A 72,089-nucleotide genomic window follows, 5' to 3' on the forward strand; every position below is an offset into this window, starting at 1 on the left:
ACAGACTTGTGTACTCTGATCCAATTTAACCCTCTAATACAAGAAGTCCCAGACTTTCTGCTACCAGAAGCTTGTAGAGTCTTTCGGATTCATGAGTTTTACTTGGCCTACTTGGCACATGCAAACGAATCCTGTGTAAACCCATCACCTTCCAAAAGGAATACAAATTTCTGTCCCAATGTTCAGCCATTACTTCAACAAATGTGAGATGGCTGCTTAAGATTTGGGGGAAAGTTTGTGGCATAGGACTTCGTTTCCCATCATCATCACCTGCTCGTTTGCCAAGAACAAAGCAAGTATAGTGGGTTAAAGAGTGAGGAAGTCTGCCTGGGTTCAAGTCCTGGACTCTACCTCTCACGAGCTAGATGAACATTTTCAGTTTCCTTAACCTCTCTGTGCCTCAATATCCTACTTTCTATAGATTGTGAGGGTTTCCCTGGTGAGTCACACAGTAAAGTATCTGCCTGCAATGCAGGAGACCCAGGTTCAATCCCTGGGTCGGAGAAGGGAATGGCAATCCACTCCAGTATTCTTGCCTGGAGAATTCCATGCATAGAGGAGCCTGATGGGCTGCAGTCAATGGGGTCGCAGAGTAGGGCACAACTGAGCAACTGACACACATAGAGGATTGTGGATCTAAATTAGTATTTATAAAAAACATGAAATAGTACCTGGTGCACAATAACCATAACAGAAGTATTTCTCACAATAATGAATAAATAGCACACAAGTACTACAAATATTTGAGATATCTGCAGAAGATTTGGCAAATAATACATGGTCCCAAACCAAAACGATACACGATGGAAAAACAACACAGATATCTCTGGATGAGAAAGGATCTTTAAAACTGACACATAGGATAGGTTACTCTGTCCTATTCCACTCACAATACCATACTGTGAATTCTTTTTCTTAACCCATTGGGATAATTTCGGATGTAGTCTTGGTTCAAAGCTATATATGGATAGAAGCCAATAGTGAACTCAATATATAGTTTTACCCTTTCCCAACTAGGGATGCATTTATGCGTCTTTCCCTTTACATAATCCCCAAAATGACACAAGACAATTTCAGAGCTGTGTTTTAGTGTCATTTTAGTAACCTAGGAAACAGTAGGTTCAAGATTCTCAAATCTCTTCTGCTATCTCCCACATTCCCTAAACCCCTTCTGGGTGCTCAGTCATGTCCGACTGTTTGCAACCCTATAGACTGTAGCCAGCCAGGCTCCTCTATCCATGGCATTCTCCAGGCAAGAACAGGCAAGAACACTAGAGTGGGGTTGCCACGTCTTCATCCAGGAGATCTTCCATACCCAGGAGTCAAGCCCAGCTCTCCTGTGTCTCTTGCACTGGAGAAGAATTTTGAACCACTGAGCAACTGGGAAGCCCCTGGGTAGTCTGAAGAGACTGTATTGAGGAGGCTGAACTTAAGGTGAACATGGGAAGATTCTTAGAAGGCTTTTCGGTGAGGGGAGAGAGATTAAAAGCAGGAGTGGGCATGACTACATGCTCTTAAGTGGAGGTAAGGGCTTGGTTTCCTTATATACAGAATGCAAATAATCATACCTACTTTGTAAGACCACTGTAAGGATTATAAGGTCTAGGAGAGAGGTAACAAATACATGTTCAGCATGGTGCCATTATGCCTCCAGAGCCCATGGCAGACATTGACAGTCCTTTACAACATTCTACCAGTGAGGCCAGTCACAGGCCCAGAATTCTCTTACATACAGCTCCAGGCAGCCAGTACAACAAGAATATGCAGTCGGCATAAATTAGGCACTCAAGAAGTCATAAGTGTTATTACCCCCGGGACCCACAAAATGTTGTGTACGACTGAAGGAACACGGAAATTGTCCTTCCTATTCTTGCCAAATACGAGTGAAAATCTCCATAGTTACAGTGTGTCAGAGGCCTGCCATGTCTTAAGCACTTGAAGGTCTGCCATGAGACTGAGACCCAATCCTGCTACAAAGGTTATCTGCCATATGTTGTAACATCTCTTATGAGCTATAAGTAGCAGCACACTTGATCTTTAGGTTGAGAAACCTCGAGAACATGGCTACTTTCCCTAATGTTTTTATTTACCACACATAGAAATGTTGGTATCCCTCAGGGCCTGAATCACATTGGCAAGTACAACCAAGAAGCAATAGAGTCTGTCTTTGGGGTTTCCTCTTGATTCCATGTAATGCTCTATGTTCAACCCTAGTGATATGATGTCTGCCTAATCTGCTTTTAGGCAGATCCTATCTGGATCTAGTTAGACATCCAGATCCTTGTCTACCTAGAAAAACTGTCCCATTGCTTCTAGGCCTGCTCTGTTGGACAGAGAGAAAAGAACAGTGCGAGTGGGTCATGTATTGAAAGGACCATGTTACTGGACATGTATTCCAGGGACAATCTTATCATGGCTGGTGACTGAGCAGAATCATTCAGACATGTGATGCGGCTGCTAGCAGAGAACAGTCAAAGAAGAGAAGCTAGGTGATGGAGGAGACTGGGAAACATGATCTTAAGAAGAATGGTAATAGGCCCATTGAGCAGGAAGGCTGCTGAGGCTCCTTAATAGTGCTGTGCACATTAAGAAGGAAGTCTGGGGAACTGAAAGGGAATATTGGAGTGAGTGTTCATGATGTGTTGAACTCCATAAGCAGCTAGCTGTGGGTGCAACTGACCAGAGGAAAGTTGAATCTTAAGGAAGCTATGAGATCTGATCTGAGTCATAGCAATGGGAAAATAGATCCCAGCTGGACTGTTCCGTGTCTGATATGGGAATATAAGGACCATTTTTCTACCTTACTCACTGACAGAGCAGAGGAACTTTGTGCATAACTCCCAGCAAGAACTACAGAGCCCTGAGAGAAGCATCAGTTAAATTACTATCCTCTCTCTTGCCTCAAAGCCATTACAGGTTCCATGCCTGAGTGAGTGCTGTTCTAGCCCACTGTTTAGAGGTGATTATGCTGCTCCATGCAGCGTCTAGAAATAAGCAATCCACATCTTATACACTTCAGGGGGCACTTGTGGAGTCAAATATTTTCTAAGGTCAAAAACGTAGACAGTGCCGAAGCCAAAAGGACCTTTTCAGACTACTACTCAGCCTAGAGGTTTTTGGAAAGTGTTGAAGGGGCTTCCCAGGTGGCACTAGCAGTAAAGAGCCTGCCTGCTATAACCAGAGATTAAGAGACACAGGTTCGACCCATGGGTTGAGAAGATCCCCTGGAGAAGGTAATGGCAACCTACTCCAGTATTCTGGCCTGGGAAATCCCATGGACAGAAGAGCCTGGTGGGCTATAGTCCATAGGGTCACAAAGAGTGGGACACAAATGAAGTGACTTGTTATGAATGCACAATGATGGGGAAACTTCCACATCAACATTATCCATGGAGCTTAATTGGAATGAAAATTATCTGGTCTCATCCCAGACCCATGTAATCACACTGTCTAAGGGTTAGGCCCCAAAATCGGTATGTTAAAATTCCAGGGGATTCTGATGTATCCTGAAATTTGAAAAACTCTAATAAGTATAGGAGTTTTGTGTAGACAGTCACCCAATATTCCCAAAATAAAATCTAAAGACATCATAACGCAGAATAATTTGGGGTACCCACACGTAAATATTCAGATTCCTATGTCTCCTGCGAACCCTTCTGAATCATGATTTCTTATCTTGCTGAACACTGAGAAACCCAATCCTTTCATTGTACAGATTCAGAAACTGACCGAGAGAGAGGAAGTGACTTGTCCACGGTTGTTAGTGTAGATGGTGGCAGAGCTGCAGTCACAGCGAAGTCTTCAGATAAGACCAAATAGTATGTCCTCTAGGCATATTATGAGGGTTATTTGTGTATCAGTTTAGATCCTATGGGCTTCCCTGCTATCCCAGACTTTAAAGAATCTGCCTGCAAATCAGGAAACCCAAGTTTGACCCCTGGGTCAGGAAGATCTCTAGAGAAAGGACTGGTTACACAATCCCGTATTCTTGCCTGGAGAATTCCATGGACAGAAGAGCCTGGCAGACTAGAGTCCACGCAATACAAAGGGTCAGACATGACAGTGTGACTAACACACATACATTTATCTTGTATTGTAGCATCCCTCATAAGATCTGAGATCAAGAGTAAGAATGCAACTACTCTGGATAGTTGCATAACCCTCGTTCAAAGTGTCTCTTCCAATGGGTTATGTAGAACAGCTTGAAAATAAAGCAGGGTAAGGTCTCAAAGCACTCTGATAAGCAGCAGGGTTTGGCAGGCACTTCTCCAAATGGAGTCTCAGGGAACCCCAGAGTGGAGTAATTTTATATCTGGGGAAACACTGGAACTGTGGCTTTGAGTTGAACTGAACACATATATCAAAGTGACCTGCAATAGTTTACTAAGCCTATTTTTGTGCTGTTGTTTTGGTAGTTGAAATTCATACTGATTAAGGGAAAGTTTAAGCATATGCAGTTTTCTATCAGACCTGATCCAGGCTCACAAGTTAGTTCCATCAAGCCTGTGCATTTGAGTCATGAGCTCGGTTTCTACTTCATCTCCAAGAGATTGTAGTCTGGAACTCCTCCAGACTGTCAGCTCGGCCACAGGGTCTGCAGGGACAGTCCAGTAGAAAGCCATTGACTTCTAAATTTCCAAAATAATATGTCGAGGTAGATTTTCTTTGAGGGATTAAGCAATGCCATTGAACAGTTCCATTGAACGATTTCCCTTGGGGCTGAGGCTTGTAATTTTAGATTGCTGGGAGAAATATCAAACCTCAGAAATGCAGATGACACCACAGTTATAGCAGAAAGAGAAGAGGAACTAAATAGCGTCTTGATGAAAGTGATAGCTGAGAATGAAAAAGTTGGCTTAAAACTCAGGATTCAAAAAACTAATATCATGACATCCAGTCCCATCACTTCATGGCAAATAGATGGGGAAACGATGAACTGGACAAATGTTAGAACTGACCATGGAACAACAGACTGGTTCCAGATCGGGAAAGGAGTTCAAGGCTATATATTGTCTCCCTGCTTATTTAACTTATAAGCAGAATACATCATGAGAAATGCTGCACTGGATGATGCACAAGCTGGAATCAAGACTGCTGGGAGAAATGATAACCTGATATGTAGAGGACACCACCCTTATGGCAGAAAGAGAAGAAGAACTAAAGAACCTCTTGATGAAAGTGAAAGATGAGAGTGAAAAAGTTGACCTAAAACTCAACATTCAGGAAATGAAGATCATGCCATCTGGTCCCATCAATTCATGGCAAATAGATGGGGAAAGAGTGGAAACAGTGACAGACTTTACTTTTCTGGGCTCCAAACTCACTGCAGATGGTGATTGAAGCCATGAAAATAAAAGATGCTTGTTACTTGGAAGAAAGGTTATGACCAACTTAGACAGCACATTAAAAAGGAGAAACATTACTCTGCCAACAATGGTCCATCTAGTCAAAGCTTTGGTTTTTCCAGGAGTCATGTGTGGATATGAGAGTTGGACTATAAAGAAAGCTGAGCACCGAAGAACTGATGCTTTCAAACTGTGTTGTTGGAGGAGATTCTTGAGAGTCCCTTCGACTGCAAAGAGATACACCAGTCCATCCTAAAGAAAATCAGTCTTGAATATTCATTGGAAGGACTGATGCTGAAACTCCAATACTTTGGCTACTTGATGCGAAGAACTGACTCATTGGAAAAAACCCTGATGCTGGGAAAGATTGAAGGCGGGAGGAGAAGGGGACAACAGAGGATGACATGGTTGGATGGCATCACCAGCTCGATGGATATGAGTTTGAGCAAGCTCCAGGAGTTGGTGATGCACAGGGAAGCCTGGCGTGCTGAAGTCCATGGAGTGGCAAACAGTCAGACATGACGAAGCGACTGAACTGATCTGAACTTGTAATTTTAGCCAGTGTTTCACCAGTGCTGCATTAGTTAGAAAAAATTAAGTGATCTGCCACTTTGAAGACATAACTCTGTAAAGAAACAGCAGACCTAAACAGATGTTCTGGAACTTCTGAGAGTGGATAGAAAAGGCAGAAGAAAGGGACAGAAAAGCAAAAGTGAACGCAGAGTTCCGAAGAATAGCAAGGAGAGATAATGAAACTTTCCTAGGTGAAAAATGGAAAGAAATAGAGAGAAACAATAGAATGGGAAAAACTAGAGAAGTGTTGTAGAAAATTAGAGATACCAAGATAACATTTCATGTGAAGATGGGCGCAGTGAAGGACAGAAACAGATGGACCTAACAGAGGGCAGACGAGATTAAGAAGAGGTGGCAACAATACACCGAAGATAACCATGATGGCATGATCACTCACCTAGAGCCGGATATCTTGGACTGTCAAGAGAAGTGGGCCTTAGGAAGTATCATGATGAACAAAGACAAAGTTAGTGGAAATGATGGACTTCCAGCTGAGCTATTTCAAATCCTATACAATGATGCTGTTAGAGTGCTGCACTCAATACGTCAGCAAATTTGGGAAATTCTGCAGTGGCCACAGGACTGGGAAAGGTCAGTTTTCATTCTAATACCAAGAAAGGGCAATGAATGCCAAAGAAAGTTCAAACTACCACACAATTGCATTCATTTCACATGCTACCAAGGTCATCCTCAAAACCCTCCAAGGTAGGCTTCAACAGAATGTGAACCGAGAACTTGCATATGAAACAGCTGGATTTAGAAAAGGCGGCAAAACCAGAGATCAAATTACTAATCATTGTTGGATCACAGAAAGAGCAAGAGAGTTCCAGAAAAAAATGTCTGCTTGTGCTTCATTGACTATGCTAAAGCCTTTGACTATGTGGATCATAACAAAAGTGGAAAATTCTTACAGAGATGGGAATATAAGACCGCCTTACTTGCCTCCTGAGAAACCTGTATGCAGGTCAAGAAGCAACAGTTAGAACCGAACATGGAACAACAGACTGGTTCCAAATTGGGAAAGGAGTATGTCAGGGCTGTATATTATCACCCTGCTTACTTAACTTATATGCAGTGTACATCATGTGAAATGCTGGGCTAGATGAAGCACAAGCTAGAATCAAGATTGGTGGGAGAACTATCAACAACCGCAGATATGCAGGTGACACCACCCTTATGGCAGAAAGCAAAGAGGAACTAAAGAGCCACGTGATGAAGGTGGAACAGGAAAGCAAAAAAGCTGGCCATTTGAAAGTGATTTACACATTCAAAACACTAAGATCATGGCATTTGGTCCCATCACTTCACAGCAAACGGATGGGTATACAATGAAAACTGTGAGAGACTTTATTTTCTCGGGCTCCAAATCACTGTGGATGGTGACTGCAGTCATGAAATTAAAAGACACTTGCTCCTTGGAAGAAAGGCTATGACAAACATAGACAGCATATTTAAAAGTAGAGACTTTACCTGTCAACAAATGTCCATATAGTCAAAGCTATGGTTATTCCATTAGTCAAGTATGGGTGTGAGAGCTGGACCATAAAGAAGGCTGAGTGCGAAAAAAACTGATGCTTTCGCACTGTGGTTTTGCAGAAGCCTCTTGAGAGTCCCTTGTACAGCAAGGAGATCAAACCAATCAATCCTAAAGGAAATCATTCCTGAATATTTATTAGAACAACTGATGCTAAAGCTGAAACTCCAATAATTTGGCCACCTGATGCAAAGGGCTGAATCATTGGAAAAGACCTTCATGCTGGGAAATATTGAAGGCAGGAGGAGAAGGAGGTGAAAAAAAGGATGACATGGTTGGATGGCATCACCAACTCAAAGGACATGAGTTTGAGCAAGCTCCAGGAGATGGTGAAGGACAGAGAAGCCTGGCGTGTTGCAGTTCCTGGGGTCACAGATTCAGACGCGACTGAGTGACTGAACAACCCCCAGAAGAGTTTGGAAGAGGTTCACAAACCCTGATCTTCAATTCTGAAATAAAAAAAAGCTCTGCACAATGTAATACTTTTTGTTGTTGTTGTTAATTTGGTGCCAAAACTCATTTTTCAGAAAAACCTGACCCAAACTGCCATAAACCTAGTCTCTGAATATTCAGACACTTCCTTCCTGCAGAAACCTGACATTCCATGTTCCTATGCAATATTGCTCTCTACAGCATCGGACTTTGCTTCTATCACCAGTCGCATCCACAGCTGGGTATTGTTTTTGCTTTGGCTCAATCCCTTCATTCTTTCCGGAGTTATTTCTCTACTGATCTCCAGTAGCATATTGGGCACCTACTGACCTGGGGAGTTCCTCTTTCAGTATCCTATCAGTTTGCCTTTTCATACTGTTCATGGGGTTCTCAAGGCAAGAATACTGAAGTGGTTTGCCATTCCCTTCTCCGGTGGACCACATTCTGTCAGACCTCTGCACCATGACTTGCCCGTCTTGGGTTACCCCACGGGCATGACTTAGTTTAATGAGTTAGACAAGGCTGTGGTCCTAGTGTGATTAGATTGACTAGTTTTCTGTGAGTATGGTTTCAATGTGTCTGCCCTCTGCCCTCTTGTAACACCTACCATCTTACTTGGGATTCTCTTACCTTGGGCATGGCATATCTCTTCATGGCTCCTCCAGCAACACACAGCCACTACTCCTTACCTTGGATGAGAGGTGTCTCCTCACTGCCGCCCTTCCTGACTTGCAACGTTGGATGGCACCTCTAGGCCCTCCTGCGCCCAGGCAGCCACTGCTCCTTGGACGTGGGGTTGGTCCTCCAAGCGCTGCCGCCCCTGGCATTGGGCGAAGCGTGGCTCCTCTTGATCGCCGCCCCTGACCCCGGACGTGGGGTAGTTCCTCTCGGCCGTTCCTGCACCGTCACAGCCTGGCACTCTCGGCTTCTGCCCCTGACCTCGAAAGTGGGGTAGCTCCTCTCGGCCCCGCTTAGTGCGCTGGCCGGTTGTGCAAAGAGGATAGGTAAAATCAATCAATCAATCAATCAATAAACAAACAAATAGAAAGCAGAGACATTACTTTGAGAACAAAGTTCAGTCTAGTAAAGGCTATGGCTTTTCCAGTAGTCATGTATGGATGTGAGAGTTGGACTATAAAGAAAGCTGAGCACCGAAGATTTGATCCTTTTGGTCTGTGGTGTTGGAGAAGACTCTTGAGAGTCTCCTGGACTGCAAGGAGATCCAACCAGTTCATCCTAAAGGAAATTAGTCCGGACTGTACATTGGAAGGACTGATGCTGAAGCTGAAACTCCAATACTTTGGCCACCTGATGCGAAGAACTGAATCATTTGAAAAGACCCTGATGCTCGGAATGATTGAAGGTAGGAGGAGAAGGGGACAACATGTTGGGAGCCGCATTAGGCATTACTGACAAAATGGAGGCACGGCCCCAACCCCCTCTCCTCATCTCGCAGGCATAGTCCCAGGATGAAGGAGTTAGGCCTTGTGATTCTGACTTGTTCTTTCCTTTCTTTGGTTGAGTTGGCTGGAAAGAATGTTAAGGTGCTTGAGAGAAGCATGAGAAAGCACAAAGCCTTCTCCAGTTGTGCCAGAAAATAATCTATAAAATAATCATTGACATTTTTCAAGGATCTTCCGAAAGAATGTCCCAGGATGAGCACGTAGGCTGCAGCTTGAGGCCATGGGAAGGATTATTATCTGAGACCTGTTTGTGAGGGGAATGTTTATGGCAAAAGAAGTTTGCTGAGTTTGAGGTTTAGGATTAATTAAGAATAGCTAGAAGCCTTTTTAGGAGATAATGATCTTAAGATGCTAGGGGCAAACAGGATGTAGAAAGATAAGAAATAAACTGAGGAATGTAGCATGCTGCTGCTGCTAAGTCACTTCAGTCGTGTCCAACTCTGTGCAACCCTAGAGACGGCAGCCCACCAGGTTCCCCTTCCCTGGGATTCTCCAGGCAAGAACACTGGAGTGGGTTGCCATTTCCTTCTCCAATGCATGAAAGTGAAAAGGGAAAGTGAAGTCGCACAGTCGTGTCCGACTCTTCGCACCCCATGGACTGAAGCCTACCAGGCTCTTCCGTCCATGGGATCTTCCAGGTAAGAGTACTGGAGTGGGGTGCCATTGTCTTCTCCGGAGGAATGTAGCATGAGTCAGAATGTAATCACAACTTAAGTAAAGTAAATCTGGGTGGGGGAAACTAAAAACATCAAACCTCTGATCTAATGCTTTTTTCAAACTAAAGAAGAGAACCTGAAGCTTGAAATAAACATGTAGTCCCACACTTTGAGTCAGAGGCTACATCATCATCGCCGACACCATTCATCTCTTCAGATTGAATCCCTGGCTGTGGTTGGATGGCATCACTGACACAATGGACATGAGTTTGCATAAACTCCATGAGTTGTTGATGGACAGGGAGGCCTGGCATGATGCAGTCCATGGGGTCTCAAAGAATCGGACACAACTGAGCAACTGAACTCAACTGCAACATAAAAATACAGATTCCTAGGCCTCCTGATAACCCTTGTGAATCATGATATCTTATCTTGATAAACATTGAGAAACCTCTCCTTTCATTATGCGGATTCAGAAACTGACCCAGAGAGACGAAGTAACTTGCCCAAGTTTGTCAGTACAGATGGTGGTAGAGCTGGGGTCACAGCCAAGTCTTCAGATAAGTCCAAACAGTATGCCCCTGTGGTTACCTTATGACGGTTATTTGTGTACCAGTTTAGCTCCTTTGGGCTTCCCTGGTAGCTCAGATGGTAAAGCATCTGCCTAGAAGGCAGGAAGCCAGGTTTGATCCTGGGTCAGGAAGATCTCCTATAGAAGGGAATGGTAACCCACTCTAGTATTCTTGCCTAGAGAATTCCACGAACAGAGGAGTCTGGCAGACTATAGCCCATGGGGTCGCAAAAAGTTGGACACAACTGAACGAATAATATGCTGACATTTAGCTTCTATAAGTGCAGGCAGCGGCTGCGGGCCAGCGCACTAAGCGCAGCTGAAAGCTACCCCACGTCTGAAGTCAGGGACACCGGCGCAGAGTGCCAGGCTGTGACGGCGCAGGAACGGCCAGGAGGAGTGACCCCGTGTCCGAGGTCAGTGGCGGCCAGGAGGAGACACCCAGCATCCGAGGTCAGGGGCAGCCGGGAGAAGCCACTTCGTGCCCAAGGCCAGGGGCGGTGACCCTGAGGAGCCACCCCGAGCCCGATGCCAGGGCTGGCGGCCGGGAGGAGCAACCCGAGGAGCAGTGGCTGAGCAGGCACAGGAGGGCCTAAAGCAGCTATCCCATGTTGAAGGTCAGGAACGGCGGCGATAAGGAGATACCCCTCGTCCAAGGTAAGGAGCAGAGGCTGTGCTTTGCTGGAGCAGCCATAAAGAGATACCCCAGGCCCAAAGTAAGAGAAACCCAAGCAAGGTGGTAGGTGCTGCAAGAGGGCATCAGAGGGCAGACACACTGAAACCATACTCACAGAAAACTAGTCAATCTAATCACACTAGGACCACAGCCTTGTCTAACTCAAAGAAACCAAGCCATGCCTACGGGGCAACCGAAGACGGACGGGTCATGGTGGAGAGGTCTGACAGAATGTGGTCCACTGGAGAAGGGAATGGCAAGCCACTTCAGTATTCTTGCCTTGAGGACACCATGAACAGTATGAAATGGCAAAATGATAGGGTACCAAAAGAGGAACTCCCCAGGTCATTACATGCGCAGTATGCTACTGGAGATCAGTGCAGAAATAACTCCAGAAAGAATGAAGGGATGGATCCAAAGCAAAAACAATACCCAGCTGTGGATGTGACTGGTGATAGGAGCAAGGTCCGATGCTGTAAAGAGCAATATTGCATAAGAACCTGGAATGTCAGGTCCATGAACCAAGGCAAATTGGAAGTAGTCAAACAGGAGATGGCAAGGGTGAACGTTGACATTCTAGGAATCAGCGAACTAAAAGGGACTGGAATGGGTGAATTTAACTCAGATGACCATTATATCTACTACTGTGGGCAGGAATCCCTCAGAAGACATGGAGTAGCCATCATGGTCAACAAAAGAGTCCGAAATGCAGTATTTGGATCCAATCTCAAAATCGAAAGAATGACCTCTGTTCATTTCCAAGGCAAACCATTCAATATCACAGTTATCCAAGTCTATGCCCCAACAAGTAACGCTAAAGAAACTGAAGTTGAACGGCTTTATGAAGACCTACAAGACCTTTCAGAACTAACACCCAAAAAAGATGTCCTTTTCATTATAGCGGACTGGAATGCAAAAGTAGGAAATCAACAAACACCGGGAGTAACAGGCAAATGTGGCCTTGGAATGCGGAATGAAGCAGGGCAAAGACTAATAGCGTTTTGCCAAGAAAATGCACTGGTCATAGCAAACACCCTCTTCCAACAACACAAGACAAGACTCTACACATGGACATCACCAAATGGTCAACACCGAAATCAGATTGATTATATTCTTTGCAGCCAAAGATGGAGAAGCTCTATAGAGACAACAAAAATGAGACCAGGAACTGACTGTGGCTCAGATCATGAACGCCTTATTACCAGATTCAGGAGATATTACCAGATCACGAACTCCTTATTACCAGATTCAGGAGATATTACCAGATTCAGGATTCAGACTGAAATTGAAGAAAATAGGGAAAACCGGTAGACCATTCAGATATGACCTCAATCAAATCCCTTATGATTATACATTCGAAGTGAGAAATAGATTTAAGGGACTAGATCTGATAGATAGAGTGCCTGATGAACAATGGAATGAGGTTTGTGACATTGTACAGGAGACAGGGATCAAGATCATCCCCATGGAAAAGAAATGCAAAAAAGCAAAATGGCTGTCTGGGGAGGCCTTACAAATAGCTGTGAAAAGAAGAGAGGTGAAAAGCAAAGGAGAAAAGGAAAGATATAAGCATCTGAATGCAGAGTTCCAAAGAATAGCAAGAAGAGATAAGAAAGCCTTCATCAGCGATCAATGCAAAGAAATAGAGGAAAAGAAGAGAATGGGAAAGACTAGAGATCTCTTTAAGATAATTAGAGATACCAAGGGAACATTTCATGCAAAGATGGGCTCAATAAACGACAGAAATGGTAAGGACCTAACAGAAGCAAAAGATATTAAGAAGAGGTGGCAAGAATACACAGAAGAACTGTACAAAAAAGATCTTCACGACTGAGATAATCATGATGATGTGATCACTAATCTAGAGCCAGACACCTTGGAATGTGAACTCAAGTGGGCCTTACAAAGCAACACTACAAACAAAGCTAGTGGAGGTGATGGAATTCCAGTTGAGCTGTTTCAAATCCTGAAAGATAACGCTGTGAAAGTGTTGCACTCAATATGCCAACAAATTTGGAAAACTCAGCAGTGGCCACAGGACTGGAAAATGTCAGTTTTCATTCCAATCCCAAAGAAAGGCAATGCCAAAGAATGCTCAAACTACCGCACAATTGCCCTCATCTCACATGCTAGTAAAGTAATACTCACCATTCTCCGAGCCAGGCTTCAGCAATACGTGAACCATGAACTCCCTGCTGTTCAAGCTGGTTTTAGAAAAGGCAGAGGAACCAGAGATCTAATTGCCAACATCCACTGGATCATGGAAAAAGCAAGAGAGTTCCAGAAAAAACATCTCTTTCTGCTTTATTGACTATGCCAAAGCCTTTGACTGTGTGGATCACAAGAAACTGTGGAAAATTCTGAAAGAGATGGGAATATCAGACACCTGACTTGCCTCTTGAGAAATCTGTATGCAGGTCAGGAAACAACAGTGAGAACTGGACATGGAACAACAGGCTGGTTCCAAATAGGAAAAGGAGTACGTCAAGGCTGTATATTGTCACCCTGCTTACTTAACTTCTATGCAGAGTACATCATGAGAAATGCTGGACTGGAAGAAGCACAAGCTGGAATCAAGATTGCCAGGAGAAAAATCAAGAACCTCAGATATGCAGATGAAACCACCTCATGGCAGAAAGTGAAGAGGAGCTAAAAAGCCTCTTGATGAAAGTGAAAGAGGAGAGTGAAAAAGTTGGCTTAAAGCTCAACATTCAGAAAACGAAGATCATGGCATCCGGTCCCATCACTTCATGGGAAATAGATGGGGAAACAGTGGAAACAGTGTCAGACTTTATTTTTTTGGGCTCCAAAATCACTGCAGATGGTGACTGCAGCCATGAAATTAAAAGTCGCTTACTCCTTGGAAGAAAAGTTCTGACCAACCTAGATAGTATATTCAAAAGCAGAGACATTACTTTGCCGGCTAAGGTCCGTCTAGTCAAGGCTATGGTTTTTCCTGTGGTCATGTATGGATGTGAGAGGTGGACTGTGAAGAAGGCTGAGCGCCGAAGAATTGATGCTTTTGAACTGTGCTGTTGGAGAAGACTCTTGAGAGTCCCTTGGACTGCAAGGATGCCCAACCAGTCCATTCTGAAGGAGATCAACCCTGGGATTTCTTTGGAAGGAATGATGCTAAAGCTGAAGCTCCAGTACTTTGGCCACCTCATGCGAAGAGTTGACTCATTAGAAAAGGCTCTGATGCTGGTTGAGATTGGGGGCAACAGGAGAAGGGGACGACCGAGGATGAGATGGCTGGATGGCATTACGGACTCGATGGACTTGAGTCTGGGTGAACTCCGGGAGATGGTGATGGACAGGGAGGCCTGGCATGCTGCGATTCATGGGGTCACAAAGAGTCAACACGACTGAGCGACTGAACTGACTGAAAGGCACCCCTTAGAATATCTGGAGACCAAGAGTAAGAATGCAACTACTCTGCTGGCAGTAGATGCATAACCCTAGTTCAAAGTGTCTCCTCCAATTGGTTATGCAGAACAGCTTGAAAATATAACAGGGTGAGGTCTCAAAGGTCTCTTAAATACAGCAGGTTACAGCAGGTCCTTCTCCAAAAGGAGTCTTAGCAAACCGCAGAGTGGTGCAATTTTTCATCTGGGGACTCTCTTAACTATGGCTTAGAGTCAAACTGAAGACAAATATCCAAGCGACCTTCAATAGTTCAATAAGCCTACTTTCATGCTGTTGTTTTCGTAGTTGATACTCATACTGATTAAGGAAAAGTTTAAGCATGTGTAGTTCTCTATCAGACCTGATCCAGGCTCAGAAGTTGGATCCCTCAAGCCTGTTCATTTGAGTAATGAGCTCTGTTTCCACTTCATCTCCAAAAGGCTGTGGTCTGGAACTCTGCCAGACTGTCAGCCGACTCCTGAGGATCTGTTGGGACAATTCAATAGGAGGCCACTGACTTCTGAAAGGAGAGCAATTTCCGAAATGATATGGCAAGGTAGGTTTTTTGGAGAGTTTAGGCAATTGCCATTAACAACAGTGCTGTTGTAAGATTTGCATTTGGGTTAATGCTTACAGTTTTAGCAAGTGTTTCACCAGTGCCACATTAATTAGGAAAACATTAAATGATTTGTCATTTTGAATACATAATTCTGTAAAGAAACTGGAGACCTTAACAGATATTCTAGAATTTCTGAGGGTAGAAAGGGCAGAAAGCAATGACAGAGAAGGAAAAGTAATAATTGCACATCTCCCCCAAAAGAGTGTGGTAGAGGTGCACAAACACTTATCTTCCATTCGGAGATGAATGCTGTATACAACAGAAGCTACTTTTTATTATTATTATTATGAATTTGGTGCCAAAACTCATTTGGCACAGAAACCTGACCTGCAGTCACATGAACTTAGTCTTGGAATATTTAGACATTTTTCTTGCAGAAACGTTAAAAGATAAATTATGAGATGTTTTCCCAGACACTATTGGGAGTGTTATATAATAAACAGTACATACTCTGTGTCACCTTCTAAAATCTGAAAATAATTTAAATTCTAAAACACAGACTATGGACCTAGAATAATGATAGCTAACATTTATGGAGCATTGCCATCTGCATGGAGCTTTGCTAATCTCTTTTCATCTCATTTAATCCTCATGACACCATGAGGCAGGCATTAAAATCATCTCCATTTTAAATTTTTGCAACCAATTATCAGAGAGGTTAAATAACTTGTCCAGAGTTACTCAGGTTTTGGAAAGCCAGGGTTTGCACCCAGGTCTGTAAAACTCGAGAACCTCCGTGCTGAACTCTTGCTCTCTACTATCGGGGAGAGATGAACAGTTGTTAAGGACAGTGAGGGCTCTTTGTGAGCTCTATATGGAGGTAGAATAGGCTACCACCTATTTCATGTCATTTGAGGGTCAACCTCCTACCTACAAATGTCATCCCCCCATCCCTACTTCTTTAATATGTGATCTCCCTATCCCTACTTCTCTGAGATGCACTAATATGGCTTTATTCCATGATGTCTGTGTGTATGGCTTTTAGAGCTTCCCTGGTAGCTCAGACGGTAAAGCATCTGCCTGCAATGCAGGAGACCCGGGATCGATTCCTGGGTCGGGAAGATCCCCTGGAGAAGGAAATGGCAATCCACTCCAGCACTCTTGCCTGGAAAATCCCGTGGATGGAGCAGCCTGATAGGCTACAGTCCATGGGGTCACAAAGAGTCGGACACGACTGAGCGACTTCACTTTCACATTCACCAGCTAAAGAAGTCTGCTACCCAACTGGTACAGGTTCCACGTATCCACTCCAGGCTCACTGAATCAAAATTGCTAGAGACTGGGACCAAGAAGATTCTTATACACATTAAAGTTGAGGGGAAAAACGGAAGGCCTTGATAAAGGTCAATCATTAAGCTTCAATAATTAATTAACATCTTTTATTAGTTGACACCTACTGGGTAGGCAGTAAGAAACTCACGGATGGTTCTGGAAAGTGGAAGATCTCTGAAAGGTAAATAGGAAAATAGGTAGGTGAGATATGTTAAAGAGGAAAGGATGTATGACAGTTTCTTCCTACTTCAGTACTGTGCAATGAGGGAAGAGTCTCACCACTGGCATTGTAGACGTACATTGGAACAAACTTGGAAGCAAATCACTCATTTTTTTGTTGCTACTCAGAGCACCTACCTATTGTTTCATTAACAACACCCTTGTTGTTTCATTAACAACAACATTCACGGTTTCATCACAACACCCCTTTTAGGTAGACAAAATAGTCATTCCTCATACATAAAAGAGAAAACTGAGTAGCAAACAAGTCTTCAGTCAAATCATCCAACTGATGATTTGGGCAAGTTTCCAGCCCAAGTTTCTGCCAGCAATGTTTAATTAATTAATTCTTCCAGTAATACCTTCTATAGGTCTAGAGAGGAGGTGCCATCAAATGAAACTTAGGGAATCAAATCTTGCATTCAGTGATACACACTTTTTGCCCACAAAGGGACAATTTAAATGCTACATAGCACAAGGAAAGGACAATAAGGGGAATTAAATATGTATCAGAAAAGTTCAACCAATATACAAATGATTAGGGTGTGTTTTTAAGCATCTCCTGGTTTCTTAACTCTTGTTATCAATGCAGGGAAAACTGACCATTTTGAACTTTATGCTTTAAGGATATTTTGTTCTTGTTGCCTAGGTTCTCAATCTCACCTCTTCATCTTGCCTGTGATGTCTTAATCATCTCCATGGCAACGGTTGTGACCTCAGAGACAGGCTAGAAAGCCAGGAAAAAATACATTAACAACCAGCGCAGTGATCAGATCCCCACAGCACTGCAGACTATGGTTGGAGCACTGAGGATCAAGTTAAACGAGTAAGTATTCCACTTCTGACTGAGCGTTCTCTAGAGCAGCACTTCTCAAACTTCAGTGAACACTCAAATCACCTAGAGAATCTTGTTAAAATGGAATACTCATCCAGTAGGTCTGGGACGGGGTCTTAGGGTCTATATTTCCGACAACCTCCCTAGAGATGCCAAAGCTACTGGTTCCCTGAGTTTTTGGCGTAGCCAGGGCCAAGAACTGTCATTATGCCAAAGTAATGTAAGCACATTTGGAGTCCCAGAGGAAGTGCTGTTTTGGACAGCAGTCCTGATGAACACGACACCTCTGATATCAACTGGTTGTGTGTTCTTGGGTAAATATTTTTACCTCTCTGAGCCTGTTTTTCTTCTCTGTGAAATTATGAATGTGGTCTGGATGATGTCTAAGATCAGTTTGGATTGTAAACTTGTTTGAGTCTCTTATAAAGAAGAAAAATGTAGAACCGTAGGCGTAGTCTGAGGGCAGAATGCCCCTATATTATCAAAGGAAGGATGAAAGTAACCTACTATAACTCTTTCCTTTATCTTCTTAATTCCAAATCTTCTGTGTGTCTTCAGGTAATCAATTTCTTCTAAATGGGGATAATACTGGCATTTTCCTAAAGAAGAGGCAACATTGAATGGTGGATAAGAGTTTTGAGCATTTCTGAGCTCTCAGCATACACTTGTGACCTAATAGCTAACAGCTTTGGCTACTCACTCATGACGCTGTCCCTCTGATCACAGAGCAAAACCACTGTCTGCCCACTGGTATCCAGTTCTGGTACTCAATTCTGCCTAGCCCCACTTCATTCCAGAAGATACAAGAGAGAGTTACTCAGAATCACCTCCTTCCCTATCGCTCTGTTGAAGCAGTACGAGAAATTTCTTCTTGAGTTCCGCAGTCATTTGGTGAGCCCACAAAAGAGAAAATGAACCCCCTGGTGAATACTAAGGTTGACAAAGAGGACAACGTCTCTCAGCAGGATGACACGACTTTTCAGCTCCTCCCTGAGTATCTAAGATATGATGAATCCAGTCAGAGTGATCATTTCCAAGAAGACCTAGCTGACTCCATTCAGGATGAAGTTAGTGGCCCAGATCGGAAGGACAATATCCCAGACCTTGTCTTGACTCAGTGTATTCAGTTCGGCAAGAAACGTAGTGACCAGCCAGAGCTTCTACCAAGCTTCTCCAACCGCACGCAGCCAGCACCCATGGAAGACCCTATACAGCTGCAAGGAAGCGAGACACCTTTCACTCCAATCAGAAGAGCCCACCAGCGAAAAATTCAGGCATGCCTCTACTGCAGCCACGCAGGTCAGTTCCCAATAGATTGCCTGGACAAAAGCTCTCAAGCCCCAGCAAACATGAATAACCCAACTGATCAGTAAGAGGAACCCAGGCAAGTCACATGGTTAACATACTCCCTCACCTCCAGCCTTACTGATTTATATCCTGCATTAACGTTTAAAATACAGGTGGGGAACTGGGATACCACCTTACAGACAGTCATAAACTCATGCTTCTGAGAATTTCAACAACCAGATCTTGTTCATTTGCTGACCCATCACCAAACCTGATCCAACAACGATGAACTTCCATGCACTTTCTGCACCTGGGACTAACTTTCCAAGAGTACTGAAAGCCTGAAGGAAAAACTCTGCTCATTCGGACCCAGTGGAAACCAGCCTGGCAATGCATTGGGAACCTTCATCCTCACCAATGGGTAATAGACACCAGGGTTGAGCCTTGTGGCCCTAGTCTTTGTGCCTACACTTGGCTCCAAGCCTCTCACCCTCACTCTCATGGGTCTGTATGCTAGTTCCTTGTTTTTTAAGACTCTTGGCTGAAGTCCCAGTTGCATTTCACATCCTACCAACATTTCTACCAGAAGCTGAAACCTGATCCACCTGTTGACTAGTACTACCTTAAAATAAACCAACTTTCATGGAAACACAGTTCTGCCACCGTTTCATACGATACTTTATTTTATTACTATTTAAATGCTTCTGCTTGCCCAACCACCCGAAACTTTTGCTACTGACAAACTAGATGGTATCGACCTCCCAGTTATCTGCTTGGACATTTGGGTACACTTATTTGAGAACTAGCCCTTCAGGTTGGTGCATGTTTTTAGCCAGGCCCTAGCCTCCTCCCTATTGCTTCAAACCTACTTCAGGTTCCAGCATGTCTTATGGCCAAGTCAAAATGCTCTAGGATGATGACCTCTGATAACTATTTAGTGAGAGTTGGGGAATGTGTTACATCATAATGACTATGTCTGAAGCATGTCCTTGCTCCCTTACATAGGGGACCTGGCTGACTAAATCTCACTGAAGGCTGAGGATCAGGCCTTTCAGTAGTTTCTGACTCTAGAGACATCAGCATGATCTAGCATCTCTGCCCCTTGACGCTAGGCTCTACCCCTATAGATGACCTCTGGGGACCCTTTAACTAGTTGAAGATCTTAAAGAGTAGTTAATGGCAGACAATTTTCTAAACCATCTCATGTTTAAAATCCTGGGGTATAAACATCAATGGGCTTCCCTGTTGGCTCAGACAGTAAAGAATCTTCTTGCAATGTGGGAGATCGTGGTTCGGTCCCTGGGTTGGGAAGATCCCCTGGAGCAGGGCATGGCAACCCACTCCAGTATTCTTCCCTGGAGAATTCCCTTAAATGGAGGGTCCTGGGGTCTACAGACCATGGGGTCGCAAAGAGTTGGACGCGACTAAGCATACAGCACACAAACATCAACACCCTCTGTCCGTAAAACTCACAAAATGAGGCTATGCTTTTGGCATAGCTCCACTCTGTATGGATCCCTTATGCTACTGAACAAAAGCAGGGCTAGGCTGAAAAGGAAAAGTCCCTAAAATGTTAAGCGTATACCGTGATAATTGGTGTATTCTGGTAATTATCTGCTCTTTATTCCCTGATTCTTCATGCTAGAGTATGTTCCCATAATGGCTTCCCTGATGTAATATTAGTAAATCAGTATTTCCTAGCATCCAGCAAGGCCACTCAGGACTTGAAGCGCCACTGTAGTCTGTCCTAGAAAACTATGGTTTGACAATGCCTAAACCCAACTAAGACCTTATTACCCTTAGCTTAAAGCACTAACAAAGAGATATTTTCACCTGTCAGTGCCTCACTAACCACGGTGCCAATTCTTATTTGTATTTGCAAGGAGTCTGCTTTATCAATAGCTTGCTATATATCCACCTTACTGCATATGCTCTCACAACAAGGAGACCTGAATGCACATATTTCCCCTGTGCTGAGAAATTCCCACAAGTGTATTGGGATTATTTGAGAGGCTCTATCAGGTAGCTCTATTTGAAATGTAAGTGACTCTGGCATTACCTGCAGGTATCCTGATCTAGCACCACCAATTCTGTCATAAAGGACTAACCCAATGGCCTCCAGTCACTTTCCTTACTGACTCCAGTGTGGTCCTGGCATGTTGATAGGAGCATTCAGTTGATGTAACCACCAATCTTTCTTTATCTTAGTGCCACAGTTTATCACAGACTTCCCAGGTTATCCCCATGGTAAAGAATCTGCCTACCACGTATCAGACATGGTTCAATCCCTGGGTCAGGAAGATGCACTGAAAAGAAATGTCATCCCCCTTCAGTATTCTTGCCTGGGAAATCCCAAGGATGTAGGAACCTGGTGGGCTACAGTCCATGGGGTCACAAAGAGTTGGACATGACTTAGCAACGGAGCATTGACAACAACAATTTATCATCAATTTCTCTGTTCTGTTTAGTTCAGTTCAGTCGCTCAGTCGTGTCCCACCCTCTGCGACCCCATGAACCACAGCACGACAGGCCTCCCTGTCCATCACCAACTCCCGGAGTCCACCCAAATCCACACCCATTGTGTCGGTGATGCCATCCAACCATCTCATCCTCTGTCGTCCCCTTCTCCTCCTGCCCTCAATCTTTCACAGCATCAGAGTATTTTCAAATGAGTCAGCTCTCCACATCAGGTGGCCAAAGTATTGGAGTTTCAGCTTCAACATCAGTCCCTCCATTGAACACCCAGGACTGATCTCATGAAGAATGGAATGGTTGGATCTCCTTGCAGTCCAAGGCACTCTCAAGAGTCTTCTCCAACACCACAGTTCAAAAGCATCAATTCTTCAGCACTCAGCTTTCTTTATAGTCCAACTCTCACATCCATACATGACTACTGGAAAAACCAGAGCCTTGACTAGACGGACCTTTGTTGGCAAAGTATTGTCTCTACTTTTTAATAAGCTGTCTAGGTTGGGCATAACTTTCCTTCCAAAAGCAAATATCTTTTAATTTCATGGCTGTAATCACTATCTGCAGTGATTTTGGAGTCCAGAAAAATAAAGTCAGCCACTGTTTCCACTGTTTCCCCATCTCTTTGCCATGATGTGATGGGACCAGATGCCGTGATCTTCGTTTTCTGAATGTTGAGCTTCAAGCCAACTGTTTCACTCTCCTCTTTCACTTTCATCATGAGGCTCTGTAGTTCTTCTTCACTTTCTGCCGTAAGGGTGGTGTCCTCTGCACATCTGAGGTTATTGATATTTCTGCCGGCAATCTTGATTCCAGCTTGTGCCTCCTCCAGCCCAGCGTTTCTCATGATGTACTCTGCATATACGTTAAATAAGCATCGTGACAATATACAGCCTTGACGTACTCCGTTTCCCATTTGCAACCAGTCTGTTGTTGCTTCTCCAGTTCTAACTGTTGCTTCCTGACCGGCATAGAGATTTCTCAAGAGGCAGGTCAGGGGATCTGGTATTCCCATCTCTTTCAGAATTGTCCACAGTTTGTGGTGATCCACACAGCCAAAGGCTTTGGCAAAGTCAATAATGCAGGAATAGATGTTTTTCTGGAACTCTCTTGCTGTTTTGATGATCCCTCAGATGTTGGCAATTTGATCTCTGGTTCCTCTGCCTTTTATAAAACCAGATAAAACTGGAAGTTCCCAGTTCACGTATTGCTGAAGCCTGGCTTGGAGAATTTTGAGCATTCCTTTACCAGTATGTGAGATGACTGCAATTGTGTGGTCGTTTGAGCATTCTTTGGCATTTTTTTTCCTTTGGGATTGAAATGGAAACTGACCTTTTCCAGTCCTGTGGCCACTGCTGAGTTTTCCAAAATTGCTGACATATTGAATGCAGCACTTTCACAGCATCATCTTTTAGGATTTGAAATAGCTCAACTGAAATTCCGTCTCTTCCACTAGCTTTGTTCATAGTGTGCTTCCTGAGGCCCACCTGACTTCACCTTCCAGGATGTCCCAGTCTAGGTGAGTGTGAGTATTCACACCTTCGTGATTATCTGGGTCATGAAGATCTCTTTTATGTACAGTTTCTGTGTATTCTCGCCACCTCTTCTTAATATCTTCTGCTTCTGTTAGGTCCATCCCATTTCTGTCCTTTATTGAGCCCACCTTTGCATGAAATGTTCCCTTGGTATCTCTCATTTTCCTGAAGAATTTTTATGTACATGTACTTTTGCCATGTAAAATGTCCCTTTATGTTATGCAGACTTTCCAGGTGGCCCTAATGGTAAAGATCCTGCCTGCCAATGCAGGAACCAAGTGATGCGAGTTTGATCCTTGGGTAAGGAAGATCCCCTGGAGAGGAAACGGCAACAGACTCCAGCATTCTTGCCTGGGAGATTCCATGCACACAGGAACCTGGCGGGCTACAGTACACTGGGTCACAAACAGTCAGAGATGACTGAAGAGACTTAGCACACACACGCTTTATTTTATGCATGAGATTTTCCTTCTGCAGCAACATTACCTTCTTCCCCAGATTTCATAGCCTCTAAGAACAGCTACCCATGGGCTAGGAAGTTCCATTCACCTCCTACTTCTAGAAGCCACTTGTTGAAAATTTCCCAATGTGGGACTTCTTGTACTCTATGTGATGTAATCCAACAGCCTGACTGAGTATACGAAGAGGACGCTAGGTCAATGCTTTCCTGCCCACTAGCTAGTGACCATTTTGTTTACCACTTCAACAAGCTGTTGTAGTGATACCATCCTCTTCAATTAGCATGAGTTAGCATAAAGTTACATGGATGATTCCTATACCTAAGTGAATGTATCTCAGAGTGAAACTAATTAAAATCTACAGAGACCAAATGACATATCCTCTACTCAGAAAAATGCAGTCTGCAATTGCAAAGGCTTGGGGAAGCCCAAGGTCCAATCAAGGTTGTAATTTCAGAGGGGGGCAAATGTGCTACATGGTTGATGCAAGCAAGCAAGAAATAATCTAATCGTTTTACAACTATGAAGAAGGAATTGTTAACAAGAGAATGGTTTGCATGGGATATAGAAGTAGAAGGGGATAATTAAAGAGTCATAGGGTACAAGTAATCTCTCCAGTGTCAGAGAGGGAACACTAACCCACAGACGATTTGGCAGGTCCATATACAATGGGATACAGGCACCGGGTCATCCCAATTTGTGCCATTAGCCATTAAGATTGTCAGCTAACACCCCTTGACTCCATATTATAAAGCAGAGACATTCCTTTGCCAACAAAGGTCCACCTAGTCAAGGCTATGGTTTTTTCAGTGGTCATGTATGGATGTGAGAGTTGGACTATAAAGAAAGCTGAGTGCCAAAGAATTGATGCTTTTGAGCTGTGGTGTTGGAGAAGACTCTTGAGAGTGCCTTGGACTGCAAGGAGATCCAACCAGTCTATTCTAAAGGAAACCAGTCCTGAATGTCCATTGGAAGGACTGATGTTGGAGCTGAAACTCCCATATTTTGGCCACCTGATGTGAAGAGCAGACTCATTTGAACATATCCTGATGCTGAGAAAAATTGAAGGCGAGAGGAGAAGGGGACTATAATCAGTTTGATTTTGGAGTTGACCATCTGGTGATGCCCATGTGTAGAGTCTTCTCTTGTGTTGTTGGAAGACGATGTTTGCTATGACCAGTGCATTCTCTTGGCAAAACTCTATTAGCCTTTGCCCTGCTTCATTCTGTATTCCAAGGCCAAATTTGCCTCTTACCCCAGGTGTTTCTTGACTACCTACTTTTGCATTCCAGTACCCTATAATGAAAAGGACACCTATTTTGGGTGTTAGCTCTAAAAGGTCTTGTATGTCTTCATAGAACCATTCAACTTCAGTTTCCTTGGCGTTACTGGTTGGGGTATTGCTAGGGTCCAGCCCCCGCAGGATCCAAGATAACCCTCAGGAGAGATGGCGTCGGCAAAGAGAATGATTTAGAGAAAGATAAAGAAAGAATAAGAAAGAAAATAGATAGGAAAATACAGGAGAGAAAGAGGCTGATATTACTTTGTTTACACAGAAAGCCACTAAAGTCCCAAGACAAGAGACTTGCTCTGTTCATGTAGGCTGCAGGCGCCCTCCCGGTCTCCCGAGGGAGTGAAGATGCAGAGCGCCTTCCCATTCAGGTCTTAGAAGCCCAGGCAGATAAGTGAAATCAGAGAGCCTCTATGCTCCAATGGATCAGCCTGCAAAAGAGAGTAAGAGAGAGAAAAAAGAAAGACAGACAGACAGATATGGGGAGACCAAACTTCTTCAGCGAGCGAGGCCCATATCTTTCTTTTGAAAAGGAACTTTTATACCTTGACTTGGACATAGAGGGAAATGAAAGATGCAAAGTCATACAGAGTCAGCCCAAACATTACATCTGTTTTGTCTTTATTGAAACCAGGATTTTTTTTTTTTGCATACCTTTCCCATAAACAATGTTGTGTACATTATCTTCTGGCCTTGGAGGCCTGTGAACATTTTATGGCCCTCTTTTGATAAAGGCTGCTCAACCAGAAAACTTTTTTGCCCTTGAAATGTTTTTTTCTTTATATTTCTAATCTATGTCAGCCTCAGAAAGTATTAAACAGAGTTACATTTCTCACAGAGCAAAGGTGTAGTGAGTTACAAAAAAGAAGGAACCAATTAGCTCAAAGGTCTGGTATGGTTAATTCCATGGCTACACTTGTTTTTCTTACATTCCAACTACATTAAGTAATGCACTCCCAGGTGCACAGTGGATAAGAGATATGGGAACTTAGCAGCAAGCATTGGCTCAACAATGAAATCCTACACCAGTACTATTCTAATAGCTTTTAACTCTTTGAAAGGCTCTATATTTTTAGAATGTTTTATGCTTCCTGTACCTCTCACAGTTGGGAGGCTGTGAATAATCACATGCATAGCTACAAGAGTCTGGATAAACCTGCGAAGCAAGTTAGAATGCTAACGGGAGTGGGGTGTTGATTTGAAATATTCCTTTCATGTCCAAGAGACTTATTAGCTAGAGCCCTAAGCTGATTTTCTCCAGAGAAAGGTGGTCAGGGATAGCCCCCTGTTAATGTCAGAAGAGTTGGTGAAAGGCGCAAAATAGTAAGACAGACGGATTCTGGTTTGGGGGTAGATGCTCAAGCAGGTCCAGGGGGTCTCTCGAGTCCTGAAGCCTTGCTTATCAGGTCTCTTCCACATGACCTTGTCATGGGTGAGATCTCCTTGCTGGCTCCTGGCCGGGCATAGACTTGGATTACTGTGATATTGAATGGTTTGCCTTGGAAACAAACAGAGATCATTCTGTCGTCTTTGAGATTGCATCCAAGTACTGCATTTCGGACTCTTGTTGACCATGATGGCTACTCCCTTTCTTTCAAGGGATTCCTGCCCACAGTAGTAGATATAATGGTCATCTGAGTTAAATTCACCCATTTGAGTCCATTTTAGTTCGCTGATTCCTACAATGTCAATGTTCACTCTTGCCATCTCCTGTTTGACTACTTCCAATTTGCCTTGATTCATGGACCTGACACTCCAGGTTCCTATGCAATGTTGCTCTTTACAGCATCAGACCTTGCTTCTGTCACCAGTCACAATATTGTTTCTGCTTTGGCTCCATCCCTTCATTCTTTCTGGAGTTATTTCTCCACTGATCTCCAGTAGCATATTGGGCACCTACTGACTTGGGGACTTCCTCTTTCAGTATCCTATCATTTTGCCTTTTCATACTGTTCGTGGGGTTCTCAAGGCAGGAATACTCAAGTGGTTTGCCATTCCCTTCTCCAGTGGACCCCATTCTGTCAGACCACTCCACCATGACCCGCCTGTCTTGGGTGGCCCCACACTGCATGGCTTAGTTTCATTGAGTTAGACCAAGCCGTGGTCCATGTAATTAGATTGACTAGTTCTGTGATTATCATTTGTGTGTCTGCCCTCTGATGCCTTTCGCAACACCCATCATCTTACTTGGGTTTCTCATATCTTGGACGTGGGGTATCTCTTCGTGGCTGTTTCAGCAAAGCACAGCTTCTGCTCCTTACCTTGGACAAGGGATATCTCCTCACAGCCACCCCTCCTTACCTTGAACGTGGTCCTGTACTTACTTCCAGTCATACCCAGTACCATGGTACCTAGCATAAGTAATAGCTTCTTTTAATACCACATAGTTAATTGTAACCATCAGAGTATACTGCCCTGGATGAAGACACAACACATGACTGTAGGCATGAGACCCTGACATACACCTTTAGAAAGAGAAGAGAGTATGATTGACCTAATTCTCACCCACCTCCATTTCGTTCACTTTGCAACACATGAGACATATGTCACTGCCTTCACCTCTATCCATGATTGTTAAAGCAAAGGTCACCCTTTTTTTGGACTCTGGAACGTCTTCACTAGCACCATCTCGTCTATGACCTTGATAGTCATCACTGAAACAAAATAGAGAATTTAAGATATACCAGCATCTTGGCAAAATCTAACACCTCATGCCCTTGGGAGAGCTCTGGAAGCACGTGTCACATCTGTAAAGCCTTCTACGTTGATGGTCATGGTTTCTTATCCGACTGTGAATATTCAGGTTTCATCTGGCCAGCAAAATGGAATAACATTCAATGGACTATAGTGTCATGAATCTTCAGTGTCACCTTTGTACAAAGGTCACTGCCCATACTTTACAAGCAAAAGTCCTGGGAAAGTGAGTTATACCATTTAGTAGAATCAGCAGAACTAACTTGTTGTCTGGACCACACTTTCCAGTCACTGATTGCCTTTACAATTTTGAATAGTCATGCACTAAATTATTGGAATTGCTTCCGGTTTTGACTTTATTCTGCAGTCTGTTAGAACCCGCTTCCTGCTCACTGATTTCTAGTATATACCTCACATGGAACGAACTGGTTCTGTTGTAGCTCCATCTCAGTGATAAGCCAACTGTGACTGTGTTCCACCCACCTCATTTACTTTCACGTGGAAAACCCTGTAGAATTTTTAGCTTTCCTATGAGTAGAAGACTCATCCCTTTGGGCATAAAATCTGGCTTTGTGTGCATCTAGAGAAAGGGAATTAATAACTGGTTTATGTCAGACACTGTGCTCAGTGCTGTGTTAATGATACTCATTGAATTTCACATTACTGAAAAATAGAACATGTGTTTCTGGTATTTAATGATTACAGCCTTATGGGACAGGTGTCATTTTTCCATTTAAAGATGATAATATGAACGTTCAGAGCAGTGAACTAGTCCACCCTAAATTCACACATAGTTAGTAAGTGGCAGGACTAGTCTTAAAAGTAGTATTTTGCTTCTGGCAGAAATGATCTCTTAGAGAGGAGAGAAACTCTCTTAAGTCAAACCCTTCATGACCAGTCTAACTGATCATATTACCCCTCCCAAATCCACTCAGTAGAGATAGGACTCCAGTAACTTGAATTCACACAGGGACCGGTTGAAATGCATCTTCTGGACAACAGTCTATAAAAGAACCACATAAGAAGTCAATGCCTTCCAGAACGTTGAGATTTCATTTGTGTTTCTAATAGTTGTGTAAAATTCCTTGGGAAACCTGGACATACACTGTGTCTGCTTTATCAGACTGGATAAGTTCTTGCTTTTTCAGTCAGAATTCTATCAAAAGTTTCTGGCTATCATAACATCATTCAAAACTATACAGTCATTTTGAATAATAGTTTAGTGATATTTACAGGGTTTCTACAATACCAAGAGAGAACAAAGACTTTGAAATTTTCTGATAGTTTTTTCCTGCCATTGTCATAGGAATATTACAATTAAAACAAGAGTTTGGTAGCTTCTGACACTAGTTAGTTGGCCATTTAATTTTGAGTTCTGCCCCCATTGTATGAACCTCAGGGAATGTCCAGGTAAGGAATATCTCTCTGAGGAAAATTTGTGGGAAGATAACCATGTTCTCTTTTACCTTAACCATGAGGTTAGCAAGAACTGGTGTGGGTTGCCATGTCCTCCTTCAGGGAATCTTCCCAACTCAGGGATTGACTCACATCTCCTGTGTCTTCTGCATTGCAGGTGAATTCTTTACCACTGAGCCATCAGGGGAAGATCTCTTGGAGTAAGAAATGGCAACACACTCTGGTATTCTTTCCTGGAGAACTCTATGGAGAGAGGAGCCTGGCAGGCACAATCCATGGGGTTACAAAGAGTCAAACACTGCTGAGCATGCACACACTAAAAAAACTATCAAACATCATGTTCCCTTGGCAACCCATGACAAGTCTATCATGTATGTATCCTTTTTGACACGTTTTCAGCCTGTGTCTCTAATCCTTCATGGGTGCAACAGATTCCACTGACTTACTATCTGTAATTTATGTCAGAATTCCCCTTACTTCCATTAGCTTCATCCAAGTAAAATTAAAGTCATTCCCCTTCTCACTCAATTGTTTTAGGATATGAAAGAGTCTGTCTTGATGCTGATCCCTTCACACATGATTTTAGAGGCTTCAATTAATGATAGTCACTGCGTGCTTGTTATCACTGAGTACATGATTTATTGGTGTGATCCTTACAGTAACACTAGCAGTATTTGCAGTTTACAGGTGAAAACAAGTAAACTCTTGATGTTTAAGTAATTTGTCCAAAGACTGAAGCTAATAAGTCATGGAGTCAGGATTCATCTCCAGGTCTAACTAACAGAAAAAGGCATCTATTCAACGACTATGCTACCTGTCACTACAACATTTGCATTCTAGGCTCTTAAGTCTTAGTCTTTAATGCAGGCCAGTAATCTCTTCAGCACACCCCTTCCAAGTCTTCTCTATCCTCACTGCTTCAGTGAAAATTTATCATTCTACACTTATGCAGAAATCCTTGTATGGACACAAAATAAATCTGAACAGCATTTTGGTTTTTGTTACTATAGCTTTTTAAAGTAATATTCAGTAATCTTTTGGTCTTTTGGACTTTCATCAGTATTTTGAGGAAAGAGTCACTATAGACATTTTCCTTATGGCTGCTGTTTTCTTTCCTGAGACGTAACTGATGACATAAATCCCATTACCCTAAAAATGTAGTTGGGATGTTTTAGGGGCCGCAAAGAGTCGGACACGACTGAGCGACGTTCCGTTCCTGTTCCTGTATGTCTCTTAAAAGAAAAAGAAAAAAAGTTCTTTTTATCAGAGGGGACTGGAATGCAAAAGTAGGAAGTCAAGAGGTACCTGGATTAACAGGCAAGTTTGGGCATGGAGGACAAAATAAACCAGGACAAAGGCCTACAAAGATATGCCAAGAGAACACACTGGTTATAGCAAACACCTTCTTCCAACAGCAAAAGAGATGACTTTACACATGAACATCACCAGATGGTTAATAGCCAAACCAGATTCATTATATTCATTGCAGCTGAAGATGGAGAAACACTATACAGTCAGGGAAAAAAAAAAAAAGCCCGGGAGCTGACTGTGGCTCAGGTCATGAACTCCCTGTCAAAAATACAGATTTAAATTTAAGAAAGTAGGGAAAACCACTAGACCATTCAGGTATGACCTGAAACAAATCCTTTATGATTATACACTGGAAGCAACAAATAGATATGCAGGATTAGATCTGATAGAGAGAGTGCCTGGAGAAGTATGGATGGAGTTTTGTGACACTGTATAGGAGGCACTGATCAAGATCATCCCCAAGAAAAATAAATGCAAAAAGGAAAAATGGTTGTCTAAGGAGGCTTTAGAAATAACTGTGAAAAGAAGAGAAGTGAAAGGCAAAAGAGGAAAGGAAAGACATATCCATCTGAATGCAGAGTTCCAAAGAAGAGCAAGGAGTGATCAGAAAACCTTTCCCAGAGATCGATGCAAAAAAATAGAGGAAAACAGTAGAATAGGAAAGACTAGAGGTATCGTCAAGCAAATTAGAGACACCAAGGTAAATTTTCATGCAAATATGGGCACAGGAAAGGACAGAGACGGAAAGGACCTAACAGAAGTAGAAGCCATTAAGAAGATGTGGCAAGAATACACAGAAAAACTATACAAAAATGATCTTAATGACCCAGCAAACTACTATGGTGTGATCACTCACCTAGAGCCAGACATCCTGGAACGCGAAGTCAAGTAGGCCTTAGGAAGCATCACTATGAGCAAAGCTAGTGGAGGTAATGGAATTCCTGTTTAGCTATTTCAACTCCTAAAAAAGAAAATCAGTCTTGAATATTCATTGGAAGGACTGATGCTGAAACTCCAATACTTTGTCTACTTGACGCGAAGAAGTGACTCATTGGAAAAAACCCTAATGCTGGGAAAGATTGAAGGCGGGAGGAGAAGGGGACAACAGAGGATGACATGGTTGAATGGCATCACCAGCTCAATGGATGTGAGTTTGAGCAAGCTCCAGGAGTTGGTGATGCACAGGGAAGCCTGGCGTGCTGAAGTCCATGGAGTGGCAAACAGTCAGACATGACGAAGCGACTGAACTGATCTGAACTTGTAATTTTAGCCAGTGTTTCACCAGTGCTGCATTAGTTAGAAAAAATTAAGTGATCTGCCACTTTGAAGACATAACTCTGTAAAGAAACAGCAGACCTAAACAGATGTTCTGGAACTTCTGAGAGTGGATAGAGAAGGCAGAACAAAGGGATAGAAAAGCAAAAGTGAATGCAGAGTTCCAAAGAATAGCAAGGAGAGATAATGAAACTTTCCTAGGTGAAAAATGGAAAGAAATAGGGAGAAACAATAGAATGGGAAAAACTAGGGAAGTGTTGTAGAAAATTAGAGATACCAAGATAACATTTCATGTGAAGATGGGCCCAGTGAAGGACAGAAACAGATGGACCTAACAGAGGGCAGACGAGATTAAGAAGAGGTGGCAACAATACACCGAAGATAACCATGATGGCATGATCACTCACCTAGAGCCAGATATATTGGACTGTCAAGACATGTGGGCCTTAGGAAGTATCATGACGAACAAAGACAAAGTTAGTGGAAATGATGGACTTCCAGCTGAGCTATTTCAAATCTTATACAATGATGCTGCTAAAGTGATGCACTCAACACATCAGCAAATTTGGAAAATTCAGCAGTGGTCACAGGACTGGGAAAGGTCAGTTTTCATTCTAATACCAAGAAAGGGCAATGAATGCCAAAGAAAGTTCAAACTACCACACAATTGCATTCATTTCACATGCTACCAAGGTCATCCTCAAAACTCTCCAAGGTAGGCTTCAACAGAATGTGAACCGAGAACCTACAGAGGAAACAGCTGGATTCAGAAAAGGCGGCAAAACCAGAGATCAAATTACTAATCATTGTTGGATCACAGAAAGAGCAAGAGAGTTCCAGAAAAAAATGTCTGCTTGTGCTTCATTGACTATGCTAAAGCCTTTGACTATGTGGATCATAACAAAAGTGGAAAATTCTTAAAGAGATGGGAATATAAGACCGCCTTACTTGCTTCCCGAGAAACCTGTATGCAGGTCAAGAAGCAACAGTTAGAACCGAACATGGAACAACAGACTGGTTCCAAATTGGGAAAGGAGTATGTCAGGGCTGTATATTATCACCCTGCTTACTTTACTTATATGCAGTGTACATCATGTGAAATGCTGGGCTAGATGAAGCACAAGCTAGAATCAAGATTGCTGGGGGAAATATCAACAACCACAGATATGCAGGTGACACCACCCTTATGGCAGAAAGCCAAGAGGAACTAAAGAGCCACGTGATGAAGGTGGAACAGGAAACCGAAAAATCTGGCCTAAATCACAACGTTCAAAAAACTAAGATCATGGCATTTGGTCCCATCTCTTCACAGCAAATGGATGGGTATACAATGAAAACAGTGACCTACTTTATTTTCTCAGGCTCCAAATCACTATGGATGGTGACTGCAGTCATGAAATTAAAAGACACTTGCTCCTTGGAAGAAAGGCTATGACAAACATAGACAGCATATTTAAAAGTAGAGACTTTACCTGTCAACAAATGTCCGTATAGTCAAAGCTATGGTTATTCCATTAGTCAAGTATGGGTGTGAGAGCTGGACCATAAAGAAGGCTGAGTGCGAAAAAAACTGATGCTTTTGCTCTGTGGTTTTGCAGAAGACTCTTGAGAGTCCCTTGTACAGCAAGGAGATCAAACCAATCAATCCTAAAGGAAATCATTCCTGAATATTTATTAGAACAACTGATGCTAAAGCTGAAACTCCAATAATTTGGCCACCTGATGCAAAGGGCTGAATCATTGGAAAAGACCTTCATGCTGGGAAATATTGAAGTCAGGGGGAGAAGGAGGTGAAAAAAAGATGACATGGTTGGATGGCATCACCAACTCAAAGGACATGAGTTTGAGGAAGCTCCAGGAGATGGTGAAGGATAGAGAATCCTGGCATGGTGCAGTTCCTGTGGTCACAGATTCAGATGTGACTGAGTGACTGAACAACCCCCAAAAGAGTTTGGAAGAGGTTCACAAACCCTTATCTTCAATTCTGACATAAAAAAAGCTCTGCACAACATAACGCTTTTTTTTGTTGCTGTTAATTTGGTGCCAAAACTCATTTTTCAGAAAAACCTGACCCAAACTGATATAAACCTAGTCTCTCAATATTCAGACACTTCTTTCCTGCAGAAATGTCAATGGCTTAATTATGGGATGTTTTGCCAGACAGTACTGGGAATGTTATATAATAACAGTACATACACTGTGTTGCTTTTCTAAAATTTGAAAATAATGTAAATTCTAAAACACAGACTGTGGACCTAGAATAATGATAGCTAACATTTTGTGCATTGGCCATCTACAACAGTTCAGTCGCTCAGTCATGTCCCACTCTTTGCAACCCCATGGACTCTAACACGCCAGGCTTCCCTGTCCATCAGCAACTCCCAGAACTTGCTCAAACTCATGTCCATCAAGTCAGTGATGCCATCCAACCATCTCATCCCCTGTCATCCCCTTCTCCTCCTGCCTTCAATCTTTCCCCACATCAGGGCATTTTCCAGTGAGTCAGTTCTCAAATCAGGTGTCCAAAGTATTTGAGTTTCAGCTTCAGCATCAGTCTTTCCAATGAATATTCAGGGACATGAAGCTGTGCTAGTCTCTTTTTCTCTCATTTACCATCATGATACCATGAGGCAGGTATCAAAATCATCTCTAGTTTAAAGTTTGTAACTGATTCTCACAAAGCTTAAATACCTTGTCCAGAGTCACACAACTTTTGCCAAGCCAGGGTTTGGACCCAGATCAGTATGATTCTAGAACCTCCATGCTGAACTCTTGCTCTCTACTATCTGGCAGACATGAACAGTTGCTAAGGACAGTATAGGCTCTTTGTGGGCTTTATTATGGAGGTAGGAGAACTAACCAACTATTATGTGTCATTTCAGGGTCAAACTCCTACCTCCAAATATCACCTCCCCTTTCCTACTTCTCAGAGATGCAACTAATACGAGTTTATTCCATAATGTTTGTGAGTATGGCTTTTCTCACAAGGACCACCAACAAAAGAAATCTGATAGTTAACTGGTACAGTTTCCTGGTATCCACTCCAGACTTACTGAATCAAAATTGCTAGAGACTGGGACCAAGCAGATTCTTATATACATTAAATTTTGAGGGAAAAATTGAATGCCCTTGGAAAGGCCAAAAACTAGCCTTCAATAATTAATTAACATCTTATATCAGTTGAAATCTTGCTGTGTTGGTAGAAATAAACCTATGGATGGGCCCTGGAAAGTGAAAGATGCTGAAAGGTGAATAGGAAAATAGGTAGGTGAGATATGGAAAAGAGGAAAGGGTGTATGACAGTATCTTCCTACTATGGTATTATGCAATGAGGGTAGAGTCTCTCCATTAGACTTGTTCAGCTGCACTGGAACAATCTTGGAAGCAAATGACTCATTTTTTTGATACTCTGAGCACCTATTTATTGTTTCATTGATACTCACAACAGCCTTTTGAGAGAGACAAGATAGTCATCCTTACTACATAAAAGAGAAAATTGAGAAGCAAACGAGTTCTTCACATAATCCAGCTGACAGTGTTTGGGTTAGTTTCTTGCCCCCAACCTTACCCTATTTCACTCTTCCAATAATATCTTCCATTGGTTTAGAGAGGAGGTATCATCATATGAAACCTAGGGAATCAAATCTTACATTCAGTGATATACATTTCTTTTCCCCAGTGAGGGCCAATTTAAATGCTGTACTGCACAAAGAAAGGACAATAAGAGGAATTAAACATGTAACAGAATAGTTCAACCATTATACCATGTATTGGGGGTTTGTTTTAAACTTTTCCTTGATTCTTTATTCTTGTTACCTTTTCAGGGAAGACTGAACATTATGAACTTTATACTTTAAGAATACTCTGTTCTTGTCTCTGAGGTTTTCAGTTTCACCTCTTCATCTTGCCTGTGATATCTTAATCATCTCCATGGGAAACAATGTGACCTCAGACAAAGACTAGAAAGCCAGAAAAAAAATACATTAACCACCACCACAGCAATAAGATCCCCATAGCACTGTAGGTTATGGTTGGAGCACTGAGGATCAAGTTCAACCAGTAAGTATTCCAATTCTGTCAAAGTATTCTCTAAAACAGCACTTCTCAAACTTCAGTGAACATTCAAATCACCTGGAGGATCTTTTAAAAATGGAGTACTAATCCAGTAGTCCTGGGATCGGGCCTTAGAGACGATATTTCCAACAAACTCCCTGGCGATGCCAAAGCTGCCAGTTCCCTAATAGGTTTTGGTGTAGCAAGGGCAAAGAACCGTCATTATGCCAAAGTAGTGTAAGCACATTTGTAGTCCTGGAGGAAGTGCTATTTTGGACAGCAGTCCTGCTGAACATGTCACCTCTGATATTAACTAGCCATGTGACCTTGGGTAAACATTTTTCATCTCTGGGTCTCTGTTTTTCTCCTCTGTGAAATTACAAATTTGGCCTGGATAATTTTTGATCATTTTGGATTGTGATCTTTATTTATTATTATTATTTTTATTTAGTTATTTATTTTACTTTAGACTATTGTATTGGTTTTGCCATACATCAACATGAATCCGCCATGGGTATACATGTGTTCCCAATCCTGAACTCCCCTCCCTCCTCCCTCCCCATACCATCCCTCTGGGTCATCCCAGTGCACAAGCCCCAAGCATCCTGTATCCTGCATCGAACCTAGACTGGTGATTCATTTCTTACATGATATTATACATGTTTCAATGCCATTCTCCCAAAACATCCCACCCTCTCCCTCTCCCACAGAGTCCAAGAGATTGTTCTATACATCTGTGTCTCTTTTGCTGTCTCGCATACAGGGTTATCATTACCATCTTTCTAAATTCCATATATATGTGTTAGTATACTGTATTGGTGTTTTTCTTTCTGGCTTACTTCACTCTGTATAATTGGCTCCAGTTTCATCCACCTCATTAGAACTGATTCAAATGTATTTTTAATGGCTGAGTAATACTCCATTGTGTATATGTACCACAGCTTTCTTATCCATTCATCTGCCGATGGACATATAGGTTGCTTCAATGTCATGGCTATTACAAACAGTGCTGAGATGAACATTGGGGTATATGTGTCTCTTTCAATTGTGATCTTTAGATCACTAAAATTGTTTGAGTCTCTGATTCTCTGATAAAGAAACTAGAACCAACGATTAACATAGGCCAAAATGTACATATGTTACCAAGAAAGGGAGTGGAGAAAGCAATCTACTATAACTTTGTATTTATATTCCTTTTAAAATTAATCTATTTATTATAATTGGAGGCTAATTACTTTACAATATTGTAGTGGTTTTTTCCATACATTGACATGAATAAGTCACAGGTGTACATGTGTCTCCCTATCCCAAACCCCCCTCCTACTTCCCTCCCCATCCCATCCCTCTGGGTTGTCCCAGTGCACTGGCTTTAAGTGCCCTGTTTCATGCATGGAACTTGGACTTGTCATTTATTTCACATATGGTAATATACATGTTTCAACACTATTCTCTCAAATCATCCTGTCCTCCCCTTCTCCCACAGAGTCCAAAAATCTGTTCTTTATATCTGTGTCCCTTTTGATATCTTGCATATAGGGTCATTGTTACCATCTTTCTAAATTCCATATATATGCATTAATATACCATATTGGTGTTTTTCTTTCTTACTTCAGTCTGTATAATAGGCTCCAGTTTTATCCATCTCATTAAACTCACTCAAATGTGCCATTTTTATTTTCTGAGTAATATTCCATTGTGTATATGTACCACAGCTTTCTTATCCATTTGTCTGCCTGTGGACGTCTAGGTTGCTTCCATGTCTTAGCTATTGTAAACAGTGCTGTGATGAACTTTGGGATACACATGACTTTCAATTCTGATTTCCTATGGTGTGTATACCCAGCAGTGGGATTGCTGGGTTGATGGTAGTTCTATTTCCAGTTTTTTAAGGAATCCCCACACTGTTCTCCATAGTGGCTGTACTAGTTTGCATTCCCACCAACAGTGTAAGAGGGTTCCCTTTTCTCCACACTCTCTCCAGCATTTATTGTTTGTAGACTTTTTGATAGCAGCCATTCTGACCAGCGTGAGATGATACTCATTGTGGTTTTGATTTGCATTTCTGTGATAATGAGTGATGTTGAGCATCTTCTCGTGTGTTTGTTAGCCATCTGCATGTCTTGCTTTGGAGAAATGTCTGCTTAGTCCTTTCGTCCATTTTTTGATTGGGTCATTTATTTTTCTGGTATTAAGCTGCATGAGCTGCTTGTATATTTTTGAGATTAATTCTTTGTCAGTTGTTTCGTTTGCTATTATTTTCTCCCATTCTGAAGGCTGTCTTTTCCCTTTGCTTATAGTTTCCTTTGTTCTTCAAAAGTTTTTAAGTTTAATTAGGCCCCATTTGTTTATTTTTGCTTTTATTCCCATTACTCTTGGAGGTGGGTCATAGAGGATCTTGCTGTGATTTATGTCAGACAGTGTTTTGCCTATGTTTTCCTCTAGGAGTTTTATAGTGTCTGGTCTTACATTTAGATCTTTAATCCATTTATAGTTTATTTTGCATATAGTTTTAGAAAATGTTCTAGTTTCATTCTTTTATAGGTGGTTGACCAGTTTTCCCCACCACTTGTTAAAGAGATTGTCTTTTCTCCATTGTATATTTTTGCCTTCTCTGTCAAAGATAAGGTATCCATAGACAAGTAGATTTATCTCTGGGCTTTGTATTTTGTCCCATTGACCTGTAATTCTGTCTTTGTGCAGGTACCATACTGTCTTTATGACTGTAGCTTTGTAGTATAGCCTGAAGTCAAGCAGGTTGATTCCTCAAGTTCCATTCTTCTTTCTCAAGATTGCTTTGGCTATTTGAGGTTTTTTGTGTTAAACAATCCCATTCACCATTGTGATGAAAAGCATAAAATACTTAGGAATAAATTTATCTAAAGAAACAACAGAGCTATATATAGAAAACTATAAAACACTGATGAAAGAAATCAAAGATGACACAAATAGATGAAGAAATATACCATCTTCATTGATCAGAAGAATCAATATATTGAAAATCAGTATATTATCCAAAGCAATCTATAGAGTCAATGCAACCCTTATCAAGATACCAACAGTATTTTCACAGATCTAGAACAAATAATTTCAAAATTTGTATTTATATTCTTAATCCCAAATCTTCTATGTGTCCCTAAGGTAACTTATTCCTTTTGAATGTGCAGAATATTGGCATTCTCCATGAATAAGTTACATCATTGAATGGTGATAACAGTTTTAAGCATTTCTCAGATCTCAGCATACTTTAGTGACCTCATAGCTAATAGCTTTGGCTACTTGTTCATGAGGCCATTGCTTTGATCATAGAGTAAAACCACTGTGTGCCCACTGGTATCCAGTACTGGTACTCAATTCTGCCTAGTCCCATTTGATTGCAGAAGATACAATAGACAATTATGCAGAAACACCACCTATCAGAGTACTCTGTTGAATCAGTATGAGAAACTCCTTCTTGAGTTCCAGCAGTCATTTGGCGAGCCCACAAAACATAAAGGGAACCCTCTGGTGAATACTAAGGTTAACAAAGAAGACAGCTTCTCTCAGCAGAATACCACTATGTTCCACCTCCTTGCTCAGAATCTGAGATATGATGAATCCAATCAGAGTTATCACTTCCAAGAACTAGCTGACAACATTCATGATGAAGTAAGTGGTCCAGACATTGAACAATTCACCCAGTGTATTCAGTTGGACAAGAAATGTAGTGACCAGCTAGAGCTCCTACATTCAGAGGTCCATATCCCAAGGTTATCTCCATGAATCCAACCAAGCCTTCTTCAACCCCACAGGTCCATCACCCAAGGAAGACCCTATACAGCTGTGAGGAAACCAGCCAACTCTTACTCCAGCCAAACAAGCTCACCAGCAAGAAATTCAGGCATGCCTCTACTGCAGGTAGGCTAGTCACTTCACAATAGATTGACTTGCCAAACCTTCTTGAGCCCCAGCAAGAATAAATAATCCAACTCATCAGTAAGAGGAGCCCTGGTAAGTCACATTGTCAATTGATCCCTTTCACCTCCAGCTTTACTGATTTATATCATGCATTAATGTTTAAAATAGAGGTGGGAAACTGATGCCACTTTACAGACAGTCATGCTTCTGAGAATTTTAACTACCATCAACAAACCTTATCCAGCAATAATGAAAACTATTTCCAGGAACTTTCTACAGCTGGGACTAATATTCCAACAGAACTGAAGGCTCACAGGCAAAACTCTGCCTAGTCTGAGCCAATGGAAACCACCCTGGCAATGCACTGGAAAACTCCATCAACACCAATGGGTAATAGAATCTTGGGTTGAGTTTGTTGGTCCAAGTATTTGTACCTACAGTTGGGCCGAAGCCTTTCACCTTCATGCTCACTGTTCTGTATCTTAGTTCCTGTAGGTTTAGGACTCTTGGCTGAAGTCTTGGTTGCATTCCATAAGCAACTAAAAAATAGCAACAATTTATCATTTTGTACTCCTCATCAATTCAAAGAAATAGAGGAAAACAACAGAATGGGAAAGACTAGAGATCTCTTCAAGAAAATTAGAGATACCAAGGGAACATTTCATGCAAAGATGAGTGAAGAGGTGGCAAGAATATACAGAAGAACTATAGAAAAAAATCTTCATGACACAGATAACCATGATGATGTGATCACTCACCTAGACCCAGACATCCTGAAATGCAAAGTCAAGTTTGCTTTAAGAAGCATTTCTACAAACAAAGCTAGTGGAGGTGATGGAATTCCAGTTGAACTATTTCAAACCCTAAAAGATGATGCTGTGAAAGTACTGCACTCAATATGCCAGATAATCTGGAAAATTCAGCAGTGGCCACAGGACTGGAAAAGGTCACTTTTCATTCCAATCCCAAAGAAAGGCAATGCCAGAGAATGCTCAAACTACTGCACAATTGCACTTATCTCACATGGTAGCATAGTAATGTTCAAAATTCTGAAGACAGGCTTCAACAGTACATGAACCGAGAACGTTCAGATGTTCAAGTTAGATTTGGAAAAGGCAGAGAAACAAGAAATCAAATTGCCAACATCTGTTGGATCATCAAAAAGGTAAGATATTTTCAGAAAAATATCTACTTTTTCTTTATTGACTATGCCAAAGTCTTTGTCTGTGCGGATTACAACTGTGAAAAATTCTTAAAGAGATGGGAATACCAGACCACCTGACTTGCCTCCTGAGAAATCTGTATTCAGGTCAAGAAGCAACAGTTAGAATGGGACATGGAACAACAGATGTTCCAAATCAGGGAAGGAGTACATCAAGGTTGTATATTGTCACCCTGCTTATTGAATTTTTATGCAGAGTACATCATGTGAAATGCTTGGCTGGATGAAGCACAAGCTGGAATCAAGACTGCTGGGAGAGATATCAATAACCTCAGATATGCAGACGACACCACCCTTATGGCAGAAAGTGAATAAGAACTAAACAGCCTATTGATGAAAGTGAAAGAGGAGAGTGAAAAAGTGGGGTTAAAACTCAACATTCAGAAAACTAAGATCATGGCATCTGGTCCCATCACTTCATGGCAAAGAGATGGGGAAACAATGGAAACAGTGAGAGACTTTATTTTGGGGGCTCCAAACTCACTGCAGATGGTGACTGAAGCCATGAAATTAAAATAAAATTTAATTTTCTCCTTGGAATAAAAGCTATGGCCAACCTAGACAGCCTATTAAAAAGCAGAGACATTACTTTGCCAACAAAGGTCTGTCTAATCAAAGTTATGGTTTTTTCCAGTAGTCATGTATGGATGTGAGAATTCAACTATAAAGAAAACTGAGCACCAAAGGATTGATGCTTTTGAACTGTTTCTTGGAGAAGACTCTGGAAAGTCCCTTGGACTGCAAGGAGATCCAACCATTCAATTCTATAGGAAATCAGTCCTGAATATTCATTGGAAGGACTGATATGAAGCTGAAACTCCAATATTTTGGCCACCTGATGCGAAGAACTGACTCATTGGAAAAGACTCTGATTTTGGGGAAGATTAAAGGCAGGAGAAGGGGACAACAGAGGATGAGGTGGTTGGGTGGTATCACCAATGAAATGAACATGAGTTTGAATAATCTCAAGGAGTTGTTGATGGACAGGGAAGCCTGGTGTGCTGCAGTCCATGGGGTCACAAAGAGTCAGACATGACTGAGCTACTAAACTGAACTGACTCATTATGTACTTGTACTATATTTGAAAATGTCACTTTATTTTATATGGGCTGCCCAGGTGGCACTAGTGGAAAATAACCCAACTGCCAATGTAGGAGACACAAGAGACATGGGTTCGATCCTTGGGTTGAGATGATCACCTGGAGCAGAAAAAGACAACCCACTCCAGTACTCTGGCCTGGAAGATTCCATGTACAAGGGAGCATGGTGAGCTACAGAGTATGGGGTCGCATGGTGTTGGAGACAAGTGAAGCAACTAACACATATGCACTTTATTTTATTCAGAAGAGTTTCCCTCTACAGCAACATTACTTTCTTCCCCAGATTTCATCACCTCTTAGAACAGACAATTAAACCTGGGCTATGAAGGTCAGCTCACCTCAGACTTCAAGAAGCCACTTGTTGAGAAATTCCCAATCACGGACTTCTTGCTCTCTATGTGACACTATCCAACAGCCAGACTGAGTGTATGACTAGGATGCTTGGACAATACTTTATTGCCTACTAGCTAGCAGCCATTTTGTTTACTACTTCAACATGTTGTTATACTGACACCATTCTCTTCAATTAGAATGAATTAATTACTTAGCATAAAGAGAGTTACATGGATGAGTCCTATACCTAAATGAATTTATCAGTGAAACTAGGTAAAATCTATAGAGAAAAAATGACATTTACCCTACTCAAAGATGCAGTCTGAAGTTGTAAAGGCTTGGGGAACCCTCAGGTTAAATCAAGGTTGTAGTTTTATGGGGCTAGATCTGCTACATGATTGATGCCAGCAAGAAGGATAGAAGGTAATCATTTTGCAAGACTGAAGAAGAAATTGTTAACAAGAGAATGGTTTTCTTGGGATCTAGAAGTGAGAGAGAGCAATTAAAGAGCTGTAGGGCATCACTAATTCTCCAGAGTCAGAGAGGGTATGTTGATAAGGTGATTTGGCAGGTCCATGTACAATGGCATAGAGTCACCAGGTCATCCCAATTTGTGCCACTAGTCATTAAGATTGTCACCTAACTCCATGCTCTGACTCTCTGACTCTCTGCTCTGACTTGTTCTGACTCCATACTCTAAGATATATTCTAATATTAATTACTTTCCCACATATATTTTGCTATGGGGAGAAAATTTGCTAACAAGTTGACATGAAGTGTTCTAGCTTACTTTGCAGTTATTTCTCATTATAAGTGAATAAATTGGTGTTTGACTTATACATCAATTTCTGTGGTTTTAATAGCATGAACTCTCCAGACCCTAATCACCTCTGAGCACACTGGAAACAAAATAAGACTCTCACTATGCAAAGTCAGCATTACCAGTGTGAAGTATAGTGAATTCATGGAGGATTGACCCCCCCGGGAGCCTTGCCTCAACAGTCTCCCTGTTTCTCTCTCTCGTATGTCTACAATTCTAATAACATTTCTAATAACCTATGGTTTTCACTTCCTGCACTTTCTTCCACTCATACCCAGTACCATGTACCTTGCATAGGTAATTGCTTCTTATAATACCATATAGTTTAATCTAATCATCAGAATATACTGCCCTGGATGAAGACACAGCACATGACTGTAGACATGAGCCCCTGACACACACCTTTAGAGAGAGAAGAGTGCATGATGGACCTAATTCTCACCACCTCCATTCTGTCCAGTTGGCAACACATGAGACTTATGTCACTGCCTTCATCTTTATCCATTATAGTTAAAACAAATATTACTCTTTTTTTGAGACTCTGGAACATTTTCACCAGCACCATCTTGCCTATGACCATAAAATTCATTGCTGAAATAAAATCGAGAACTTAAGATATACTGGAATTGGCAAACTCTAACACTTCATGCCCTTGGGAGAGCTCTGGAAGCTGATGTTACATCTATAAAGGCTTCTACATTGATGATCATGCTTTCTTACCTCATTATGAATCTTCAGGTCTCACTTTTCCAGGAAAATGGAAAAACATTCAATGGACTAGGCTGTCATGAATCTTCAGTGTCATCTTTGTGCTAGAGTCACTGCCCACCCTTTACAAACAAAAGTCCTGGAAGTGAGTTACACCGTTTAGTAGAATCAGTAGAACTCTCCTTGTATCTGGACCACACTTTCCAGTCATTGATTGCCTCTATAACTTTGATTTTCCATGCACTAAATTATTGGTATTACTTCCCGGTATTGGCTTTGATTCTGCAGTCTGTTTGAACCTGCTTCTTGCTCACTGATTTCTAGTATATACCTTACATGGCACTGGTTCTCTGATGTCTCCAGTTCAGTGATAAGGCATCTGTGTCTGCATTCTACCTGGCCCATTTACTTTCACATGGAAAACCTTGTAGAATTTCAGTTTTCTTTATGAGAGAAAGACTCATCCCTTTGTGCATAAAATCTGGCTTTGTATGCATCTAGGGAAAGGGAATTAATGAGTGGCTTATGCCAGACACTGTGCTCAGTGCTGTGTTAATGATACTCATTTAATTTCACATTGCTAAAAAATAGAATATTCATTTCTGGCATTTAATGTCATTACATTATGGGGCAGGTGTTATTATTCAGTTTGAAGATGATGACATGAAAGTTCAGATCAGTTAACTTATCCACCCTAAATTTACAGGTAGCTAGTAAGTGGCAGGGCTAGGATTTGAAACCAGTATCTTTCTAATGACAGAGCTGATCTCTGATAGAGGAGGGAAACTCTTTAAGTTACACCCTTCATAACCAGCTTAACTGATCTGATTACACCTTCCAAAGCCATTCAGTAGAGAAAGGCCATCCTAGTAACTGGTATTCACATAGTGACTGTTGGAAATGCATGTTCTAGACAAAATATAAAAGAAACACATAGCAAATCAATGCCTTCCAGAACTTTCATTTGTGTTTCTAATAGTTGTAAAAAATTCCTTGAGAAATCTGGACATCCACTGTGTCTGTTTTATGTGATGGGATAGGCTCTTGCTTGCTGACTCAGGATTCTAACAAAAGTTTCTGGTTATTACAAAGCCTCTGTTTTTCTGTAGATTTTCATCCAAAGCTATAATCTTTTTGAATAATAGTTCAATGATGTTTATAGTGTTTTTACAATGCCAAGAGACAACAAGGACTTTGAAGTTTTCGGATAGTTGATACCTGCCATTGTCATAGGAATACCAAAATTAAAGCAAGAGTTTGATTACTTCATACAGTAATTTGTATGCCATTTAAACTTGAATTCTGCCCCTACTATATTAACCTCTGGGAATTTCGAGTTAAACAACCTCTAAGGAACATTTCTGGAAAGATAACGATGTTCTCTTTTACGTTAACCATGAGGTTAGCAAGAACTGGAGTGGGTAGCTATTTCTTCCTCCAGGGAATCTCCCCAACACAGGGATCGAACCCCCAGCTCCTGAGACTTCTGCCTAGCCATCCGGGAAAGATCTTGGAAAAGAAAATGACAACTCACTCAAGTATTTTTGCCTGGAAAAATCCATTAACAGAATAGCCTGGTGAGGTACAGTCTATGGGGTTCCAATGAGTCAGACACTAATGAGCACACACTCACTAGCAAGAACTATCAAACATCATGTTCCCTTAGTAACCCATGATAAGTCTATCGTGTATATATCCTTCATTAAATATATTTTCTGGGAGAAGGCAATGGCAACCCACTCCAGTACTGTCGCCTGGAAAATCCCATGGATGGAGGAGTCTGGTAGGCTGCAGTCCATGGGGTTGCTAGGAGTCAGACACGACTGAGAGACTATACTTTCACTTTTTACTTTCATGCATTGGAGAAGGAAATGGCAACCCACTCCAGTGTTCTTGCCTGGAGAATCCCAGGGGCGGGGGGGCCTGGTGGGCTGCCATCTATGGGGTCGCACAGAGTCAGACGCGACTGAAATGACTTAGTAGTAGTAGTAAATATATTTTCATTCTCTAATGCTTCATGGGGGCAATGAATACCATTGGCTTACTGTCTGCTATTAATTTCAGAATTCCCTTACTTTAATTAGCTTTATCTAGGTACAATTTAAAGGAATACCCGTCCCCATTGAATAGTTTCAGGATATAAAAGAGTCTGTCTTGATGATGATCACTTCACACATGATTTTAGAGGCTTCAAATAATAATAAGTCACTGAGTGCTCACTATGTGCTGAACAAAAGATTTATTGGTGTAATCCTTACAGTAGCACTAACAGTATTTATATTTTATAGGTGAAAACAAGTAAAGCCATAAGGTTTAAGTAATTTATCCAAAGACTGAAGCTAATAAGTCATGGATCCAGGATTCACCTCCAGATCTATCTAACAGCAAAGGACACATACTTGACCACTATGCTACTTGTCCTTCCCACACTGATGTCCCAAGCTGAAAAGTCTTAGTCTTTTATGCAGGCCAGTAATCTCTTCAGCACACCGTTTCAAAACCTTCTCTATCCCCACTCTGTCTTCAGTGAAAAATAAGTATTCCACACTTATTCCAGAATTTCTTGTGAGGACACAAAATAAATCTGAACAGCATTTTCTTTTTTGTTACTAAAGCTTTTAAAAATAATATTCAGTACTTTTTTAGCTTTTTGGAATTTCACCAGTGTCTTGAGGATAGAGCCATTGTCGACCTTTCCCTGAAGGCTGCTATTCTCTTTCCTGAGATGTAATTCATGACACATCTAAAAATGTGGCTGGAACATTTTAATAAAGAGGTGTCCTTAACACTGGACTTCCCAGGTGGAACTAGAGAAAAAGAGCACTTACAACACTGAAGCTCCTCACAAAACTGAAACTCATGTTTCTTCACTCTCACATATTTTCTTATAGTTTTTTCTCCATTGACTTTACAATACTACCACATATCAATATTAACCACTTACTACATGCCAGTCATCATGCTTTAGGTGAGTTTTCTCTTTCAATTCTTATACCAATGCTCATAGACATCTGTTATTTCTATCCCTACTAAACAGATGAGAAAAATGAGGCTTAGAGTAGTAAAGGAAATTATGCATAGAACTAGTAAGTATAAGGCAAGACTCAAATCTAGATACTTCTAATAGCAGAGTCCAGACTTCTACACAGTACATTACTATCCATCTAGAGCCAGAATCAACCAATTGCCACCTGTGGGCTAAATACAGCCTACTGCTTATTTTTAAAAATAAAATTTTATTGGAACTCAGTCATACTCATTCATGCCTTTTGGTGCTTTCATGCTGGGACATGCATAGCCCACAAAGCCAAAAGCATTAACTATCTGTTCCTTTTCAGAAAAAGCTTTGACCCCTGATCTAAACATATTAAAGCATTAAATCAGACAAGCTTATGGAACATCTCATTGCTTATATTTCTTATTTCAAATGCTCCATTTATCCTTATTATTTGTTTCTTGCCTCTAAACTAGCTACTCTCATCTACATGATGAAACAATGGAATTTTTGTAGAGGCTTAACATAGGATGTTTTCAGTATTCTAATTAAATTTCATCAGTTGCCCATGTCAAATGCCTACTTTCTGCATGAGACAACTCTAATAGATTGTCCAAATATGGTGGAAGGGCATGTTTAAGGTTTGCCCCCCATCCCACCAAGCAATGTTGAAGGCAGTGGCAGAGGATGATACGGTGAGATAGAATCAACAACTCAATGGACACGCATCTGAGTAAGCTCCAAGAGATAGTGAAGGACAAAGAAGCCTGGCATGTTGCAGTCCATGGGATTACAAAGAGTCAGACACAATTTAGCGACCTAACAGCAACAGTAAGCATTATACTTTTGGCAACGGTCCCTAAGTTTCACATAGATATCCAAATTCTTTCCCAGGGCAGTGTACCTGCCTGGGTGGCATTCCATTTCCAAGCATGAGACCTAGGCCAAAACCAATAATCTAGGGGCATTGACTGGGCCACTCTGACTGTTCCAGGTGTGGGTTTGTGCCTTAAATGTATCTAAAAAGAGTGAATGTTATGGCCTTTCTAGGAAATGTAAGAAAAATATTCTTATTTTTCCCTCCACTGGAGTCAGATGTAGAAGGATACAGCCCTGATGATTGCTGACAGCCCTTCTGACAAACAGGAGAGCCCATTTAAGAATGGAGGGTCCCTGGGAAAGTAGAATTTAGGGGCAGAGAGGAAAAACTCAAGTTCTACTTATTAAGTATAAATTATTTATCGAAGTATAGTTGATTTACAATATTAGTTTTAGTGATGACATAGTGATTCAATATTTTTATAGACTATACTTCACTTAAAGTTATTACAAAATAAGTTATTGGGGTGACCAAAGGGTGAATTTGGGTTTTGACATTACAGAAAAAACCAAACTGACCTTTTGGCCAACCCAATATATTTACCTGTGCAGTACATGATATCCTTGTAGTTTATTTATTTTATACATAGTAGTTGGCACCTCTTAATCCTATACTTTTGCCTCACTGCTCTACCTTTCCCACTCCCCAAAGGTAACCTCTAGTTTGCTCTCTACATATGTCAGTTTGATTTTGTTTTCTTTTATTCATTTAATTGTTTTATATTTTAGGTTCTATATATAAGTGATAACATATACTCTTTGTCTGACTTTTTCACTCAGCATAATGCTATCTAGTTCTGTCCATGTTGTTACAAATGGCAAAATATTTCATTCTGTTTTATGGCTGACTAATATTCCATTGGGTGTTAGTTCTAAAAGATCTTGTAGGTCTTCATAGAACCATTCGACTTCAGCTTCTTCAGCATTACTGGTTGGGACAGAGACTTGGATTACTGTGAAACTGAATGGTTTGCCTTGGAAATGAACAGAGATCATTCTGTCGTTTTTGAGATCGCATCTGAGTACTGCATTTTGGACTCTTTTGTTGACCATGATGGCTAAAACCCCCAAAAAGATGTCCTTCTCACTATAGGAGACTGGAATGTAAAAGTAGGAAGTCAAGAAACACCTGGAGTAAGAGGCAAATTTGGCCTTGGAAGGCGGAATGAAGCAGGGCAAAGACTAACAGAAATTTGCCAAGAAAATGCACTGGTCATAGCAAACACCCTCTTCCAACAACACAAGAGAAGACTCTACACATGGACATCACCAGATGGTCAACACCAAAATCAGATTGATTATATTCTTTGCAGCCAAAGATGGAGAAGCTCTATACAGTCAACAAAAACAAGACCAGGAGCTGACTGTGGCTCAGATCATGAACTCCTTATTGCCAAATTCAGACTTCAATTGAAGAAAGTAGGGAAAACTACTCGACCATTCAGGTATGACCTAAATTAAATCTCCTATGATTATACAGTGGAAGTGAGAAATAGATTTAAGGGCCTAGATCTGATAGATAGAGTGCCTGATGAACTATGGACTGAGGTTTGTGACATTGTACAGGAGACAGGGATCAAGACCATCCCCATGGAAAAGAAATGCAAAAAAGCAGAATGGCTGTCTGGGGAGGCCTTACAAATAGCTGTGAAAAGAAGAGAAGTGAAAAGCCAAGGAGAAAAGGAAAGATATAAGCATCAGAATGCAGAGTTCCAAAGAATACCAAGAAGAGATAAGAAAGCCTTCTTCAGCGATCAATGCAAAGAAATAGAGGAAAAGAACAGAATGGGAAAGACTAAAGACCTCTTCAAGAAAAGTAGAGATACCAAGGGAACATTTCATGCAAAGATGGTCTCGATAAAGGACAGCAATGGTCTGGACCTAACAGAGGCAGAAGATATTAAGAAGTGGAAAGAATACACAGAAGGACTGTACAAAAAAAGATCTTCACAACCCAGATAATCACGATGGTGTGATCACTCATCTAGAGCCAGACATCCTGGAATGCAAAGTCAAGTGGGCCTTAGAAAGCTTCACTATGAACAAAGCTAGTGGAGGTGATGGAATTCCAGTTGAGCTGTTTCAATTCCTGAAAGATGATGCTGTGAAAGTGCTGCATTCAATATGCCAACAAATTTGGAAAACTCAGCAGTGGTCACAGGACTGGAAAAAGCCAGTTTTCATTCCAATCCCAAAGAAAGGCAATGCCAAAGAATTCTCAAACTACTGCACAATTGCACTCATCTCACACACTAGTAAAGTAAGGCTCAAAATTCTCCAAGCCAAGCTTCAGCAATACGTGAACCATGAATTCCAGATGTTCAAGCCAGTTTTAGAAAAGGCAGAGGAACCAGAGATCAAATTGCCAACATCCACTGGATCATGGAAAAAGCAAGAGAGTTCCAGAAAAACATCTATTTCTGCTTTATTGACTATGCCAAAGCCTTTGACTGTGTGGATCACAAGAAACTGTGGAAAATTCTGAAAGAGATGGGAATACCAGACCACCTGACCTGCCTCTTGGGAAACCTATATGCAGGTCAGGAAGCAACAGTTACAACTGGACATGGAACAACAGACTGGTTCCAAATAGGAAAAGGAGTGCGTCAAGGCTGTATATTGTCACCCTGCTTATTTAACTTCTATGCAGAGTACATCATGAGAAACGCTGGACTTGAGGAAGCACAAGCTGGAATCAAGATTGCTGGGAGAAATATCTATAACCTCAGATATGGAGATGACACCACCCTTTGGCAGAAAGTGAAGAGGAACTAAAAAGCCTCTTGATGAAAATGCAAGTGGAGAGTGAAAAAGTTGGCTTAAAGTTCAACATTCAGAAAATGAAGATCATGGCATTGGGTCCCATCACTTCATGGGAAATAGACGGGGAAACAGTGGAAACAGTGTCAGACTTCATTTTGGGGGGCTCCAAAATCACTGCAGATGGTGATTGCAGCCATGAAATTGAAAGATGCTTACTCCTTGGAAGAAAATTTATGACCAACCTAGATAATATATTCAAAAGCAGAGACATTATTTTTCCAACAAAGGTCCATCTAGTCAAGGTTATGGTTTTTCCTGTGGTCATGTATGGATGTGAAAGTTGGACTGTGAAGAAAGCTGAGCGCCGAAGAATTGATGCTTTTGAACTGTGGTGTTGGAGAAGACCCTTGAGAGCCTCTTGGACTGTAAGGAGATCCAACCAGTCCATTCTGAAGGAGATCAACCCTGGGATTTCTTTGGAAGGACTGATACTAAAGCTGAATCTCCAGTACTTTGGCCACCTCATGCAAAGAGTTGACTCATTGGAAAAGACTGATGCTGGGAGGGACTGGGGGCAAGAGGAGAAGGGGACGACAGAGGATGAGATGGCTGAATGGCATCACTGACTCGATGGATGTGAGTCTGAGTGAACTCTGGGACTTGGTGATGGACAGGGGGGGCTGGCGTGCTGTGATTCATGGGGTCACAAAGAGTTGGACACGACTGAGTGACTGAACTGAACTGAATATTCCATTATAGATTATACCACTTCTTTATCCACACATCTGATGATGCACACAGGGTTGTTTTCTTATCTTGTCTATTGTAAAGAATGCTGCTAAAAACACTGGGTGCACATATGAGATAAAAGCTTTTGAATCACTAAATCCCCTTATCATTGAAGTTGTTTAGCCTTGAAACTAATAAAATCCTTTTACAGAAGCACAAAGAATTCTGATACAATGATTTACCCTATTTCAGTTCAGTTCAGTCGCTCAGTTGTTTCCGACTCTTTGCAACCCCATGGACTGCAGCATGCCAGGCCTCCTTGTCCATCACCAACTCACAGAGTTTACTCAAACTCATATCCATTGAGTTAGTGATGCCATCCAACTATCTCATCCTCTGTCATCCCCTTCCCCTCCTGCCTTTAATCATTCCCCTAGCATCAGGGTCTTTTCAAATGAGTCAGTTCTTTGCATCAGGTGGCTAAAGTATTGGAGTTTCAGCTTCAACATCAGTCCTTCCAATGAACATTTAGGACTGTTTTCCTTTAGGATGAACTGGTTGGATCTCCTTGCAGTCCAAGGGACTCTCAAGAGTCTTTTCCAACACCACAGTTCAAAAGTATCAATTATTCAGCACTCAGCTTTCTTTATAGCCCAACTCTCACATCCATACATGGCTACTGGAGAAAACATAGCCTTGATTAGATGGACCTTTGTTGGCCAAGTAATATCTCTGCTTTTGAATATGCTGTCTCAGTGGGTCATAACTTTTCTTCCAAGGAGTAAGCGTCTTTTAATTTCATGGCTGCAGTCACCATCTGCAGAGATTTTGGAGCCCCTCGAAATAAAGTCTGCCACTGTTTCCCCTGTTTCCCCATCTATTTGCCATGAAGTGGTGGGACAAGATGCCATGATCTTTGTTTTCTGAATGTTGAGCCAACATTTTCACTCTGTTCTACAACTACAGTATTTTTAGCTCAATCTCTTATATCGTTTTGAGAAGTTAATGCTTGGCAACAGGAAAAAAAAAATTTCTACATTGCAGTGGTGGTATTGAACAAACAGCAGACTTATGTACCCTGACCCAAGTTTAAGCCTCTAATACAGAAAGTACCAGTACCATCCTTTCTGGTAGCAACTTTGTAGAGTCTTCAGGATTTGTCAATTTTTTTTGGCTTACTGGGCACATACAGACGAATCCTGTGTAAACCCATCACCTTCCAAAAGGAATACAAACTTCTACCCCAAAGTTCAGCCATTACTTAAACAAATGTAAGATGGCTTCTTAACATTTGAGAGAAAGGTTGTAGCCTAGGACTTTTTTCCTATCATTAACACCTGCATGTTTGCCAAGTACAAAGCAAGACAGGAAAGTATAGTGGGTTAAAAATGAGGAACTCTGTCTGGGTACAAATACTGGACTCTTCCTCTCACTAACTACATCAACTTTCTCAGTTTCATTAACCTCTCTGTGCCTCAGTTTCCTACTTTGTATAGATTATGAGGGTTTCCCTGGTGATTCACACAGCAAAGAATCTGCCTGCAATGCAGGAGACATAGGTTTGATCCCTGGGGAAGGAAGATCCCCAGGAAAGGGAATGGCAATCCACTCCAGTATTCTTTCCAGAGAATTTCATGGACAGATAAGCCTGTTGGGTTACAGTCAATGGGATTGCAATGAGCCAGACTCAACTGAGCAACTAACACATACATAGGATTATGAGTCTAAACTAACATTTATAAAAAACTTAAAATAGTACCTGGTACACAATAACCAAAACAGAAGTATTTGTTACAAATACAACAAAGAAATACAACAAAGAAGCACTAGAGTCTGTCTTTGGGGTTTCTTCTTGAGTCCAGGTAATGCTCTATGTTCAACACTAGTGGTATGATGTCTGCCTAATGGCAGATCACCTTGCCTTCCATCCAGCATCCAGTTTCTTGTCTACCTGGAAAAATTCTTCCATTGTTTCTAGGCCTTCTTCTTTGTTGGATTCCATTGTTTCTAGGCCTTCTTCTTTGTTGGACTGAGAGTAAAGAACAGTGTAAATGGGTCATGCATTGAGGGAACCATGTTATCGGACATGTATTGCAGGGACAAGATGTCTGAAAGATATAGATGTCTGAATGTTAAATTAGAAAATAGGTAGGTGAGATATGGAAAAGAAGAAAGGAGGCATGACAGTATCTTCCCACTTTGCTATTGTGTGATGAGGGAAGAGTTTCACCATTGGAATTGTTCAGCTGCATCGGAATAAACTTGGAAGCAAACCACTCATTTTTTGCTGCTACTCAGAGCATCTATCTATTGTTTCAATAATACTCACAACACCCTTTTGAGGAAGACAAGAAAGTCATCCTCATTACATAAAAGAGGAAATTGAGAAGCAAATATTTTCTTCCAACAAATCATACAACTGATGATTTGCGTAGGTTTCCAGCCCAAATTTCTAGCCCTCCATCTTGCACTATTTCATTCTTCTAATAATATATTCTATAGGTCTAGACAGGAGGTGCCATCAAATAAAACCTAGGGAATCAAAACGTGCATTGAGTGATATACACTTTTTGCCCACTGAGGACTAATTTAAATGCTATACTGCACAAAGAAAGGACAATAAGAGGAATTAAATATGTAACAGAATAGATCAACCAATATAACAATATGTTTGGGGTTTCTTTCAAACTGTTCCTGGTTTCTTAATTCTTGTTATCAATGCAGGGAAGACAACATTTTTATCTTTATATTTTTAAGAATATTCTGTTCTTGTTTCCTAGTTTCTCAATCTCATCTCTTCATCTTGCCTGTGATGTCTTAATCATCTTCATGGAAAACAATGTGACCTCAGACACAGACTAGAAAGCCAAAAAAAAATACATAAAACACCATCACAACAATCAGATTCCCACAGCATTGCAGGCTATGGTCAGAGAACTGAGGATCAAATTCAGCCAGTAAGTATTCCAATTCTGGCTAAGTATTCTCTAAAACAGCACTTAAAACTTCAGTGAACACTCAAATCACTTAGAGAATCTTGTTAAAATGGAATAATCATCCAGTAGGTCTGGGATGGGACTTTAGAATCCATATATCCAACAACCTCCCTGGTGATGCCAAAGCTGATGGTTTCCTGAGAGCTTTTGGAGTAGCAAGGGCCAAGAACTGTCATTATGCCCAAATAGTGTAAGCACATTTGTAGTCCTGGAGGAAGTGCTATTTTGGACAGCAGTCCTGCTGAACATGCCACCTCTGATATTAACTAGTTGTGTGACCTTGGGTAAACATTTATACCTCTCTGGGTGTTTTTCTCCTCTGTGAAATTATGAATGTGGCCTGGATGATTCTAAGATCACTTTGGATTTTAAAAGTGTTTGATTCTCTGATAAAGAAGGAAAGGTTAGAACCAAAGCCTTAGTTTGTGGGCAGAAATGCACCTATATTACAAAGAATGGCAGTAGGGAAAGCAATATACTAAAACTTTTGTATTTATCTTCTTAATTCCAAAGCTTCTGTGAGTCCTAAGGTAAATTTACTTATTCTGAATGTGCAGAACATTGGCGTTCTTTCTGAAGAAGAGGCAACACTGAATGCAGGACAGTAAGCATTTCTCAGCTCTCAGTATACCTTTGTGACCTCATAACTAATAGCCTTTGCTACTTGCTCATGACACTGTCCCTCTGATCATGGAGCAAAATCACTGTCTGCCCTCTGGTATCTTGTACTGGTATTCAATTCTGCCCAGGCCCACTAGATTTCAGAAGATACAATTGAGAATTAGGCAAAATCACCTTCCAGAGTTCTCTATTGAAGCAGTATGAGAACTTTCTTCTTGAATTCCAGTAGTCATTTGGTAAGTCCACAAAACAGGAAATGAACCCCCTGGTGAATACTAATGTTGACAAAGAGGACAACTACTCTAAGAAGGATGTCACTACTTTACAGCTTCTTGCTTGGAATCTGTGATGTGATGAATCCAATCAGAGTGATCATTTCCAAGAAGAATTAGGAGACTGCTTTTAGGATGAAGTTAGTGGCCCATATCCGATGGACAAACTCCCTGACCGTATCACTCAGTATATTCAGTTGGACCAAAAATATAGTGACTGGCCAGATTTTCTAGAATCAGAGGTCCAGATCCCATGGTTGGCTCCTTGGATCCACCACCAAGCCTTCTCAAACTCCACAGGTCCAGCACCCAAGGAAGACCATATACAGCTGCGAGGAAGCCAGTCATCTCTCACTTCAGCCAAACAAGCCTGCCAGCAAAAATTCAGGCATGCCTTCACTGCAGCCACACCGGTCAGTTCACAATAGTTTGCCTTGCCAAACGTTCTCAAGCCCCAGCAAGGATAAAAAACCCAACTCATCAGTAAGAGGAGTCCAGGCAATCACGTTGTAAACATACCCCTCTCACCTGTAGCCTTACTGATTTATAATCTGCATTAACATGTAAACTACAGATGGGGAACTGTAATACCACTTTACAGACAGTCATAAATTCATGCTTCTGAGAATTTCAACAACCAGATCTTGTTCATTAGGTGACAAAACACCAAACCTGATCCAGCAATGATGAAAACAACTTCCAGGCACTTTCTGCAGCTGGGACTAATTTTTCCAAGAGCCCACAGGCAAAACTCTGCCCAGTCTGACCCAATGGTAAACCACCCTGGTAAGGCACTTGAAAAATCACCCATATCAATGAGTAACAGATACCGGGGTTGAGTTTTTTGGCCCAAATCTTTGTTTCTACAGTTGAACCCAAGTCTTTCACCCTCACTCTCAGGGGTCAGTATGCTAGTTCCCTCTGGGTTTAGAACACTTGGCTGATGTCCCAGTTGTATTTCCATGTCCTACCAACATTTTCCTACTAGAAGCTGAATCCTATTCTACTTATTGACCAGAGTCAAGCTTAAAATAAACCAATGTTCATGGAAACAAACCTCTGCTACTGTTTCCTATGGTGATTTATTATATTAATATTTAAAGGCTTCTGCTTGCCCAATCAACTGGATCTTTTGGTTATTGAAAAACCAGATAGCATGGATCCAGAGCTCTTTGCTTGGAACTCTGGGTCCACCTTTTGTTGAATTAGTCCTTCAGGCAAGTACATATTTTTAGCCAAGCCCTAGCTTCCCTCCTTTTACTCCAAAACCCAGTTAAGTTGCCAGCATGTCTTATGGTCAAGTCAAAATGCTCTAGGATAATAACCTCTGATAACTATTTAGTGACAGTTGGCCAATGTCTTATATTATAATGACTATGTCTGAAGCATGTCCTTGCTGCCTTAGATAAGAGACTTGACTGACTAAATCTCCACTGAAGACTGAGAATCAGGCCCTTCAGTAGTTTCTGACTCTAGAGGTCTCAGCATGGTCACCATCTAGGAACTCTGTCCATTGATGTTAAGCTGTACCCCTATAGATCACCTCTGGGGACCCTTACCTACTTGAGGATCTTAAAGAACAATTAATGGCAGACAATCTTCTGAACCATCTTGTTTAAAATCCTGGGGTATATACATCAAAATCATCTGTACATAAAACTCACAAAATGAGGGTATGATTGCTTGTGCTATGCTTTCGGCATTCCTCCACTCTTTGTATGGATTCCTAATGTTTCTGAACAAAAGTAGAGCTATGCTGAAAAGGTAAAAATTCCTGATATGTTAAAGATATGCAGTGATAATTGGTGTTTTCTAGTAATTATCTACTCTTTGTTCCCTGCTTCTTGGTGCTGAAATATGTTCCCATAATGTATTCCCTGAAGTAAAATCAGTAAATCAGTATTTCCTAGCAGCCATCAAGGCCACTCAGAACATGAAGCACCACTGTAGTTTCTCCGAGAGAATAATGCTTTGACAATATCTAAAATCACCTTGGACCTTATTAGTCTCAGTTTGTAGCACAAACAAACAGATCTTTTCACCCATCAGCGCCTCACTAACCACTGTGCCAATTCTTATTTGTATGTGCAAGTAGTCTCCTTTATCAATTGCTTGTTATATAACCATCTTACTCCATATGCAATCACAACAAGGAGACCTGAATGCACATATTTCCACTGTGCTAAGAAATTCTCACTGATGTACTCAGATTGTATGAGAGCGTCTAACAGGTAGCTCTACTTGAAATGTAACTGACTCTGGTATTACCTGCAGGTATCCTGATCTAGCACCACCAATTCTGTCATAAAGGACTAACCCAATGGCCTCCAGTCACTTTCCTTACTGACTCCAGTGTGGTCCTGGTATGCAGATAGCAGTATCTAATTGACTTAACCATCAAGATTTCTTCATCTGAGGGCTGAAATTTATCATGAGCTTCTTAGGTGACTCAGTTGTAAAATATCTGCCTGCCAAGCAAGAAACATAGGTTAAATCCCTTGTACAGGAAGATCCTCTGGACAAGGAAATGCCAACACACTCCAGTATTTTTTGCCTGGGAAAACTCATGGACAGAGGAACCTGGTAGGCTATAATCCAAGGGGCCACAAAAAGTCAAACACAACTTAGGAACTAAACAATGACAATAATTTATCATTGTGTACTCTTTATGTACATGTAATTTTTACACATAAAAGTGTCACTTTATTTTATGTAGACTTCCCAGATGGCACTAGTGGTAAAGAACCCGCCTGCCAATGCAGGAAACGTGAGACACAGGTACGATCCCTTGGCTGGGAAGATACCCTAGAGCAGGAAAAGGCAACACACTCCAGTATTCTTGTTTGGATGGTTAGATGGACTGAGGAGCCTGGCGGGCTACAGTCCATGGGGTTTCAAAGAGTCAGAGAAAACTGAAGCTACTTAGCAGGAACCCATTCTATTTTATGCAGAAGACTTTCCCTCTGCAGTAACAGTACCTTCTTGCTCAGATTATTAAACAGGTATAATTAAACCTGGGCTATGAAGTTCAGTTCACCTCCTACTTCTAGAAGCCACTTGTTGAGAAATTCCCAGTCAGGGTCCTCTTAAACTCTATGTGATGCAATCAAACAACCAGACTGAGTGTATGAATATGGACAATGCTTCAGTTCAGTTCAGTCGCTCAGTTGTGTCCAACTCTTTGTGACCCCATGAATCGCAGCACTCCAGGTCTCCGTGTCCATCACCAACTCCTGGAGTTTATACAAATTCATGTCCATCAAGTCGGTGATGCCATCCAGCCATCTCATTCTCTGTCATCCCCTTCTTCTGCTCCCAATCCCTCCCAGCATCAGAGTCTTTTCCAGTGAGTCAACTCTTCGTATGAGGTGGCCAAAGTACTGGAGTTTCAGCTTTAGTATCAGTCCTTCCAATGAACACCCAGGACTGATCTCCTTTAGGAAGGACTGGTTGGACCTCCTTACAGTCCATGGAACTCTCAAGAGTCTTCTCCAACACCATAGTTTAAAAACATTAATTTTTCGGTGCTCAGCTTTCTTCACAGTCCAACTCTCACATCCATACATGACCACTGGAAAAACCATAGCCTTGACTAGATGGACCTTTGTTGGCAAAGTAATGTCTCTGCTTTTCAATATGCTATCTAGGTTGGTCATAACTTTTCTTCCAAGGAGTAAGCGTCTTTTAATTTCATGGCTGCAATCACCATCTGCAGTGATTCTGGAGCCCAAAGAAATAAAGTCTGACACTGTTTCCACTGTTTCCCCATCTATTTCCCATGAAGTGATGGGACCGGATGCCATGATCTTCATTTTCTGAATGTTGAGCTTTAAGCCAACATTTTCACTCTCCTCTTTCACTTTCATCAAGAGGCTTTTTAGTTCCTCTTCACTTTCTGCCATAAGGGTGGTGTCATCTGCATATCTGAGGTTATTGATATTTCTCCCAGCAATCTCGATTCTAGCTTGTGCTTCTTCCAACCCAGCGTTTCTCATGATGTACTCTGCATATAAGTTAAATAAGCAGGTGACAATATTCAGCCTTGACATACTCCTTTTCCTATTTGGAACCAGTCTGTTGTTCCATGTCCAGTTCTAACTGTTACTTCCTGACCTGCATATAGGTTTCTCCAGAGGCAGGTCAGGTGGTCTGGTATTCCCATCTGTTTTAAGAATTTTCCACAGTTTATTGTGATCCACACAATCAAAAGCTTTGGTATAAACTGCCTACTAACTAGTAATCATTTGTTTACCGCTGCCACATTTTATTTTAGTGACACCATCCTATTCAATTAGAATAAGTTACTTAGCATAAAACAATTACAAAATGAACCCTATATTTAAGTGAATTTCTCTGAGAGTGAAACTAAGTAAAATCTACAGAGAACAAATGACATGCACCCTACTCAAAGATGCAGATTGCAATCTTTGAGATCTTCAAAGTCTGAAAAGGATTTGTTAACTAGAGAATGGTTTGCATGGGATCTTGAAGTATGGAAGAGCAATTAAAGAACCATAGAGCATTAGTAATCTCTCCAGAGTCAGAGAAGGTATGTTAACCAGAAGTTAATTTGGCAGTTCCATTTACAGTGAGATAGAGGCAACAATAGATGTCACCCCAATTTGTGCCATTAGCCATTAAGATTATCACCTAATCCCTATGTTCTGACTTCATGCTCAAAGATATAATCTGATTTTAATTACTTTCCCATATAAACTGTGTTATGGAGAGAAAATTTGCTAATAACGACATAAAGTGTTCTAGCCTTCTTGGCAGTTAATTCTCATTATAAGTGATTAAATTGGTGTTTCACTTATGCATCAATTTCTGTGGTTTTAAGAGCATCAATCCACCTGACCTTAATCACCTCTGAGCACACTGGGAACAAAATAAGAGTCTCACCATGAAAGTCAGAATTCACATTGTGAGCTATAGTGAATTCATTGAGGATTGTCCACCCTGGGAGCCTTGCCTCAACAATCTCCTTGTTTCTCTTTCTCATTTCTCATATTAGAGTCTACAACTCTAATAACATTTCTAATAGCATATGGATTTATTTCCTGCACTTACTTCCACTCATATCCAACACCATGGTACCTGGCATAAGTAACTGTTTCTTATAATACCATGTAGTTCAGTCTAATCCGTGAATACTGCCCTGGATGAAGACACAACACATGACTGTAGACATGAGCCCTTGGCATACACCTTTAGAGAAAGAAGAGTGTATGACTGACCTAATTATCACCACCTCTGTTATGTTCAGTTGACAACACAAGAGTTCTATGTCACTGCCTTGACCTCTATCCATGATGGTTGAAACAAATATCACCCTTTATTGAGACACTGGAACATCTTCACATAGCATTACCTTGCCTATGACCATGAAAGTCATCGCTGAAACAAAATAGAGAATTTAAGATATATTAGTGTCTTGGCAAAATCCAACACCTCATGCCCTTTGGAGAGCTCTGGAAGCGCATGTTACATCTATAAAGCCTTCTACATTGATTGTCATATTTTCTTACTTCACAATGAATCTCAGGTCTCACTTGGCCAGGAAAATGGAGAATCCTTCATAGACTATAGTGTCATGAATCTTCAGTGTCACCTTTGTGCAAGAGTCACTGCCCACACTTTACAAACAAAAGTTTGGTAAGTGAGTTACACCATTTAGTAGAATCAAACTACTGGACCACACGTTCCAGTCATTGATTGATTGCCTCTATAACTTTGAGTAGTCATGCACTAATTTTTTTTTTTTTTTACTTCCTAGTATTGGCTCTGATTCTGCAGTCTATTTCTACCTGCTCTTTGCTCAGAGATTTCTACTACATACTTTTCATGGCATTGGTTCTCTTATATCTCCACCCATCCCATTTGTTTTGCCATTGATAACACCATAGAATTTCAGTTTTCCCTATAAGTAGAAGACTCATCCCTTTGGACATATATTCTGGCTTTGTGCTCATCTAGATAAAGGGAATTAATCATTGGTTTATGCCAGACACTTACTCAGTGCTTTGTTAATGATACTCATTTAATTTCACATTATTTAAATGTAAGATATCCATTATTGGTACTTAATGCTTACTACATTATGGGGTAGGTGTTATTATTCAATTTGAAGATGATGACATGAAATTTCAAATCAGTTAACTTCAGTTCAGTTCAGTCGCTCAGTCGTGTCCGACTATTTGCAACCCCGTGAATCGCAGCACGCCAGGCCTCCCTGTCCATCACCATCTCCCGGAGTTCACCCAGACTCACGTCCATCAAGTCAGTGATGCCATCCAGCCATCTCAACCTCTGTTGTCCCCTTCTCCTCCTGCCCCCAATCCCCCCCAACATCAGAGTCTTTTCCAATGAGTAAACTCTTCGCATGAGGTGGCCAAAGTACTGGAGCTTCAGCTTCAGCATCATTCCTTCCAAAGAAATCCCAGGGTTGATCTCCTTCAGAATGGACTGGTTGGATCTCCTTGCAGTCCAAGGGACTCTCAAGAGTCTTCTCAACACCACAGTTCAAAAGCATCAATTCTTCGGTGCTCAGCCTTCTTCATAGTCCACCTCTCACATCCATACATGACCACAGGAAAAACCATAGCCTTGATTAGATGAACCTTAGTCGGCAAAGTAATGTCTCTGCTTTTGAATATACTATCTAGGTTGCTCACAACTTTTCTTCCAAGGAGTAAGCATCTTAATTTCATGGCTGCAGCCACCATTTGCAGTGATTTTGGAGCCCCCCAAAATAAAGTCTGACACTGTTTCCACTGTTTCCCCATCTATTTCCCATGAAATGATGGGACCAGATGCCATGATCTTCGTTTTCTGAATGTTGAGCTTTAAGCCAACATTTTCACTCTCCTCTTTCACTTTCATCAAGAGGCTTTTTTGTTCCTCTTCACTTTCTGCCATAAGGGTGGTGTCATCTGCATATCTGAGGTTATTGATATTTCTCCTGGCAATCTTGATTCCAGCTTGTGTTTCTTCCAGTCCAGTGTTTCTCATGATGTACTCTGCATAGAAGTTAAATAAGCAGGGTGACTATATTCAGCCTTGACGTACTCCTTTTCCTATTTGGAACCAGTCTGTTGTTCCATGTCCAGTTGTAACTGTTGCTTCCTGACCTGCATGCAGATTTCTCAAGAGGCAGGTTAGGTGGTCTGATATTCCCATCTCTTTAAGAATTTTCCACAGTTTATTGTGATCCACAGAGCCAAAGGCTTTGGCATAGTCAATAAAGCAGAAATAGATGTTTTTCTGGAACTCTCATGTTTTTTCCATGATCCAGCGGATGTTGGCAATTTGATCTCTGGTTCCTCTGCCCTTTCTAAAACCAGCTTGAACATGAGGGTGTTCACGGTTCATGTATTGCTGAAGCCTGGCTTGGAGAATTTTGAGCATTACTTTACTAGCATGTTAGATGAGTGCAATTGTGTGGTAGTTTGAGCATTCTTATCTGCCCTAAATTCACACATAGCTAGTAAGTAGCAGGGCTAGAATTGAAACTAGTAACTTGCTAATGCCAGAGCTTATCTCTGATAGAGGAGAGAAACTCTCTTAAGTCATACCCTTCATGACCAGCCTAACTGACCCTATAACACCTCCCAAAGCCACTCAATAGAGAAAAGCCATTCTACTAACTGGTATTCACATTGCAACAGGCTGAAATGCATCTTCTGGACTAGAGTCTACAAAAGGAGTACATAGCAAATCAATACCTTCCAGAACTTTGTGATTTCAATTGTGTTTCTAATCATTGAAGAAACTTCCTTGAGAATCCTGAATATACACTGTGCTGCTTCATCTGATAGGATAGGCTCTTGCTTCTTGAGTCAGTCTTCTAACAAAAGTTTCTGGCTATCATAGCACCTCTGTATTTCTATAGATTTTCATGCAAAGCTATAGAGTCTTTCAATAATAGTTCAATGATGTTTATAGTGTTTTTACAATGTCAAGAGACAATAAGGACTTTGAAGTTTCCTGATAACTGTTACCTGTTACTGTCATCATAACATCAAAATTAAAGCAAGAATTTGATTACCTTTGCCAGTAGTTAGCTGGCCATTTAATTTCGAGTTCTGCCCCCACTATATCAACCTCAAGGAATTTCAAGTTAAACAATCTCTCTTTAAGTAGCGTTTGTGGGAATAACCATGTTATCTTTTATATTAACCTTGAGGTTAGCAAGAACTGGAGTGGGTTGCTAGCTCCTCCTTCAGGGAATCATTGTAACTCAGGGATCAAACCCAAATCTTCTGCATTACAGGCAGATTCTTTACCACTGAGCCAACAGGGGAAGATCTCCTGGAGTAAGAAATGGCAGCCCACTCTGGTATTCTTGTGTGGAAAATTCTATGGACAGAGGAGTGTGGTATGCACAGTCCATGGAGTTTGAAAGTGTCAAACACCACTGAACAAACACACAGTAGCAAGAACTATCAAACATCATGTTCCCTTAGTTTCTCATGATATGTCTATCATGTATGTCAGTTCAGTTCAGTTGCTCAGTCATGTCTGGCCCCATGCAAGCCCATGGGCAACAGCATGCCATGCTTCCCTGTCCATCACCAAATCCCAGAGCTGGCTCAAATTCATGTCCATCAAGTCGGTGATGCCATCCAACCATCTCATCCTTTGTTGTCCCCTTCTCTTCTGGCCTGCAATCTTTCTCACCATCAGTGTCTTTTCCAGTGAGTTAGTTCTTCGCATCAGGTGGCCAAAGTATTGTAGTGAAGCTCAGCATCAGTCCTTCCAATGAATTTTCAAGACATATCTTCAGGATTGACTGGTTTGATCTTGCAATCCAAGGGACTCTCAAGAGTCTTCTCCAACAGCAGAGTTCAAAAGCATCGATTCTTCAACACTCAGCTTTCTTTATGATCCAACTCTCACATCTATACACGACTACTGGCAAAAACAGACCTTGACTAAATGGACCTTTTTTTGGCAAAATGATGTCTCTGTTTCTTAATATGCTGTCTAGTTTGGTCATAGCTTCTCTTCTAAGGAGCAAACATCTTTTCATTTCATGGCTGCAGTCACCATCTGCAGTGATTATGGAGCCAAGAAAATAAAGTCTGTCACTGTTTCCATTGTTTCCCCATCTATTTGCCATGAAGTGATGGGACTGGCTGCCATAATCTTAGTTTTATGAACATTGAGTTTTAAGCCAGCTTTTTCACTCTCCTGTTTCACTTTCATCAAGAGACTCTTTAGTTCCTCTTCACTTTCTGCCATAAGGGCGGTGTCATGTATGTATCCTTTATTAAATATGTTCCCAGTCCTTGGTTTTAATGCTTCATGGGGCAATAGATACCATTGGCTTACTACATTTCATTTATGTCAGAATTCCCCTTACTTGCATTAGCTTCATCTAGGTATAATTTAAAGAGATTCCCCTAAATATTAAATTGTTTCAGGATATGAAAGAGTCTGTCTTGATGCTGATCACTTCACATATGATTTTAGAGGCTTCAAATAATATTAAGTCACTGAGTGCTTACTATGTGCTGAGTACAAGAAGTATTGGTGTAATCTTTACAGTAGCACTATCAGTATTTGTATTTTACAGGTGAAAACAGGTAGACTCATAAGGTTTAAGTAATTTGTCCCAAGATGAATATAATAAGTCATGGAGCCAGGATTCATCTCCAGGTCTATCAAACAGAAGAGGACATCTATTTGACCACTATGCTACCTGTTCCTCCCACATTGACACCACAGCCTGACAAGTCTTTGTCTTTTACGCAAGCCAGTAATCTCTTGGGCACACCCATTCCAAATAATCTCTATCCCGACTCTACAGTAAAAATAATTATTCCACACTTACCCAGAATTCATTGGGTGGACACAAAATTAATCTGAACAGCATTTTCTTATTTATTACTAAATCTTTAAAAAATAATATCCAGTAAATTTTGACCTTTTGCAGTTTCATTAGTATCTTGAGGAGAGAGTCATTGTAGACCTTTCTCTGAAGGCTTCTATTCTCTTTCCTGAGAAGTAATAGATGACACAACCCTCAGTTCAATTCAGTGCAGTTCAGTCACTCAGTCATGTTGGACTCTTTGTGATCCCAGGGACTGCAGCACGCCAGGCTTCCCTGCCCATCACCAACTCCTTGACCTTACTCAAATTCATGTCCATCGAGTTGGTGATGCTATCCAACCAATTCTCATGTCACCGTCTGCCGGGGTCCAGCCCCGGTGGATCCAGGGAATTCGAAGGTGGGGACAGCGTCGGCGTCCTTGGAAAAATACATATTTAATCACAGATAAAGAGAGATTAGAAATGGATAGTGTAGTAGGAAGATTAGTGGAGAAAAAGAGGCTGAATAACTTGGATTACGTGGAATAGCATCCATGCTCCAGATGGGAATTCAGCCAGAAAAATGGGAGCAAGAAAGAAGCGACATGGGGGAATCAGTCTTTCCGGAAACTAATCCAATGTCTTTATTTTGGGGTTAGCTTATATACCTTTTGTTACACATAGGGATGAATACAGAGTCACGAGGGGGTCAGCAGTCCTGACCTTTATCAAAATCAGGTGTTTCACATAAAAAGTTCTTAGGGATTTTATGATCCTTTCTTTCTGATAACCAAAAACTTATTTTTTCCAAGGGTGTTTTTTCTTAAACCAGGCACCACCCTCCAAGTAAAGTTACATTCCTATAGGGTGAGGGTGTAGTGAGTTACAATCAAGAAAGGAATTTATTTAACCCAAGGTTAACATGATTAATCTTAAAGGTTAATGCTTATTTCTCCTATATGTTAGTTATATTCATTATAAGGGCAGGGAACATGGAGATTTAGCAGCAAACATCAGCCCAACAAATGAAAATCCTTTCATCAATGCTCCCCTTAAGATCTATTTAGTCTTAAGATAGTGATAAAGTTACATTTTTACATAACAAGGACACAGTGATTTATAACAAAGCACAGTGATCTATTACAAAAGAGAAAATTCATTAACTCAAAAAGTCTAGTATTGCTAACCTTAAAAACTACTATATTTCCTTTTCTATAGTCCAAATACATTGATTAATATATTCCCAGGTGCCTAAGGATATGGAGGCCTGGTGGCAATCATTGACTCAAGAAGAAGAAAAAACCCTATGCTAATTAAGACTCTCAAAATACTCCAAAACTCTCTGTGCTGTTTATGCTTAAGAAGTAGTAAACAATCATGTGGCAGGAGTATGGATAATCCTGTCACACAAGCTAGTCTGTCAGCAGAGAGGTTTGACCTGAGACATCCTTGTCCCACCCAGGGCAGGGAATTAGCAGAAATTATTGACACAACAAATGAAAAACCCTTCACCAATATAATTCCTAACCCACCCACTATACTAATAATTTCTAACTCCCCAAAAGAATTTGCCTTTAGTAAGTCTAAAACATCTCGTGCCTCTCAGATTGGGAGGCTGTAAACAATCACATGTGGCCGGACGAACCTATACAGGCGGGCTAGATAACCTTCAGAGCAGTCTGTAAGCTGAAACACTCTTGTCACGCCCAAGAATTTTTATTGCCTTGGAGCTGCACGTTTACTCCTTCTCCGAGAGAGACGGTTATGGGGGAGAGCCCCCCGTAAAGTCAGAGGTGTAGGTGAGAGCATAAAACAGACTCTGGTTTTGGGGTAGATGCTCGGGAACAGGGGGTTTCCTGAGGCTTGATCACACCTTTGCGTATGCCAAGCCTCGTTCCTCATGACCTTTGCCATGGGCGGAGTTCCTCACGCTAGCCCCCGGCAACCGTCAATCTTTCCCAGCATCACAGTCTTTTCCAATGAGTCAGTTCTTCACATCAGGTGGCCAAAGTATTGGAGCTTCAGCTTCAACATCAGCATTTCCAATGAGTATTTAGAACTGATTTCCTTTAGATGGACTGGTTTGATCTCCTTGCAGTCCAAGAGACTCTCAAGAGTCTTCTCCAACATCACAATTCAAAACCATCAATTTTTCACTGCTCAGCTTTCTTTATAGAACAACTCTTACATCCATACATTACTACTGGAAAAAAAAAAAAACCAAACAAACATACCTTTGACTATATGAACCTTTGTTGGTAAAGTAATGTCTCTTCTTTTTAATATGCTGTCTAGGTTGCTCATAGCTTTTCTTCCAAGGAGCAAGCATCTTTCAATTTCATGGCTGCAGTCACCATCTGCAGTGATTTTGGAGCTCCTCCCCCAAAATAAAGTCTGTCACTGTTTCCATTGTTTCCCCATCTATTTGCCATGAAGTGATGGGACCGGACGCCATGATCTTCATTTTTAAATGTTTAGTTTTAAATCAACTTTTTCACTCTGCTGTTTCACTTTCATCAAGAGGATCTTTAGTTCTTCTTTGCTTTCTGCCATAAGGGTGGTGTCATCTGCATATCTGAGGTTATTGATATTTCTCCTGGCAACCTTGATTCCAGCTTGTGCTTCATCCAGCCCAGTATTTTGGATGGTGTACTCTGCACATGAGTTAAATAAGCAGGGTGGCAATATACAGCCTTGAGGTACTCCTTTCCCGATTTGGAACCAGTCTTTTGTTCCATGTCCCATTCTAACTGTTGCTTCTTGACCTGCACACAAATTTCTCAAGAAGCAGGTAAGGTCGTCTGGTATTCCCATCTCTTTAAGCATTTTCTACAGTTTGTTGTGATCTAGACAGTCAAAGGCTTTGGTATTGTCAATAAAGCAGAAGGACATGTTTTTCTGGAACTCTCTTGCTTTTCTTATGATCCAATGGATGTTAGCAGTTTGATCTCTGGTTCCTCTGCCTTTTCTAAATCCAACAATCTCACTACCCTAAAAATTCATTTTGTACATTTTAATAAATAGGTATCCTTAACACTGGGCTTTCCAGGTCGTCCTAGTAGTAAAAAGCATGAGTAACACGGAAGCTATCTTTCTTCCCTCTCATAATTTTTTCTTATGTTTTTTTTCCTCCACTGACTGTAATTATAATCCTACCAGGTATCAATACTAACCACTTACTACATGACAGGCATTGTGTTTCAGGTGCATGTTCTCTTTTAATTCTTACAACCTCGTTCATGGACATCTGTTACTATTATCCCTATTAGGCAGATGAAGAAATTGAAGCTAAAGGTGATGAAGGATATTGTGCATACAACTAGTAAGTAAAAAGAAAGCTCAAATCTAGATACTTCTAATAGTAGAGTCCAGATTTCTACACAGGACATTAATATAGATCTACAACCAGAGTCAACCAATTGCCACTTATTGGCCAAATCCAGCCTACTGTCTGTTTTTAAATATAAACAACCTAGATGTCCATCAGCAGATGAATGGATAATGGAGTATTACTCAGCCGTTAAAAAGAATACATTTGAATCAGTTCTGTTGAGATGGATGAAACTGGAGCTGATTATACAGAGTGAAGTAAGCCAGAAAGAAAAACACCAATACAGTATACTAACACATATATATGGAATTTAGAAAGATGGCAATGATGACCCTGTATACAAGACAGCCAAAAAGACACAGATGTGTATAGCAGACTTTTGGACTCAGAGGGAGAGGGAGAGGATGGGATGATTTGGGAGAATGGCATTGAAACATATATACTATCATGTAAGAATCGAATCACCAGTCTATGTCCGATGCGGATACAGCATGCTTGGGGCTGGTGCACGGGGATGACCCAGAGGGATGTTGTGGGGAGGGAGGTGGGAGGGGGGTTCATGTTTGGGATCGCATGTACACCCGTGGTGGATTCATGTCAATGTATGGCAAAAGCAATACAGTATTGTAAAGTAAAATAAAGTAAAAATAAAAATTAAAAAAAAATTTTATTGGAACTCAGTCATATCCATACATTTACATGTTGTCTTTGGGTGCTTTTACACTGGGAAATGCATGGCCCACAAACCCTAAAACATTATAGATCTATTCCTTTACAGAGAAAGTTTTGACCACTTATCTAAGCATATTAAAGTATTAAATTAGACCTGCTCATGGGGAATCTTATTGTTTATATTTCTCATTTCAAATGGCCTATTTGTCCATATTTTTTGTTTCTTGCCTATAAATTAGTATCCTCCATATGATGAAATTGTGGAATTATTGTGGAGGGTAACATAGGATGTTTTTGGAACCAGTCCATTGTTACATGTACGGTTCTAACAGTTGCTTCTTAACCTGCATAGAGATTTCTCAGGAGGCAGATAAGGTAGTCTGGTATTCCCATCTCTTTAAGAATGTTCCAGTTTGTTGTGATCCACAAAGTCAAAGGCTTTGGTGTACTCAATAAAGCAGAAGTAGATGTTTTCTGGAACGCTTTTGCTTTTTCTATGATCCAATGGATGTTGGCAACTTGATCTATGGTTCCTCTGTCTTTTCTAAATCCAGCTTGAACATCTGGAAGTTTGCAGTTCATGTACTACTGAAGCCTTGCGTGGAGACTTCTGAGCATTACGTTGCTAGAGTGAGATGAGTCCAATTGTGCTGTAGTTGGAACATTCTTTGGCATTGCCTTTCTCTGGGATTAGAATGAAAATTGACCAATTCCAGTCCTGTGGCCACTGTTAAGTTTTCCAAATTTGCTGGCAGATTGAGTTCAGCACTTTAAAAGCATAATCTCTTAAATAGCTCAAGTGGAATTGCATCACCTGCACTAGCTTTGTTCATAATTCGGAAAGGAGTATATCAAGGCTGTATATTGTCAGTATTTAACTTATATGCAGAGTACATCATGTGAAATGCTGGGCTGGGGGAAGCACAAGCTGGAATCAAGATTGCCAGGAGAAATATCAATAAACTCAGATACACAGATGACACCTGATCCCTGGGTCAGAAAGATACCCTGGAGAAGCAAGTGGCAACCCACTCCAGTATTCTTGCCTGGAGAATCCCATGGACAGAAGAGTATGGCAGACTTCAGTCCATGGGGTCGCAAAGAGTCAGACATGACTGAGTGACTAACACTTTCACTCTAGTAGTATTAATGTTAGTTGCTCAGTCGTATCTGACTCTGAGACCACATAGACTGCAGCCCATCAGTTTCCTCTGTCCATGGAATTCCAAAGGCAAAAATACTGGAGTGGGTTGCCATTTCCTCCTCCTAGGGATTTTCCAGACCCAGGGATTGAGCCTGGGTCTCCTGTGTCTCTTGCACTCCACAGTGATTTTTAACTACTGAGCAATTTGGGAAGCACCTGTGTAGTCAGAGGAGACTGTATTGAGGAGGCTGAACTTAAGCTGAACATAGGAAAAAGAGGGCTTTTAGGTGAGGGGAGAGAGAGATTAAAAGCAGGAATGGGCATGACTACATGTTCTGAAGTGGAGGTAGGGGCTTGGTTTAGATACATGTAGAATGAAAATAATCATACCTACTTTGTAACACCACTGTGAGGATTATAAGGTCTAGGAGAGAGGTAACAATACATGTTCAGCATGGGGCAGTTACTCCTCCAGAGCCCATGGCAGATATTGGAAATCGTTCATAACATTCTACCAGTGAGGCCAGTCACAGGCCCAGAACTCTCTTACATACAACACCAGGCAGCCAGTACCAATCATAGTGTGTAGTTGTCATAAATTAGGTACTCAAGAAATCATAAGTGTCATTTCCTGAAAAAACCCACAAAATGCTGGGTACAACTGAAGGGACACAGAACTTGTCTTTCCTCTTATCAAATAAAAATGAAAGTCTCAGCATTTTCAGTGTATCAGAAAGTGAAGTGAAAGTGTTAGTTGCTCACTCATATGTGACTCTTTGTGACCCCATGGACTACAGCTTACCAGGCTCCATTGTCCATGGGATTCTCCAGGCAAGAATACCTGAATGCACATATCTTCACTGTGCTGAGAAATTCCCATGAGCATACTCGGATTGTACGAGAACCTTTAACAGGTAGCTCTACTTGAAATTTAAGTGACTCTGGCATTACCTGCAGGTATCCTGATCTAGCACCACTAATAATATCATAAAGGACTAACTCAGTGGCCTTCAGTCACTTTCCTTACTGACTCCAGTGTAGTCCTGGTATTTTGATAGGAGCATTCAATTGACTTAACCACCAAGCTTTCTTCATCTGAGGGCTGCAGTTTATCATGGGCTTCCCAGATGGGGAAGAATCTGTGGTAAAGAATCTGCCTGCCAGGTAGGAATCATGGGTTCAATCCCTTGTTCAGGAAGATACCCTGTAGAATGAAATAGCAACCCACTCCAGTATTTTTGCCTGGGTAATCCCATGTACTAAGAACATGGTGGGCAAAAGTCCATGGGGTCTTAAAGAATCAAAAATGGCTTAGCAACTACACAATGACAACAGTTTATCATTGTGTACTCTTTATGTACATGTACTTTTTACATATAAAAATGTTACTTTATTTTATGCAGACCCCCAGGTGGTACACATGGTAAAGGACCTGCCTGCCAATGCAGGAGATGCAAGAGACGCAGGTTTGATCCCTGGGTCGGGAAGATCCCTTGGAGTAGGAAAAGGCAACCCACTCCAGTAATCTTGCCTGGAAGATTCCATGGACAGGGGAGACTGGGAAGCTACAGTCCATGGGTCGAAAAGAGTCAGAGATGAGTGAAGCGACTTGGCACGTACACATTTTATTTAATGGAGAAGTCTTTTCCTTTGCAGCAACATTACCTGCTTAAACCTAGGCTATGAACTTCAGTTCACCTCCTACTTCAAGAAGCCACTTCTTGAGAAATTCTCAATCAAGGACCTTTGTATTCTATGTGACATTATCCAACAGCCAGACTGAGTGCCTGAATGGGACAATGCTTAATAGCCTAGTAACTAGCAAGCATTTGTTTACCACTTCAACATGTTGTTATAGTGATACCATCCTCTTTAATTAGAATGAGTTAATTATTTAGCATAAAGACAGTTACATGGATGAGTCTTATATCTAAGTGAATTGCTCTGAGAGTGAAACTGATTAAAATCTACAGGGAACAAATGTCATTTACCCTACTCAAAGATGCTGTTTGTAATTGCAAAGGCTTGAGGAACCCCCAGGTCCAATCAAGTTTCTAGGTTTAGGAGGGAAGATCTGCTACATGATTTATACTAGCCAAAAGGAAAGAATTGAATCATTTTGCAAGTCTGAAGAAGAAATTGTTGACAAGAGAATGATTTGCATGGGATCTGGAAGTGGGAGGGAGCAATTAAGGAGCCATAGGCCATCACCCACCTGGTAGCTCAGATGGTAAAGTGTCTGCCTACAATGCAGGAGACCCGGGTTTAATCCCTGGGTTGGGAAAATCCCCTGGAGAAGGAAATGGCCACCCACTCCAGTATTCTTGCCTGGAGAATTCCATGGACTGAGGAGCCTGGTAGGCTACAATCCATGGGGTCGCAAAGAGTCAGACATGACTGAGCGACTT

The sequence above is a fragment of the Budorcas taxicolor genome, chromosome X, assembly GCF_023091745.1.
Source record: "Budorcas taxicolor isolate Tak-1 chromosome X, Takin1.1, whole genome shotgun sequence".
NCBI classification, from domain to species: Eukaryota; Metazoa; Chordata; class Mammalia; order Artiodactyla; family Bovidae; genus Budorcas; species Budorcas taxicolor.